The sequence below is a fragment of the Castor canadensis genome, chromosome 2 (genome assembly GCF_047511655.1).
Source record: "Castor canadensis chromosome 2, mCasCan1.hap1v2, whole genome shotgun sequence".
Taxonomy (NCBI): domain Eukaryota; kingdom Metazoa; phylum Chordata; class Mammalia; order Rodentia; family Castoridae; genus Castor; species Castor canadensis.
Window position 1 is genome coordinate 61,557,130 of NC_133387.1, and position 72,089 is coordinate 61,629,218.

The window sequence follows — 72,089 nt, forward strand, 5'->3', positions numbered from 1 at the left end:
GCTGGTCTGTGGACTCTGTAGCTATGAGGAAGGGACAAACCAGCTGGCAACAGATGCCTCTCAGAAATTTGAGATGTAAGGAACCTTCCAACAGGTGGTAGTTGGTAAAGGAGAGCATAAATGCTGGGTTCTTTCTTAAAGCAGGGTATTATGGGAAAGGGAAAAGTTATCTATCTGTGGAAGAAAGGGATGCTCCTAGTGAGCAAAAAAAGCACAAACAAAAACTACAATGGCATGCTTACTTGGGATAGAAAGAAAAGTCCAGCTGTGAGAGAGAATTTTTATGGAAACACTGGGAAGAATATTTAGATAGTTGGTATTGCTACCTAAAGCGTTAAGTGTATAGCAGAAGGAATTAAGGTAGAAGACACTAATACCTAAGGAACCATTGTTTTTTCATCAAGAAATGAATAATAATGAATCTTGGGTTTAGAGGAATTGATTACAATCAGAGAAGTTGGACAGGGATAGGGCAGTCTTCCAATAATCAGAACTGAAGTTACTGAGAAAAAAGACTAAAGGAATTAATGATGAAATGTGCTTAAGTGACAAATAAAACAATCTCACAATAGAATTTGGACTGGGAAGAAGCATCCTGGTAAACAAGATGCTGACTCTTATTTCAGTAATCATATACATAATCATATCCTAGTCCATAAAGAAATGTGTATAAATTAAGTAAAGGTTGAAATCAACTCTAACAAATAAAAGTACTTGTCTTTCTTGCTTCCTAAGTCATAGTGCTGAGTGTTGGCAGTGTACACTGCCACCTGAATATACTAACTTGAAATAGCAAGTTTTGCACTATTCCCTTAAGATCAAAAGATTGCTCTCAGGAAGCCCCAAAAGCCATGTGCTGTCTAGAGTAAATATCATGCTCAGAGCTCCCAGAAGTGCACATTTGAGTACCATTAGCAAAGGAGGGATGCTTTGCTTCAAATTTCATGGGAACATATAAGTGTAAAGGTCATTGCCAAGGCAGCCAGGATTCAAACCACCCAGGGACCCAATGCCTGAAATCAACACGTCTTATAAGATGTAGAAACAAAATACAGAATAACACAGATAACAACCTATCTTGATAATTTCTAGAAGAAGTTGAGCCACTGAAGTCATCCACATGTAACATCCCCAAGGGAAAACCATATTGATAACAGTAGAAATCCAGGAAATGAATAGTGACAAAAAAAATTCCTTTAAAAATCAATTGAAATGTGTCTACTAAAAGCAGGTCAATTGGACTATATGTTGAATTCAAAATGTAAGATAGTGATTACTCAAACTTCATAAAACCTAATGACTCCCTCAAAACATTCACAGAAAGAAACTCTAAGCAAAATAATAAGAGAAAAATTATTCACACTGCCTGGATTTGTGGTATGCCAGTGACTTCAGAGTTTAAGGGATCTACAAGTCTATATTTAATCTCAAGTCAATTTTCTTTCTAGCTCAGGGCTGTTGCTGAAGGAAGATATCCCCATTCAGGCTGATGCTCTCATGCCAAAAAAGTCATTTTCAACGATTATTCTAAAAGACCAGAGAATTCCAACACGTTCTGTTTTATCTTGTATGTGTACATTCATTTGTGCATACAGAACAATCTACCTCTTTTAGTGGTCAATGTCTACAACAGTAACATGAAGGTATTTTGGATAGCTTTATGTTTCTTGTTCTCAAGGTAAAACAAGATTTCTGCTCATAACATCTAATTTTGTTTCCTTTTTCTGCTAGCATCCACTATCAATTTTCCCTAAGTGTGCAGAAGTTTTTAACAGCTAAAAGTGAGCATGAAGCTATTATTTTTAAGACTGAGGGGAAGAAAAGTGTGAATGTTGGACTAAAAGCTAAAATTGTATATGCTGAGACTTTTTGACTAAAATTGGGATTTTTCATTGATTTTTTTAAGTCCTTCTAAAATTTTTAGTGTGAAAAGGTAGATCAATCTAGACAATGGCTCTTGGAAAGAAAGTTACACTCCACTGTCCCTGAACACAAGCAAGGAAAGGACTTCAGTTCTCTATAATCTTGTTGGCAGAAAATATTTTTTTTAAACACTTCCTTTGGAAAGTACTGTACTTCTGTAAAGTACTTCTGTGAAGGACATTCAAATTAGTAAGTTGTTATTTCACCCTAGTAGATTTGCAATTTTGATTTTCATAATTTCTTTAGGCACACCAACATGAACTAGTAACTCTATTAACAACCCCAACTCATTAGTGGTGCTGTGAGCTAGGCCCCCAGAGGAGAAGGGTAAAAAGCAGTTCTCTGGGCTCTCTCTAGCTTCCTTCCCCACAGCACAGACACATCTAGAATTTGTGTCAGAAATACGTTAGTCACTGATGCAAAAATTAAATAATAATCTCACAAAATTGATGACAAAATTGTAGGTTATTCAGAAAAGCAGAAATTCATTATTTTATACAGTGCAGAACTTTTATATTTCTATTCCTGAAAGGGTCAGTTTTAGTTCATAACATACTTAAGAAGCCTTCAATAACATATATCCTGTCAAAACCAGAGCACATCCCTGCCAAAAGGTAAGGGGTGTATTTATACTTGAAGGCAAATTATATAATGCATCCTGTCAGTCTATTGCTGCTGTGCAAAATAAAGGAATCGTAATATTCAAGGTACTATATATATTCAATTTCTTCACAAAAGTAATAAGTGAAAGTTGATTTAATGTGCTAAGTGTTGCATTCAGGGTGGGCTCTGTCTCCATGAGTGAGCATAAATGATGTGGGCAGTGGAAATCTCATTCCTTTGACATAGGTGATTTGCATTGTAAAAGCAATACCACATGGTTTGCACAAATGTTTACATATGTACCTTTCTGAATATTTATACTATCATAATATAGCTTTGGAAGGATAAAGTCCAGTATGTTTTTGACTATGTTTATGTATCTTCAGTCCAACATTTTTAATGTATAAAAGTAAACAAAGCAGAAATGTGTTTTTAATCTGGCAGCCTATTTCCTTGCTGTATGAATATTCAAAACTACACCTGTTCAAACTTTGCACATGATCCCACAAGAACAGCTTTGGCAGGTTGATGGGCTAACTATATTCCAATATTCTCTGGTTAAACACACTCACAAATCCCAAAATGTACATTGAAAGGTGTACCTGCTTCTACAGGCAAACAACTCAGTTTATAAGGAAAATATTGATTGACTACTTAAGTGCTTTATCCTTCACATAAATAAAAAATGGCACAGCATCATCTGAGTCCTGAAACCTGAAGATTTTCATGAATTACATGATATCAGTAGAGTGCTTTGAAGGTATAGAACATAGGCCTATTTACTGTTTTTCCTTCTCAGGAGAAACCAAATTACCTGTTGTTTCAAAGAATATTGGTTTTGATTCCCTTGGTACTAAATCAGTAAAAGCCCCTGTAGCACAGCTGTTGCTAATGAACCTCACGAGTTAGTGTGCTGCCTAAATTGAACACAGGTCAGGGTCTCCACCAAGTAGACCCTCAATTAGTGTTGATGGATTGACTTTCTTACAGGCGGTAAAAGCTCAATTTGTAGAGATGGATCCTGTGAGACCAAAATCAATAATTTAAGAAAACTGTTTCTTGAATTCTATATTTGCAGCTTTAGGATATATATAAATATGAAAACCATGTTATTTGTTTATATTGTTTTTAAAAAGGTGTTTTCTAGTTTGTTGACATATTAAGAGATTCCCAATAATTTTGTTGTAATTTAAGCAGAGGCAGACCATCAAATTTGGATAACAATATAAATATTTGGATTGTTGATATAGGGGTAGATATATGTAGACTCTGAAGAGCAAAGCATCTAATGATAAGATGCAAGCATTGTTGGTTTATAACAATACCTCGAATCTCAGTAATAAAGACTGTACAAGTAAGAAACATTCCATTTAAATTGCTCATTGCAGATAGATCATCTTTAGTGTATACGTTTTGACAGCATTCTACTGTCAAAACTGTCTACCATTATTTTATGGTAATCATAAAGCAGATAAACTCGGTTTTGAAGATGTGCCAGAAGTGACCATTTAATTTGAAAGCATAATGAACTTCCTCTTCAGCTTTCATCAGGGGATCCATGGTTTTACAATCAGGTGACAGATCACAGCCATCTCTTTGGTCAAAGCAGAATCTTGAACTGTGGGGAAAGGGCTGTTGGCTACTTTAGCAAACACTGCTCTTAAATCCCACATCCAAACCAAAGTTTCACTCTTTGTTTGAAAAAGTTTGAGCAAATAAACTGACAAGTACCTAGAACCACAAAATGGGAAGTGGAATTAGCTCAGAAAGCAAGGAGTCAGCCAAAAGGTCAAAAGAACTGGAGAGGAAGCTTCAGGAAGATGCTGAGCGAGATGCAAGAACTGTGAAGTTGCTGCTTTTGGGTAATATTGTTTCCCTTTTGCTTTTAAAGTCCTGCATTTTTTTCTTTTATGATGTGTTTACATTTCTTAAACTTTAATTTCAAGTATACTACCACATGGGGGATTCATTATGAAAATGTATTTGGAAACTTAAGTAGACATTATTGTACTCTATAAATATTTCACCATTTCTTTCTACTTAGTATTTTATGACACAGTTTAGGAAAGAGATAGTTATTATATGCCTCAATTTATCTATGTCAATAATATGATTTATTATTATTAAAAGAAAACTTACATATATTTATTATTTTATTACACATTAATCATTTTCCCAAATATTAACTTTGTAATCCTGAAAACAAACCTTTAATTACAGGTTGAAAAGATCAATTACTTTGGGCAGAAATACTCTGAGAGTCTTGACTGCAAAGTGAACATGTAGTTTACTTGCAACATTAAAATCAATTAGTCTCAAATTATTTAGAAAATAACAATAAGGTACTTCAAATTATATCTGTAATATTATTCAGACTCCTGAATGTTGTTGTATACTTAAAAATACTAAATTTAATGCCTTTTAATACATTAATATAGTCATTCAGTTCATGAATTACATTTCTTCTACTTTCTTATTCCCTGAAAATGCAGCAAAATGTTTACCACAAATATAATTTCAGTAAATGTCAACTAATTAAAAATATTAAAATAATCTGTATGCCACACACTTTTCCATTAAACAAAAACACTTAACATGCAGTGGTCCCTGAAACAAAAGAAGCAAAACTTGATAGCTGACTGCTGTGGACAGTAAGTGAAAGATGGTAATAGGGGAGAATTGGTTCAGTGATTATTTAATTCAGCAGTATGTGAATGCAGCATAAATTTGATGCTAGGAAAGAAGGGAAAAGAGAGATTTGAAAGACATTCAAATATGTGATTTTTTTAACACAAGTATAACTATTTGATCAATATATGTATCTGGAAATTAGGAATGATAATTCAAGGAGAACTAAGTATTTGACAGGTTCAATACTCTATCATCCCTTTTCCTCACACCCATTGTCTATTGACCAGCCTTGTAATTAAACCCAGATTTTTTGAAACATAGTACTTAGAGATGGTATACGTGATTATTCCCAAAATGAATGAGCATTTAGATCTATATAGAGAAGAATGCAAAATAAGAGCTTTAATTTAATCAGAGTTCTGTGCTCACCGTGATTTAGTTATATACAAAAGAATTCATTTGATTTTAGAATTGTGAATATTTCATGCAACAAATTTCCTCATTTTAAGAGTTCCTTTACTGTGTCTAATTTGCTCCTACTGGCAAGAGAGTTTCAGAAACCAACTGTGCCATGCCGAGTGCCTGCTCCTCAGAGAAAAGGAACTGTCCTCTCCTTTCATACACAAGTTCTGTGGGTGCACAAGCCCACAGCACTTGCTTGTAACCATATAGAGGTTGATGGTCAGAAAGATGGTAAATAAACACGAGACTAGAAAATACCCTTAACCTAACATAATCCTCTGGGCTTCTGCCTAAGAGTAAAAGTAATAAAGACATAGAAAGGGCAAATAAAAGGTGGGAGGGAAAATCAAAAATTCCTATAAATGTATTTCATATTCATCTTGTTTGGGGAACAATAGTGTAAAAACAATGATAAAATACATTACAAATCCCTGTGTTTAAATAAAATTTCAAAAAGAATATAATTACATTTTATTAGTAGTATTTTTATGTTCTCTTTTATTTTATAAAAACACAAATTGAAAGCCAAAAAAGAAAGCACTGATACTACACTTTAGACAATGCCAAATAATATTAAACTTGCCAAAAGCAATGACTCTTGAGGTAGTTACATTAAACCAGCTAGTCAACTGGAGACTCAATTGTGAAGGCTAAGAACAAGGAAAAGAATATATACAGATAACTGAAAACATATCATTAAAATTGAATCCAAAAAGGTACACTGCAATGATGTATGGCAAGGTGACTTTTTAAAATTATGGACTGAGAATCAATAGATTACTTATATACATATGGCTTCTACAAGCAGAAATGCTCACAGCTCCACAAAGCTTTTATTGATTGGGGCCGATTTGCTCTATACAACACTGTCAAGTGAAAAAGAAAGCATGTCAATTGTTTTTAGACTTAAGTGGTGTGTTACATTAAGAAGAGTAACATTTGTACCAGAGATATGGAAGAATCATTTTCCCAAGGTGATACATTCAGTTTCACCATTGCCATGTGATACATTAAATTTATCTGGTTTCAGTAATATGTACACTAACTTCCTCAGTCACATTTCATTTATACAAAATGAATCAAGTTCTGTTCACTTTACGGTTATATCCAAAACATTTGACTACATTTTCCCTTTTGGAGTCTATTGGAGTTCTGCCTATAATTCGGGTATCAAGTTCAAAACAACAAAATCTTGCAACAATTATGCTTCACTTTTAGTTTTGAATTTGAACCCCAAGTATCTATACTAAAATTTTTTTATATTCAATTTGGCCTCATTAAGTAAGATAACATAAAAGTGTTCTAAGAGCTATACTAATCCTTCTCACTACCCCATGTTCAAATACCTTCAGCAATCAAATCTATTTGATTTGTCTCATTATTGAAATGATGTCTTTATTCTTTAGTGTGGTCCGCACAATGGTTTTCTGTTTGCCAAGGAAAGTGTCTTACATGGGACTAGTTACTTTAACCTTAGAACGATCTTGAATCTAACCTCCTATTTACAAAAATGAGAAATTTAAAATATGCTTTTGACAGATCCTCATTGTCTAGTGATGATCTATGTATTAAAACAGACAAAGCTAACTTTCCATATATACCATGTACTATGAAATAGATGTTTAACAAAATCTAGAGAGCTATCAAATTGCTGCTTTATAATTAAAAAATCACCTTGAAGACAGGTTCCTTTTTTTATTACATCCTCCAGATCTTCAGAAAAATTATGGAACAGATGCCAAATCTGTGTTTTTAACAACAAAAAAATCAGGCTTCTAGGAAACACTGAAGATGACTCATGTATTGAAGACACATTTGATAACTGTTACCAAAACAACAATAAAATGTGTTTTTAAAAAAATTAGTTTGCAAATATACCTCTGAAAAAGTACATTTTAATAAGAAAGACAAAAACCACTGAATAGGTGTTTTCTTTTGTAGCTTTCCCAAGTTAGTTTAAAAAGTTTTATTTGTAAATGTTTTATTAAGCTATATTTCTGGTCAAAAGAAATCCCTATTATATAATTGTAGGATCAATATGGATCACACTTCCATTTTTTGTCCCCTCTCTTTATGAATATGCATTTGTAATAAATTTATTTCACCATATTTCTTTCCTTTATATTTTTACAAAGTTCCTTTCATGAGCTAGTTAGACTTGGAGCACCATGGAAATACAAGGAAAAGCTTACCATTTTTCTCCCATACTTGAAATACTCTTTTCCATATTTTCTATATAATTCTGTTATTGTAATTGGCTTTTAGCCACTGATTCTCAGCACTATTGTGGAAAGTTCATCATGGGTGACCATTTTCCTTAGTTCTCTTATTCTCAATTTCCCTGTGTAAATTGTGAGCATCATGTTATTTTTAACGGTGTCATTCAAGCTTCATCATTTAAAAATATTCCAATCATTTGGCTCTTACAAACTTGATCTGTATGAAGCCTAGAAATCAAAGAGTTTCAGTCTAAATGTGTTTACATTTATCATGGGTAATTAATGTTCTCAGATTTTCCAAACAGTCCCACTTAGAAAATATACAAGTGTATATTTGCAAGGCAACGTTTTGTTTTTTTTAAGTATAACAGGAAGAGAATTACAATGCTTTTGATATTATCAAAGAGCTTGTTATAAAATATTTATTAAAATAAAACTTAGCAGAATTTTCAAAACAGTTTTAACCATATAGCAGAGCATGAAGAATAAAATTTAATGCTAGTACAGCAAAATATGTTTTTAAGCCATTCAAGATAAAATTGACCTGTTAATATCTTCACCAATTGTTATACTCTATTTAATTCTCAGAGTAACTTTGGGCAATACACATAATCTAGGAGAAATGACTGTATAAAAATTCAGACATACGTAATTTATTCTTCTGCATAGTAGATTCCCAAATGTGAAATAAATTGCCAGTATACACAATTTTTCTTCCTTTTATATATAACTGAGAGAACAGTGGACACAGACTAAAATAAAATCAGTTCTTATTTTCATTCTGAATTTTTAAAGTAAACTTTTATTTTTTATTTTTAAGAAGTATCCCCAGGTATGAGTAGAGAGGTTAAAGAGAAACTAGGTGTGTGTTCCTGAGTCACTGACTAGATTATAAATTAATTAATTTTAAGAGATTCTGTTCTGAAATTTTATTACACCAACAAAGTCAATGGACATGATCACATAAATCTTCCAACACAATATATTTTAAAATATTATAAAATAATTTTGTCTCTGAAATATCCATTTTTATCAAAGTATGTACATTCTTAATAAATATGAATGTTTTAAATTGTTTTCAGGAAAGTAAAGAGAAAGCATTCAGGAGGAAAGATCTACTTGCAGAATTTCATATTTTCTGCAAAATGTAATGGACTATTGCTGCTCTTTGCTCAATTTGAAAGTTTTAGAGGCAAAGACACATATTTACAATATGCATTTATTTATAAAGAGTGGCAGGAGCAGCCTCAACTAGCTTTCTGTAATGTCCCTTTTTTCCAACCTCAAAAAGCATTTATAAAAATGTTTTCTATACATTTGTTATTTTTTAAGATCAGTTTATTTCAATTGGTCAGTACATCTTAAACATAGACTCACAAATTGGCAGATTATTTATTAAAGCACTTCACATGTAGCCAAATGACAATATTTGTTAAGATATTGAAAAAAATCCTGTCTTGCTGAAAGTGACCCTTAAATGCCACAACTTAACAGGATCTCTCTGATAATATCACAGAATTATTTCATTCAAGTCCTGAATTTTGGATTCAAGAACAGTATGTTGAAAGCATTTATATAACCAGTGTGAGCAGTTACCAACAACAAAAAAATTTACTTCTCCATACTACTAGAAAGGAAAAAAGGTAGTGAAACATTAACAATGTAAACAATCCATAATATATTTTATATAAGATAAAACACACCCTCACTTAATATTAGACTAAAGTTCAGAATTCACTTCCTTACTGAATTTTCCAAATACTCGTGCACAAATGCATCAAGGTAGAATTTGGACTCAAGAAGTAGGATTCAAGTATTTGCTTCCATCAAAATCTGAAAAATATCCATTCTGTTTATTAGATCCTTGAACAAATAAAGTAGAAGCCATGAGTTTAACTCCTACCTCAGTATTTTATATTCTTATAGAGTAAATTTACTGCTAAGATTTTTTCCTTTTTAATATATATAGAAATTTTACTCTCTGGCCATCATTTTGTGCTATTATCTCCCACACTTTCCCATATTTATTAGCTTGATTTCATATTGTTCCTTTAACCAACACCAGCCATTTCAGCTATGTTCCTCCTAAACTTCTGGAATGCCTTATCCCCTTAATCTTCTACCTTGGTGACATTTAGTCCCTCAACCCTGGAAAATCCCTCAAAATTCTCCATTTACCATTGTTCTAATACACTCTTCCCAACTGATTTCTTCCAAAGCCATTCTATTTAACATCTTTTGATCCCTTACTTCTGTCTAGTCCTGATCCCTGTGTAAAATCCTAATTTCCTTCATTCCCAGGTATTGTAGAACAAAATAATGCATCATTTTAAGTTCCCTGTGTGACAGTTTCATGTTTTTAGCTCTAACTGGGGCAACAACTTCTGGTTTTCTACTAAAATAATCCAAAAGTCACCTTCTCAAAAGCATTTTCATCTGGAATCTCCTTCCTATCCTCATCACCCCAGATGACTACTAATGTAAAATGAAATAATGATCAATGATCATCTACAAATATCATGAAATATTCATTTAATCTCTTCTATTTCAGCTAGTTATAAGGGAGTGGCTCGCTGTTTTCACGTAAGGTAAATTTAAGGCTTCATGCTATAAATTTTATCCCCTTTTATGTCTTAAGAATTTTGCCTAATTCAAAAATAAAATAAAAATTTCAAAATTCTCACTTCTACAGAACTGTTAGAATAAAATTTCCATCTTATCTAATTTTTTAAAAAAAATTTTACTTCTTGAATTATGTTGGCCTTTTCTATCTTCAAAATTCTCTGCTTCCTTCCTCTTGACAACTAACAATGTATTTCTCTTTTAGCCTAATAGTTTTTCTTATTTTATAACTCCTTTAAATTCACATTGTGTAGTTGTCTTTTTAAAGGTGTTTATACTGAAATATTTTCAAAGTAGTATATGTTCACTACTTCCATTTCTTTTTACTCTCTACGTTCTCTTCAGTTAATTGTCTCTCTATTGAAACATTGCATCTCACAGCCAGAAAATGGCAAATTCATAAAACTCCAATTTCAGTAATTTCAAATCACAATTCTTTCTTGTCTCCTTTCACCTTGTAATAGCTTCTCATTTTTTACATCCCTTGTCTTCTAACTGCAATGAAGCTGTCTCTGTTTATAAATGGATTTATCACCAAACTTTGTCTTTGAACATTTTGGTTAAGAGTCTGCACACTCTATTGAGGATGTCATAAAAAGTCTTCATTGCTAAGACTCCAAAATGCTTTCCTGTGTTCAGTTTCTTATCTACATTTGCACATTTCTGGTTCCTATAAATGATATGAGTGCACTTTAGGAAGATAGAAAGCTAAATTTCAAGTTCATTTTGCTGCCTATTCATGCCCAATCCATATGTTTTTTATGAGTTCCCATGTTAGTTCATTCCCACTATATTGAATTAATATTTCAGTCTTCTTTTGCTCCTTTTACTATCCTTCCCCATTGTCGAAAGGTCAATGTCATCACAAAGTTTGGTTATAGCTCTCTCTCTGATGGGGAATGGATCACATATTCCTCTTATTTTTCTTCTGCTTCTGTTATTACCTTTCATCTACATGAAAATTCTATGAAATAGATATTATTTTCATTTCTTCTTTCATAAGAAGAAAATGAGAACACAAGAAGTTTCCTAAGGTGAAAATTCAGCTAACATCAGAGCCAAGTCTTTTGTTTTTATCAGTGTTAGTTTTAAATTAGTGTCTGCATTCTAAGTTATACGGGAGCAGAGAACTTACCTGCTTTTGCCATTCATTGGTTTCTAATGGCCTAGAAAATGGAAAGCAGGCATGCATGATGAATGGAAGAATGATAGAAGCAGAATCCAAAATATTCCCATGAGTTGTTCTCAGTGGCTACAACACAGATCTACATTTTACATGTGGAAATAGAGCTAGAAAAAAGCCCTATTTGCTTTTTCATCTGAAGTCAATAAATAGAAAGATACTGATCAGTTTTAAGTATGTAAGTGAGATAATAATACTTGAAATTTTTTGTCAAAAACTATGCCAGCTATATTATAGTACAAAGATTTAATGTGGAGATTTGATGTAGGAAGACCAACTAAGAAATTTTTACTATTATCCAAATACTTGATGTAGTTCTGAATTAAGATAGAAACAAATTTGGAAAAAGATTTGGGGGACAAAAGCAGCAAAACTTGGTGGTTGACATGTGGACAGTGAGTAAAAGGAGGAAATAAGGATAGAGCTGGATATAGTGGTTACTTCATCACTATGTAAAATGCAGGAAAATTACAGGCTAGGGAAGAAGAGAAAGGGATAATAATTTATGACATTCAAATCTGTGACATTTTTAGCACAACCAAATGTAGATCTCTATGAGGTCAAGCTGGAGGTTACAGGAGATAACTCAGTGAGAGCTATATATTTAATACATTCCATCCTTTTTTAGTCTGATTTACATTCTCCCTTTTCCTGATATCCAGGGTATACAAGTCAATTTTGTAGCTAACCAAAAGCTTTTCCTTGAAACATTAATTTATACTAAAAGGTTATATATAAGATTATTCTCAAATTCAGTGAACACTTAGATGAATAGCTATCTATCTAAAATAAGTCCACATGGGAAAAGTCACATCATTCTGTATCTTAGTATCTTCATTTTCTTGCCTAATGGGTTTATTAATAAGAAAGTAAAATGTATTTTTAAAATGCTTTTCAAAATCCAGAAAGCTCATACAGCATTTTTAAAAACACTTAATTGAGGTATGATTGACCTAGAAAAACTTTACATATTTAAAGTATACAACTTGATGAATTTGGAGAGTATACACCCATGGAAAATACAACAATCTATGACATTCACCCATCCGTCACCTCTAAAGTTTTCTTCCCACCTTTTTATTATGATTAACTATTATTGTTATTTTATGATAAAAACACAACATAAGTTCTACAAACTGAGTAAAATTTTAATTATATGATATAGTATTTTTAGCCACAGGTACTATGAATATTATCTGATATTTTTGAAGTAAGTATAAAATCAGTACCATGAATATTATCATGGTATATTTTTTGGCAGTACTGAGATTTGAACTCAGGGTCTCACACTTGCTATGCAGGTGCTCTACCACTACAGCCACTCTGTCAGCTCTATTTTGTGTTGAGTTTTTTTGAGACAGGGTCTCACAAACTATTTCAAAGGGGATAGCATTGAACCACAATCTTCCTGATCTTTGCCTCTGAGCAGCTAGGATTACAGTCATGAGGCAGCACCACCTGGCAATTATTGGATATTTTTGAAACAAATATAAAATTGGAAGTTGAGGTATTCAAACAAAAGACAAAAGAAAAATAAGACATAATTTCTTTATTGTGAACAAAGCACATTTAGATAGCTTGGGTGTCGGGAAATTTCATAGATTCCTGATGATTGTTGTTGCTGTATTACAGAAACAGGTACTCAGACATAGTATTAGTCATAGAAATTCATCCAATACCACATATCCTGATATTATGTGCTGACAAGTCATTGCATTATTCATGTAGTTCTCATGTTAAAGCAGCTACACAGAATCTAATAATCGGACAAAACAGAGTATTAGATACAATATAAAAAATAGCCCGAGACTAGGAAAATGATAACACGAGGAAGAAAAATAACAACAACAAAAGCAGAGGGAAATATTCTAAATTAAAATAGTTTAAATAACATAACAAAAAACTAAACGTGTGAACTGTGATTAGACCTTGAATCCTAGAAATATAAAAGTTTCAAAAACATTCTGTGGAACAACCAGATTAATTTCAGTATGGAGGGCTTGTTAGATACCATTTGGATTCACATAAATTTTCTTAAGGTTGAAAAATGTATTATAGAAAATTGCCTTATTCTTAGAAGTATTTATGGTTAAAACATCTGATTGCTCTCAAAAGATTCAGCAAAACAAGTCAAATAAAATATATACATACATATCTATATGTACATTAGTGAGAAAAAAGCAAGTACGACAAAATAATAATTGATAAAGGCAAACTATAAAATACTGATTTCACACACCTGTAGTTTTTCAAATTATCAACATTAATTTGGGGCAAAATAAACAAAAATTGGGTTGTTATTTATTTTCTGATAAAAAAAGTATGAATTTATCTGCAAATTTATTCATAATGCTTCAATAGTAAATTCTACCAAATAGTTCATGGACAGATCATTTTATCATTACATAAACATTTTTAGTCAATTCTTCTCAATTCATTTCTTAACAAAGTCATTCTCACAAATGATACAGAAAAAACAAAGCAAAATATTAATTAACTGATATTATTGATGCATAAAATGTCAAAAAGTAGAGGAAGAGGTAAAAGATATGAGAGATTATCCCAAGATTGCATGGTTGAAATGCTATCAGAATATAAATTAATATTATTTACTGCACTATCATATTAAAAAAGAAAAATCATCATAATATGAGGAGGTGCAAATACTAATTAAAATTGTTCATTTATTCCTGGAATAAAAAACAATTATCAAACTAGAAACAGGGGAATTCCCTTACCCAGATAAATAGCATATACAGTAATTATCATACTTCATGACAAACAGCCTTGTTGACTATTGATAGCGAACAAGGACTTATAATGATTAATGGATGTCCTGTTAAAGAATAGACTCTAAACTATGACAGTTTCCTGCCCTTGACCTTTTTCCCTTTTTCTCTTCAGTAGAGTTGTCAGGGATTTAGGTGAAGGTGGATAAGGTATGCATTGCAAATTTAAGTAAGATTTATTGGAAAAATGTAATGGCAAACTCAAAATTTTAAATCATCTTAACTTGCAGAGTATTTGTATATTTTCTTTTGCTATAAAATGAGTAATAACCCAATGTTTGCTTATTCTTCTCAAGCTTTTCTGGTAATTTTTAAACCTATATTTTTAAATAAACAAAATGAAATCTAATAGATGCCCTAATTTAGGTTATGTGTCTATGGCTTGTGGAAGAAGCTACTTGATAAGAGTTGAAGTTGAAAAAAAACTTTAATAATAAAAGCTCAATATTCAACAACAAAGGAAAAAATAAAAGAAAACTAATCATGGTCAGTATTAGAAAAATATTCTATTTAAAAATAAGCCCAAGGGGATGAAAGAGAGCATGGAGGGGATGAATTCAAGTGTGATATATTTGATACAGTGCAAGAACCTTTGTAAACACTCCAATGTACTCCACCCAGCACAACAAAAATAAATAAATAAATAAATAAATAAAAACAAGCCCTGGGTGAGGCAAACATAGCTTCCGTCACTATTTTAATACATCAAAATGTCACAACTGTCCATAAATATTACATCTGCAGAAAAATCCTCAGTGGTAGCATCCCAGAAGAACACTGGATCTTACATGGAGTGTCATTCCCAGGGTAAGGATTCTAAAAATCATGTTCTATAGGAAGTATTAAAGGAATGGAAGATGTTGTTTGTACTTGAAAGATCTCTTTACAAAGATGTTATCACATTCTTCAAGCACGAGAAAATGAGGAAATTTCACTATATGTGACAGAATGTTCTAGGTCATTTATATCTGTAATTTAATCTTCAAGAGCCCTAAAATGTGATATTAATAAACCAATTTTATGGCAGAGGAAATTAACTCTCATAGAGATTAAATTTGGTAAAAACACTTAATAGTAGTTGGAAATGAGTGCAAGCTTATATTTAGTTCCCAAAACATGAGTATGCCTGTTCCATTTTCCTGTTGTGAGTCTGGACTATTTGAACAACTATTATGTAGAAGAGACAGAGAATTCTAATGTTGCTTCGTGAGAAGGAGAAATAATGAATGGAACAAAATTAAGTTGTTTCAAAAAAAGACTACCTAAAAATCTTTTGGGTCCACAGTCTGCCCAATGGATGACAAGCAGACACTTCAATACCAATATGTCTATGAAAAGATAGATTTCATATTAATTAAAAATAAGTATATTAAAATGACCTACGAAATGAGTTTTGAAACCATTTTAATTTTGACATTATCAGTGCATGCCTAAATATAAAGCAACATGACACAGTGTAACATGAGAATCAGGGAAGTTTCTTTAGAATTTTTGATGAGATCATGATCTCTATCAGAGAGATCATTTCTCTCATGCATAGAATGAAAGAAACGTGTGCACAGAGTTGGTTGAATTCTAAGGTTTCTTTCATATAATTATATACAATTATATGATTTTTAAAGTTTTTTTATTATTATTGTACTGGAAGTACAATGTGACATTTACAAAAGTTCTTACAAATAACATAGTTGAATTTACCCCCTCCATCATTCTCCTTTATCTCCCTCCTTCCATTCCTGGAATAGTTTCAACAGGTCTCAGTTTTCCATTTACATACATGCATACATAATACTTTATATGACTTTAAGACCATTTACAAAAAGCCATATATAAGTCATTTTGCCTATTTTAACTAAATGACCAATTCAGTCTTGCATATGTTTACTTGAAGTTCAGTTACAGGTATAGATATTGGGTAGCTTTCAGATTGTTTTTGATATTTGCAAATAAATAATGTGGAAAAATCCCTGTTATTATTAATAATAATAAAATAATTTGTGAATATTAAAGTACAAATTAAGGATAAATCTAGATATTTAATTATTTGAAACATTATCTACTTCAATGAAACAAATGCATATTTTAAAAAATTCCCTTTATACCCTTTGGCCCAGAAAATGTTAGTGATAAGCACAATTTGTTAGGAAGAGATTACTTCAGGACATCCTCAGCCTATGTGAACATGCTGTTATGATGTCTATATTTGGCTCTGTAACATGATCTAATCTTACAAGAATGGAGTAGTGATTGACCTAAGACCTACAATCAATGTGAGAATGGGACTGAATAGTTTGTTTCTGAAATAACTTGCAAGAGAGTTTCAAATAAAAGAAATTTTACATACACTGGCTTTTCTTTAGGAATTTTCATGCTAATGCCATAGTTGGCTCCACTGGACCTTCATACAGAATGCTAAAGTCACTACATAAAGCATCTTTTGAAAGACTTCCAAGGGAAATATTAAGTCTTAATATGTACTTTCATTAAAAGCTGATTATTTTTTAAAGGCTTTTGATTATTCTGCCTACCTTTGACACATCAGGAATTGCCAGCTATGTTAAAAAGAATTGTTCTTTAATACCATATCCTCTAGTTTCAGGAATAACTTTGAAAATTCCAGGTCTTAGTGTTCACAGTATGGCTACCAACTAACCAGGCAGTCAGTCCTCAGTATTCCTGGGTTTCTGTCTGTAGTTCCAACCAAACAAGAAATGAAAATGTTTGAAAAAAGATCCATCTGTACTGAACATGTCCAGAACTTTTTCTTATCATTATAAGCTAACAATATTGTATAGCAGTTATTTACATAGCATTACATTGTGTTAGGTATTATAAGTAATCTACAGATGATTTAAAATATAAGGGAGAATGCATGAAGTTTATGAGCAAATACTATGTCATCTTAGGTAAGAGACTTGAGTATCAGATGGTTTTTGTTTCTGTAGAGACTCCTAGAACCAAACTACTGGGGTACAACAGAAGACCATTCTTCTTCTTCTTCTTCTTCTTTTTTTTTTTCCTTTTTTACACTGAAAACCTGTCTCCAAGGTTCCTTATGGCAACCCACACGAGCAACAGAACTCACACACTCCTGAGGAGGCTGCTGTAGCCATTATATACCAGAAGACTGTTCTTAATGTGTATTAACTCTCCAACATAGTCTAAAAGTCATGTTTATTCTCCAAATTTGTGACAAATTTTTGACTAGTCTAAAACATAGAGATAAAGATGAAATTTTGTTGTGATTATATTTTTATTTGAACAATAGGGGTGCTTAATTGAAACAGTATTTATCCTTGATATACATAGCCATACAATTCTGGAAAATTCTTTTTTGTGTGTGGTGTTGGAACTAAAACCCACAACCTAACACATGCTAGGAATGCATTTCACATCAAGGCACATTTCTAATACAAATTCTACAAAATTCTTAAAACTTTGATTATCACAAAGTTATATACTTAATTGAAACGAAAATGGTCTACATAATTTTGACTTCATTTTATAAATAATAATATAACATTACTTAAGAAAATTTGGTTGACATTCAAATGTGAGATATACTTTAGTCAGTCTCTAATATTCTCTAGGTTTTTTTCTTAGTATTTCTACTCATTAAACAAAACACAACACTCATTACTCTCCATGGGTCAGTGCTAGAGTTTCTAGTGACTTCATTGATTTTCCTTCCATATTTCCATACCTCTGTAACTTTTAAGTCAGTAAAAATGAATCTATGCATGGATATATATATATATATATATATATATATATATATATATATACATATATGGAGATGTGAGATATTCTACAAAACTGTCACCTGTACAGGATGATGCTATGATTTCTGCTATGACTTCTGCTATTCACTTCTATTGTTAGAGATTTTTAAACAAACCTACCATGGATAGTTTTATAATCATATTGGATAATTTTTCATTCAAGTTGATACATAGCCTATAGCAAAACAGCAAACTGTTTGATGTCAACAAGCCAGAATATTATGAAAAGCTCCTTGTTTTGCCCTTGCAACCCTCACAAACAAATAAATCTTAGCCATGCAAATTAGTATAGTCAGTAGTCTTCTGAAAATGGCCAATCACATATTTTAATGTGATTTTCATTTTTTCTTACATGCTTCGTTCTTGGGCATGCAGTGTCTGTTAAATGAGATGGTTATGGCCAGTTGTCACTTTGTGCTGGATTATGTTACAACATCTATGAAGAAACATTAACAAACTACTTTGGTTGATTTTTACACTCATCAACCTTGCTTTTAAATTTCACTACCTGACATATAAAGCACATTAGCATCAAATCATTAAAAGAAGTGTTACGGAAGTTTTCCAGGAGGAAGAATCTATATATCATCACTGAGCAGTGAACATTAGTTCCCATAGTTTCACCACTCTTATTTCTTCAACATCATATATAGTAGGCAGGTGTGTCAGACAACTGCAGAAACTAGATACATTTAGATATGCCAGAGACAACAAAAGCTTGCTGTGAAATAGAATTAAACTTAGATGTAGCTGTATTTGTTCATTAATGATTAAGGAAACATTTTAAATCATATAATAATATTTCATTGAGAAAAAAATGACATAGTACAAAGGACAAAATCTTAGTTTTGAAGAATGAATTTAAAGAATTCATCCATTTCATTGGGATTCCCCTAAGTTAAGTGTTTTGGACTCAAAACAAAATAAAGACCCTAATCCTTATGTGATTTATCTTATGGTGATGAAAGACAACAGGAAAATTTTTAAACACTGTATGAAAAATTTGTAAGCATATAGAATAAGTTAAGTGCTATGAAAACAAAAGTGAACATCACTTGGGAGGCATAGGCAAGAGGATCCTGAGATCCAGTCCATGCAAAGTTAGCAAGATCTATTTCAAAAGCAAAATACAAAACAAGAGGGCTGTGGTCATGGCTCCAGTAGTACAGTGTTTGCCTTGCATTTATGAGGTCTTGATTTCAATCACCAAAACCACAAAAAGAAAAAGAAAAAGATCAAGTGGGTGAGGGTAGGATTAAAAGTCTAAATAGGTTGGTCATGGTCTTCTAGTTCCAAATATATTAATATAATTTGAAAAAAATTTTGAGATTTGAGGTTATCAAATCTACTACTTTAGCTTACATAAAAATAATGCTATGACTTTTAAATCATAGTTTACTATGTTGATAAAAGGTATGCTTATGTCTATTAGTTTTCTTGAATTTGGAGTTTTCCTGAGAAATATGAAAATTGCCTTAGTTGTGCAATTGAAATCTGTCCAAAGTTAACAGATACATTGAAATTTCAAAGCTCTTTCATAACCCAATTTCTGGACCTGATTGCAATGTATTAAGCTCATTTCTTTTCCTTGAGACACCAAAATTAATAGGTGATGAACAACCTATTCAATGGCATTTTACATCATGTTTTAGGTCCATGTATTTCAATGTCACATTTGCATTGATAAATGTTAGCTTGAACCATGGGGATGCATCCTAAAAGATATGATTTCATATTAATTTTATATTGCTGAGTTTTCTTCAACCACACTCTAGCGATTTATTAGTGATGCTATCTAAAACTTGTACGATCAAATTTATGTTACTAGACTTTACTCACTGTGGTGACAGTGTTTTTGTCCTATTTATAAAACCAGAAATTTCAAACTTCATGAAGCTGCCTGAATTTACTCTTTCCTCATCCCTATGTCCTGCAAGTCTAAGATTCATAAATGAGCACCTGGGTGCATTTTCTTCTGCTAACAACACCATAGCAAAACTAGGTAAATTATAAAGAAAAAGAAATTCTTTGGGTTGATAATTCTGGTTCAAGTTCAAGGTCCACATCTGCAGATGGCACTGTTATTAGAAGGCCATCATATGGCAAGAGACAGGTCTTGTATAGAAAACTCAAACTGGCTTTTATAACGTACTCACTCTTGGCATACCCACTAATCCACTGCTCATATGAATATGAGTGGGTTAATTCATTCATGAGGGCAGAGTTCTAATCAGCTCTTAAAGGTCCTCACCTGGTTCCACTTCTTACCTCATCTTGGGAATTAAATTTCAACATGAGTTTTGGAGGTGATAGCCATTTGAAAACCATAGCAGTAATTAAAATTTTCTTCAAATCCCCTCACTTTCATTCTCAAGAGTCACATCATTTTTAGTTTCTGTTCACACATATACCTATACTTTTAAACATTCGTATGGGAATGTTCCTGAGCTCCATTGCACTACTGACTGCCTGTCCTATGTCTGAAAAACAAGCTTTAAATGTTTCCTCCTACTCAGTTACTTGTTCTTTTTTCTTTTCTTAACTTTGATTGAGTCCAATTTGTCAATCTTTAGTTTTTTGTTTGTCCATTTGTTATATCTTATTTAAGGAAAATTTCACTAATTTGAGATTGTGAAGACTTTTTAATCTCTGTATTTTCTCTATAACTTTCATAGTTTTAGATTTATATAAAAGTTTTTTAACTATTTCAAATATTTTTGACATATTTGGGATATGAATCAATGTCCTCTTTCTATATAGATATCCTTTTTCTGTATGTATATCCAATTATCTACTCAACATGGAGCATTTGCAAAAGGATGTTAAACTATTCTCTTTATGTAATCTGGCCAGGCTTTTAGATCTTTGGATTCTCAAAAAACACCACTTAGTGTTTAATTTCACAATGTGGTTTGCAAAGAATTTCATACTTATCATGTCATTAGCAACCTCTACTCATCTTGGGAGGTGAGTGTTCTGAGTTTATAGATGAGGAAATTAAGGGATTAAAGGATATACTGATATAGGCTAAAGCAACCACTGACTTTTAATGTTTTATCTTATAAAACCATGCATATTTTGTATTTCTCTATATTATAGGTGCAGAAGTGACTTGATACCACAATCAAGTTTTATCTTGTATATGGTCAACTGAAATAGATATTTCATATAAGTAAACATATTTCTCTGTAGTATTACTGCTCGCTCCTCACCTCTAACATCTTCCATACCCTCCTTCTACCCTTCAGCTAGGAAAGCATAGCCCATTGTGAGAAATTTTCATTATTATCTCTTACTCTTGCAGACTCCTTAGGTTTACATAATGCTATTAGCAAATTACTTTTGTTTAAATAGAAAAGATTGGACCTGCCTACCAAGGTAAATAGGATGCTGGAGAGCGAGCCCATCTTTTAATTAGAACAGAATTTGAAGTGTTCTGGAAATAAAAGGTTATTGATAGTTTTTTGGTTTTGTTTTTCTTCTTGCTAATTTCTCAAATAGGATATATGATGGGACATTCCAGGCAAATGGAAGTGACTCAGAGACTGAGGAAATCATGGACTATTTCCTCAGGTTGCAAAGCCTGAAGACATAAGCCTCTCAAAATATGTTCAAATGCAATAATATAATTTCTCTGATAGTATACATGCTTGTTTTAGATAGAACACAAGGAGAGGTGTCTGTTAAAGGTTCACACATGAGAAAGGGATAGTTAGGCTGTAATATTTGTAGAAATTTGATGTATCAGTTGGTAATGTTCTTTTCTTTTTGTTGTAGGAGCAGGTGAATCTGGAAAAAGTACTATTGTTAAACAAATGAAGTAGGTACAGATCTATTTTGAGTGCTTAATATTTGATGTGTACCATGTATTTGAAATTCTCAAAACAAATGCTTAGGGAAATGTTCACTGGTAGTCTCTTTTAAATCACAGTGATTGGTAGAGTTATCAGTTTGTGTATAAATATCCCTTTCATCACTTAGAGGGAAACTTAACAGATGAGTTGAGTCATAATGTAATTTCCATTTTTCTTCTCAACAGGATAAATTCTAAAGGCATCCCTGTTTTAATTTTATTAATCTGCAAATGATTCAGAGGTTTTAATACTGTGGGCATCAGCCAAAGACATTTCAAAATATATCAAACATTTGAAATTTTCAGGAAACAATATTTTAACCTCATTGACATTTTGCCTACATAGAAATGAAATGTAGTTTAATATTATTACTATAACAGATTTTAATGAATTTTTGCATTTATTGTCTCTATTTTTTCTTTTTTAAACTTTAACTCACTTTGTTTTTACAGCAAATATTGCTTGTACAAAGGAGTTTCACTGTGATATTTCCATACATGCATGTAACATACTTTGATCAAATCCACACTCTTGGCTACTCTTTCTTATCTAGACCCAGACTTATCAACAAGGAAATAAACACAAAAGTACTGTAAATAAACAATGCAGTATTTGAATGACTAAAATGATGATAGACAAGTAGAAGAGAATGTATGAAAATTCAGGAGGTGTCACTGCTGGAGAACTGTAAAGGGCAACTATTGATATAGAAGGAAGAGAAGGAGGAGAAAAGGGAAAAGGGGAGGGAGGAGGAAAAAGAAATAGAATAATTTTAAGCCTATTTTTAGATTATGTGTTTATAAAATTGATAAAAGTGTTTCTAAACTTTTAGAAGAATTTTTTTAAAAATACACAGTAAAATAGGAAAATTATAATGATTGAGCTTCTAAATACATTTCTGAGAAATTTCAATTAGAAATTAAAATATGCAAGTGGGAAAAATAAAATAATTTAAACAAAATATGAAAATTATGTACTAATATTCAAAATAGTGAAATGCGAGATAAAAAAAAGTACCATAAATTAAAAGAAAAACAAAGAAACAGGTTGTGAAATTTTGAGGTTCCTCATCCTTCAGTTACAGTATCAGGACATCCAGTACATCTGCATATGAGGAGGTTTTGCTCACAAAGGTTGGCACATACTGAAAGCGTGGTTGTTGTAATCATCTACTTGTTCATACTGTTCCTTCTGCCTAGAATCTTCCCCTTCCTTTTGACCATCTAGGAAAAACTTTTTATTCTTGAAAAATCAGTTTTTCATCACTGCTCTTGGAAAGTCATCCTGATACCTTAAACCGACTTGTAATAGAGTTTATCACTTTCTTTTCTAGCACAACTTACCACATGCAGAAGTGTGGCCATGAATTTTCATGCTGTAAAAAAGTGCTCTTCCTTCTTACCCAGTACTTTCTATCAGAACTTCGTATAGTGATAGGGATGCTCTACATCTGTTCTCTCCAAAAAAAGGATCACTAACTCACATGTGGCTTTGACAGCCAGTTGAAATGTGATTGAGGAACTAAATTATAATTTTATTTCATTTTAATTGATACAGGGAGTGGCTACAGTACTGTACAGTGGAGCTCTAGTCTATATTTTGGGAGAGAAGAAACTTATGATTCATTCAGTCTCTTTAGCACATAATGCAATGAGAAACAGTAAAAGCATGTTAATTTGAACAGACCAAGAAACCAACTTGTAACTACATAGATCTTTCTCACAGAAATTAATGTATGTAGCTGCTGAACAAAACATCCTGTTAAATATTTCTTAAGTTCGCTTCAACTGGATATTTTTTCTCCTTTTATTTTATTGCTTTACATTTACTTACATGTGTATACATTGTCATTTTTCTTTCTGATAGATGTTGACTTACCTGATAAAAGAACCATCCGAACTTGCTCCACTAAGAAAACTTAAATGCCACAAGTTTATGCTCAACTACCATTATAATAGCTAAAAAATAATTTTCCAATTCCAATTTTTGACAAAGCATAAGATTTATTTAGTAAACTTATTTCTGATCTATCCATAAAGACATTTTTACTGCATTTTCCTATTGCCTTAAATTGCAGTCTATTTTATTTGGTTCACGGAATATTTTGTTTAATGCAACAAGACAAGAAAAGTCTTATAGAAATGAATCATTTATTGGTAATCAAATGTAAATAAATACACAAATAAATAGTGTAGGCACAACCTTCACTCCTTCAGTTCCAAATCTTTGCATTTGATATTCCAATTTCTTCAAATATATTAAAGAGGAGACATTTGTGCTCTTTTTGTCTCCTATGTTAAAATTTCTATGTGTATAGACACAGCACAAAGCTTTAGAAATATATTCAAAGATGAGCACAAAGCACTTTAAAAACAATAAAACTAGATAAGACACCTAAAAAACTAGCTAGCATTTGTTGCCCTTAACGCAGAGAAACTAAAGCAGATACCTTAAAGCAACTGAGGCCAATAGGAAAAGGGGACCAGGAACTAGAGAAAAGGTTAGATCAAAAGGAATTAACCTAGAAGGTAACACCCACACACAGGAAATCAATGTGAGTCAATGCCCTGTATAGCTATCCTTATCTCAACCAGCAAAACCCCTTGTTCCTTCCTATTATTACTTATACTCTCTCTACAACAAAATTAGAGATAAGGGCAAAATAGTTTCTGCTGGGTATTGAGGGGGGCAGCAGGAAGGGGTGGAGTGGGTGGTAAGGGAGGGGGTGGGGGCAGGGGGGAGAAATGAACCAAGCCTTGTATACACATATGAATAATAAAAAAAAAAAAAAAAAAAAAAAAAAAAAGATATTTTTGGTCAATATGTAATTGATCTTGCAAAGAGACTGTATGAATTAAAGAAATTCTTATATATTAAAAAAAAAAAAAAAAAAAAAACTAGAAAAGAGTAAGAACATATTATACAATAGAAATGAGAAGTATATATATAACTAACACTAGCAAAGATTTTTAGCTTTGAATAAATAAATCTATTTTAAGCTATTATTCCCAAACTATTAGTAAAACTTTGACTTCTGACCGAATGAGTGGAAGGAAGAGAAGTGTTCAGCCAAATAAAATGTCTGGGCATTTTCAACTTTGAGAACTCAGTGGCACGTACACACATGGAAAAGTGACAAGAGATTTAACTGAGAGCAATTACCTGTGATAAAAAAAAAAAAAGCCTTTGTTAATGCTGTAAATAGAAAGCAGGCACTCCTATTTTCCAGTGTATCTTAAGTGATAGGAAAAGACACTCATGTTCTACTAAATGACTTCATTTTCTTTAGAAATCATGTTGTAAACACAACACCAAGTTTCAGACCTTGGTATATATCTTTGTCTTAGAAATCGTGGATTTTTTTTTCTCTTGAAAAAGAAATAATTATTCTAAATAAAGTGCTTATGATTTAGCCTCCTTTTAAGTGTCTTATCTACAACAAAGCCTAAATAATCTTTATATTTAGCTGGGGTAGCCCAGAAAGAATTTTATGAAAGGACAATGAAAATAAAAATCTAAAGACATAGTATTTTTCAGACATATGTTCACAGTTCTTTCTTTTTAATGAATATATGCTGTAATTCAAGTAATTTACTGCTAGTGCTCATTATAATCAATTGTTCAACTCACAATTTTAGGATCATCCATAAGAATGGCTATAGTAAGCAAGAATGCATGGAGTTCAAAGCAGTGATTTATAGTAACACCTTGCAGTCCATCCTAGCCATTGTGAAAGCCATGACTACCCTGGGGATTGATTATGGGAATCCCAGAAGTCCAGTAAGTATGCAAATTGTGATAGCTGTAGGTCCTACAATGGAGTTTGAGCCATGAAACAGCAGAAATTAGTATGTTTATAGTTCTAATCTATATCAAAATTCTAAGAACATGAAATAATTTTTCAAACATTTACTCTGTTCACTTTAAAATTTCTTATTTTACCTTGCATGAAATTTCTTTTATCACTGTGCACTATAATCTTACATACTCTTAACTAGTTTCCTAAAGATCAAATACAATACTGTAAGAAAGAAAAGTACTTCTTAATGATTGCTGGATATAAAAGGGTTTATTGAATAAAGTCCAATCTACAATATCTAAACATGAGTAATTTCATGGAGATTTTTAAAAATGTTTAATGATAACAGCACAATTATTAATGGTTAGTGAAAATTGCACTCAATGTTGTAATGGGGAAGTACTTTTTTTCAATGTCAATTTTTTGGAAAAGAATTGAAAGTTGCGGAAGTGAAAAAGAATTGTAGCCAGGTGTGACAGCACATGCCTGTAATCTCAGCACAAGAGAGACTGAGACAGGAGAATTGTAAGTTTGAGGCTAGCCTGGGATATTTTGTGAGACTCTTATCTTTAAAAAAATTACATTAAATATCTTAAGTAGTCATAGTTTTGTTTATAAGGTAGCATCTAAATGATTTAATTTTCTCTATTTTATATTATATAATTATTTCATACTATACTACATTATAAACCCTATTCAATAGTTTATATGCAAACACATAAAACTACTTTAGTAGACAAATGAAACATATGTCATCATCCAGGGGACAATACTTGGCCGCACTCACCAGAAGAGTAATTAAGTACAATCCACAGGAAGAAATTATCCATTTCCACATGGCCTTGCTAGGAACAGCCAGAGAGTATCAGTTGAACTGTTCCCAAAGTAATTCATAGATTTCTTGTCAGAAACAAGTGTTCCCCAACAGTATAGTTAGGATAGAAGAGAAGGCCACGGTGCACTTTGCTCCTCTTTTTCCCTCACATGCACCCACTGCTTTCCTCTCAACATGGCTCTGGTTATGTTACCTAGTTCTTTGGCTCCACTCACATGTAAAGGGGAAATCTGGAGGAACTGAACTCCAAAAACCTCTCACTCTATTATTCTATGACATAGTGATCATATTCTATTTAAAGGAAGTTCAATTATCTCTGACCCTGGTTTTTCTTAAGGACCTAGAATTGTACCCTGGCCTTTAAGAGCCAGCTTGGGATAACCCCTTAATTTAAAGATGAAAAAAAAAAAGGTCCAAAAATTACTTGATTTACTCCCAGTAGCTGAAGTTCAAGGCAAAACCTACTTCTCCTGACTTCCATTTCAGTGGTTTTTCCTTACGCAAAGATTTTTTTTGTGTGTTTTTAATGATTTATTTTCTTTTGTTTCTTCCAGGAAGTAATAACTTGAAATAGCTGCACCTTTCTTATTCCTTTGAGAATGATTTAAGGATGTTAGAATTTGCTTCTGTAGTATTCCATATATTATTGTCAGGGAAGTTAGAAATTTACTACTTTTTAAAATATATGTGCTTCATACAGCTCAGTGTTTGTGGGTAGTACCAAGCCTGACAAAAGATCTGAGGTTTGTTGATTCAGAGTTTTAATGATCTGATATTCAAGTGGAGTGAAAATAATAGATGGTCTACTTGCTGCCATCATGCTGACTAAAAATAAAGTAGAATTTATTTACAATGAATGTAAAATGAACAGTGTAACAGAGTGACTTAAGCAGCCCTAAGCAACTGTCTTGAGTTCTTAGAAGTACCTAGGTCCTAAAATATCAGAATATCATGGTTATCAGACACTTTCTTGCTCATACATTGACTTCAACTGATATAAACTCTTGCAGTTTTGATCACATTCTTCAATATTTGATTTTAAGATTAATACATTCTGTACCTGATTTAAAATGTTTATTCAACAGATTAATTGCTAAACACTACCTATGAGTGGCTCTCAGAGTTCCAATTAACTGGGTTTATTTATATAAGTATATATATTTTTACATAACTATTTGCACATTGTCACTCAAAGAAAGTCCTGCTAGAAAATTTACATGAGCTGTTTTAGTCACTGGTTTTCTAAGTTTGGACAAGTTACTTAATCTATGCTTTAGTTTTATCATACACAAAATGTTAGTGGTTTTCTCATTGAAGTATAATGGCTACTAAAGAAAAAAGCAAAATTTTAAGTAATTGAGGGGATACACTGAACACTCAGCAGTAACTGAGAGGAAATGTTGTTTGTCCTCAGGAAAGGAAATCCTGATGATAAACAAGTTTTTATGAAGACTCTGCTGTTTCAACAGGGCAGCACAGCAGAGTGTGGAGCTCTGTAGATCCTTATGTACAAGGAATTAGTCAGAAAGAATGGGAAGGTCCTCATTAGTTTGGTTTTGAAAAGGTTGACTGTGTAAGTTTTATAAGCTATTCCCAGATGTAAGGCATTACGAATGTGCATTTGTGCATTGATCTAAATCTAGGTAGTACTGGCCCACTGCTGCACAATGGCAGGTATTGGCATGAGGCACATGGAGGTATGGCAGAGTCTGTGCTGACATGAGAACAGAAAGGTACTAAGGAAAATAGAGCCCAGGTAAGAGTGTTTAAAAAAACTCCAACATTTTTTAGTCCTTTGGGAGGAACAGGAAACTAGTGACCCAAGATCAGTCCTCCTCTAGGGGAAAGGTTGTCCTCTTGAATAGAGGGCACAGCTTTCTAACAGAAGCACAGGGAGTAGGAGAGAGGAGGCGGACATCCATGAAGACAGCCAGATCAGATGAATCAACAACCCAGGTGATCAATGGGGTGACATATATTGCAATATTGCACTCAGATTGCCTTCACATCTACGTCCAGGATTTCTAAATTCAAGTTGCTCATTTGAGTTACCTGGAAGTTTTGCAAAACAAACAACCAAAAAACAAAAAACCTTTACAAAGTTTGACATTATATTTTAATAGCACCCCATTTGCTTATTACCATGGAGCACCACAGATCCCATCGATGTATGCAGTAATTGAAAAAGATAACACTCCGGAGAAACAAGAATTAACCCCCTAGGATGGATTTCCTCTAGAGGAAGTATCAGGATTGAAGGGGTGATCAAGGAGGAATTTTCAACTGTTAAAAGTTTAAAGTAAAGCTCCATTCATAACGTGTATAAGTAAAGTGTATTTTGATTTTAAATGGTGTGTTTAAAAGAAAGGAAAAACGTATGTTAGTTTGGTTCATAAAGGAACACTGACCAGGCATGTAAGTCGTTCCCTTCAGGGACAAAACTGTGTAAGCAGCTGTTTCATTGCATCATTTGTCCTAAAGGGCACTTTAGTTGTTGAAGGAGCCAAATAGGATATAGCCAGAAAAAGGGACAGGATCACATTTCACTGGATGTCCAGTTCCCTCTATTTATCTCACAGGGAAAGATTTTAAAAGCTTATCCTGTCTTAATACAAGAAAATGGAATCAAGCCTTGATTGAATCTTTTAGTATTGGGTCTAATGATCATCTGATCAGCTTGGTTTTAACAATAAAAGCTTAATATGAAAAAAGTGAAATAAGGTTCTTTTTAGTCTTAGCAGGGTCTTTAACAACAGAGACATACTCTTTTTATGCATTGAGCATATTTTTGTTAAAATGATGGGATAAACCTCTAGTCAATTTAAGATAAGAATTGACTCCTATCAGAAAAGCAGCAGGTTCTCATTAACCATACTTCATTCATAGCAGCCTGAGATTACACAAAAGGTATTTGGGCTTGACTCCTCCTTTTGACACTTACTGGATTTATTGGTTTGGAAAATTAAGCTTTTAAGAGTTTTAGATCCGATTCATGTAAATGGAGCAAACACAGTGTCTATCTCATGGTGATTGTGAGGATTATGTGAGATATATACTACTCACACAATTGCCTTTTAAATTGCTGTAATACAATTTACTGGCAGGATTATTAGCTAGCTGGGACATAAAGTTTAGAGTGTGACAACTAGCATTTAAGTCTCAAATCTTCCTTTGCCTGAGCTATAATAACAAGCAATTTAATTACTCTGAAACTCAAAGTCTTAATCTATAAAAAATGTTTTTTGTCATAAGAGTTTTTAAGTATTAGTTTAAACAGATTGTGGACTACTATAAATTGTGTAAATTGAGTTTATTTACTCAGTAAACTTCTATTCCTTCTTCCCTTGTAACCTCCAAAAATCATCCTAGCAAGGCCAATAAAATACTTGCTTTTCTATTTTTTCTCTTTCTTTCTTAACCAGTTCTCTCCTCTGCCCTTCTGACATACTTCAAAGATATATAGTCAACAGTACCTAAAAAGATATTCACAAATTTTGTGTGACTTTTCTAAATTCCTACTGCTTCTTACTAGCATGACTATAAAGAAATATCTGAGGCCAAATAAAATGATATCTAAAATTTTAAATATATCATCATAATGATGAACATATTTCCCATTTTTACTCTTATTCTTACTTAGATTTTATTTTTCCTTGAAAAAAATATACAGCTATAACCTACAGAAGACAAAAATGCCAGTTTAGATCAGTTTCATTATTCTTTTGTCCCAGTATTTTGACCTCTGGGACCTCAACCAACTATACCAAACTATTGTTATCCTTTTGAAAGCATATTCAGAAGTCAGTGATATACACCAAAACATCCTGATTTCCTCATATCATATTTTACAGGCTTTGTAAAAGAGAATTTTTCCAGGCATCAATCGGCTATCACAGGAACTTTAGTTCTATTGATTAGCAAAAGGAATAAGACAAATCATCAAATTAAACTATTCTCTTAAAAGCAACACATATTCCAGATAACATATTTTTGTCCTTCTCAATCCAACCTTGCTTTAGGAAGACCAACAACAACTCTGTACCATGGCAAATGCACTAGAAGACGGGGACATGACCCCTCAGCTGGCAGAGGTCATAAAACGGCTATGGGCAGATCCAGGAATCCAAGCCTGCTTTGAGAGAGCCTCTGAATACCAACTCAATGACTCAGCAGCTTAGTAAGTGCATTCGCTTGGACACGAATTGCAGTTCAAACATTTAAAAGGTTATAATTCTGCAAACTGTGCATTTGTATACCCAAGTAAGGAAAGTCAGTGACCTTACATTTTACTATAGAAAACTACAAAGAAATGGAAGAGAAATAAAAAGAACAAGGTGACATAATTGAGATATAAAAAATTATGGAAACTTCTTTCCTGAGGAGAAATGTATGTTTGCACAGATCTTTTCTTGATTAAAATGAACTAACCAGTATGCACAGTGCTTTACATTAGCACAGATTGGTGTTAGGCACACTTTGCTTTGGTCTGTATTAATCTATATCATCCATATTAATGCTACTGAAATTGTCTCCTAGGATACAATTGTTAGTGACACATGCTTTAGCTCACTGGATTGATGAGTAAAATAGAAAATTCAGGAAGAAAATAACCAATAAATTCCAAAACATTTGTATATTGTGAGGTTTTTTTTGATGTCTCTAAAAAGATGACATAATTTTCACAGTTAATATTATCTAGTTAACATTGATTGGCCATAAGGAATTCAGAAGGTTGTGATACTACTTATAATTTCATTATCAGTGTGACTTAAAATTTCCCTTGAGTAAGTGATTCTCTTTTTGCGTGTGTGTGTGTGTGTATGTGGTACTGGGGTACAAGGACATCATCCTTGTGAGGCAAGCCCTTTACCACTTGAGCCACCCACCAATTAGCAAGTTGTTCTTAACCTATCTCACCATTATATGTCTGCAAGAATGTGTGCACAGGTATAATCTAATTACCCACTCTGATTTATCTCCATGCTTATCAATGTATAAAAGAGTCATTTTGTGAGCCTGCCAACAGAGCATGCTAGCAGCACTTAATTAAACAAACAAAAAAGTGATATAAAAATGAAAAAAGATCATTTTATGACAGAACAACAAGCTTGCATGATGCTTTGGATTTTAATCAGTGATGAGCAAAACGACTGTGGAGAGAAAACAAGCCATATAAATTTGACAGGGATGAGGGGACGGTCTTCTGTGATCATCATTATTGTAGATTCCAAATTCCAAAATTTCCTCTCTGATGAGGAAAGCCTGGGTGCCATTCTGTGATTACATAAACTCCATAACTACTTTCATCAGTGTCTTAATAGCGAGAGGGATCTCTGCAGTGTAGTAAAACATTGCTTGCCTGCACTAATCATTGGTAAACAGTCACAAAGAGTTTGAAACTAACTTACAGAACAAAATATAAAATGTTGCTTAGTGAAGTTCTGAGGAGAGAGAGAAAGGCAGATAAGCAGAGATGGGCCAGCTATAATTAATACATTTAGTTTTGGATACATGATATTGATTAACCATTATTTTTACCTTACAATGTTGAAAGAAATGTACTTGAAATTATGCTGTCATTGTGTTTATTGAACTATTTATGCTTTGGTAGCAAAAGCTATTTGCAACTCATATAGTTAAAGCCAGGCAAATAAAAGGAAATTTTATCATCCTTTTAAATTTTTTTAAGTTATCCTTTTGTTTAAATACTTTTAAGTTTTTCTTTTATTTCAGTACTTAAAATATTTTTTCTACCCAACTAGCAATTCAATTAAGAGTATTTCCCTGTTCTTTGAATTAAATACAATTAAAAATCTTTTATTTGCATTGATTTTGTAAATGTTGCCATGTCATAGTCATTTTTGATTACTCAGATTAATTTATACAACAGCAAAGACAGGAAAGCTATGTTCCTCCCTGTGTCTTGGAAGTACTTTGCATATAAACCAAAAAATTAAAATATTAACTATTTTCTGCTCTTCAGTATCCTTAAGGGCAACTTAAATAAAAGTTTGCTTTAAAAAATGTATCAAATGATCATTGCTTTCTTCCAAAAGTTAAGAGAGTTTTTCAAATATTGAATTTATGTTGTTTACCTTAATATAAAATCAGATTGATATTATATTGCATGTCTGTTTCATATACAGCAAGTCTGTAGCAGTTCTTTCCTTTGTGTGTGTAAACACACGATCTTCCAAGTTGAGGATTCACAGTAAAGAAAAGGAGCACTGTGGCTAGCAGCCTGAGAGTTCCACCAGTTCTAACAAGATGGCGGTGGCAACCAAGCAAAGTTATACTTCAGATGACACAATTTACTGATTGGGGCCACCGAGCACACCACTGAAATCCCACAGGCTTTGGAGCCAGCCTGGGCTTTGCTAGGAGAATTCTAGTCTACATAATTGGAAAGAGGAATCCAGCCACTTTGAGTACTTTGAGCCAAATGTATTGAGGGCCTCTGCGTGGCCTAAGTTTAGACTACAAGCTTCAACACTCAAATCCTGGATTTGTTTATTAAAATAAGCATTTTAAATGCAAATCTGTCAGTCTGTTAATGCCTCTGCTTTACCCCAAACTATTTATACACAAAAATAAAAGTGTCTTTATTGAAGCTTTCATTTAACTATCATTGAAATGAATTCTTTTTGGTAGGTATGTTTATTTATTTTTTTACTCAGGCATGAGCTGACTGACCAATACTAAACATGTCACATAGATATAATCAGTTGGAAATTCCCCCAAAGATTTGCTTTGATCAAATAGAAAGTGAATTTTTAAAACCTGCAGAGATCTGCCAATACTTTCTTTGATGTGTTTATATCTTGGTTTATCACTAATTTTTAAAGAAGACAATCTTTTTTGGTATTCTTTTTTTTTCTTCTTGTCTGTACTAGGGTTTGAACTAAGGGCTTCATACTTCCTAGGCAGGTGGTCCAGCACTTGAGCCATACCCCTGGCTCTTTTTGCTCAAGTCATTTTTCAAATAGGGTTTCAAGAATTTCCCCCAGTCAGCCTAGACCATGCTCTTCCTACTTACACCTCCTACACAGCTAGGATTTCAGATGTGCACCACCACACCTAACTAATAGGTTGAGACGGAATCTCAGAAACCTTTTTCTCAGCCTGGCCTCAAACCTTGAACCTCCCAATCTCTGCCCCCAAGTAGTTGGGATTACAGGTATGAGCCACCATGCTCAGCCACAAGAAAATAATCTGTATTAGAATAAAATAATTATGATAAATTCCCACATTCTGATATCTCTGAAATGTGCTTTTCTTTTTGTCCTTGACCAAATCCCTTCAGGATACTTGTCCAATCTTAGTTTGTTTCAGTTTAAAGTGAAATATCCTGCAAGAATAAGTTACCTACATTGCTATTGCATTTATTTGTTAATGATAAAATAGCTTTGATTTTTAAGGTATTGTGCGCTATGATGAGGCATCTCAATCCCTAAACAAATTCAACTTTTGAACAGTAACTAACATCCAGTGTTAGTTACTGGATGTAATAGTCAATGTAATAGTCAAATTTACCATAAAAATTACTATGATAAGTAATAATTACTTACATTTAAAATTGCCATAGAAATAGCTATATTTCTAAGATGCTAAAAGCCTTAGTTTGAAAGTCTAGAACAGTGCCTTTCAAACATTTTAAACATTAAAACACTTGTTTTAATCTGTAGACATTATTTGGCTTCAAGCATGGAGAAGTTAAGAGCAGTTTCCATCCTCTAATTTAATATAAATCAAAGACTACACAGCTGAATAAAACTTAGTCTTGTCATCACCCTAACTAGGTCCTGGGAGTTGGAAAAAGACAGCATTTAGTCTTATAAGACTGAGAGTTTCCATAAATTCTTCCGGAAGGGCTACGAGGACTAAATGCACACTGATGGAGGAAGGAGAAGAAAGCACAGTGAGTGAGTTTGGCTTTCTGGCTCCACAAGTGATTAATGAGGAATAGATCAGCAATATCATGATCTAGGTCCAGTGGGGACCAGCAAGAGAGACCCAAGTACTTCTCTTATTGACCATTTTGATTTCATCATGGCACTTAAAAGAAATGGTTGAGCGCTAACCCGGGCAACCCACACAAAAATAACAAACAACCTTCAAAGGACAACATTGAAATGGATCACTCTCTTGAAATCTAAACTGCGTGGTGGCCAGGAGCACACCTGTTATCCCAGCTGCTTGAATGGTGGAGATTGGGAACTTGAGGCATAAAGTTAGCAAGACTCCATTTCAACAAATAATCTGGTATGGTGGGCCACACCACAATCCCAACTAGGCAGAAGGAATCAGTAGGCGGACTGCAGTTGGGCCAGCCCCAGCAAAAACATGAGACCCTACCTGAAAAATCACTAGAAGTAATGGGGGTTGTGAGAGTGGTTCAAGTGGTAGAGCACCTGCCTAGCAAGCACAAGTCCCTGTGTGCAAACCTCAGTACTGCCCAAAAAATTTTGTAATTTAAATTTAAAAAAATAAATTGGCTAAATTCTAACTACAAAATTTTGAGGAAAGTCTAGTGACTCCCTTGAAAGGCAGCTAAATATATATATATACACATATATATGGCCCTGTCAGAAGTTTTCTTTCATCTTACTATCTTTATACCAGGAAATTTATCACATAAACTTCATAAAATATGGGCTCAGAAGACTTAGCTTCCCTTAGAAGAGGCCTCCAGAGTTAGTTGTGGGCAATACTCAATGCTCTGCAGCTCTGTGTCACTTCAGCTACCAAATTCTTCCAATTCTGACAAGCAGAGTTAGAAAAGCACTGAGACGGGGCTTAGTATTTTTAATGACTAAACTGAAAACTCACTTGTGCTGAATCCTGGCACTTTCCACAAAGTTAAATATACAAATATGTGTTATTTCCTTTTGTTCCTACTAGCTATCTTAATGATTTAGACAGAATAACAGCTCCTGAGTATGTGCCAAATGAGCAAGATGTTCTCCATTCCCGAGTGAAAACGACTGGAATCATTGAAACTCAATTCTCCTTTAAAGACTTGAACTTCAGGTATGACTACACACATCTTATAAGTGTATACAGAAGTGCGTGTCAGGTCAATAGTTCCTCATGGAGTCAGGTGCAGTGAAAGTCTGGGATTGCTGACAGACAATCCTTAGCTTTCGGTAACACTTTTACTCCTGCTGTCCCTCGCCTCCCTCTGCCCCATCCTCGCCTCATCCTTCCTTCTAGGCTAATACTCTTCTGTCTTGATCAGGTGGGAGGTAGATTCCCTTCTCCTCATATTTAAAACCAACATGGTTCTTTGGATTTTTTTGAAAAAAGGAAATATATTTAAATCGTCTTTGAGCAACAGTTGTCAGGAATCCTATTTCCTTTGACTTCTTATTCTATTTGCTTGAAATAGCCCTAGTAAATCTGTTTTCTTAGCTTAAAAATGCAAATAGTTAAAGAGAACTATTTGAATGTGATGTTATTTACTAAAACAGCAAGGCATATTTTAGAAGCATATTTGGGTATGAAAATGAATCATTATTTTATTGATAGTGCATCATGAAGGTCTTTCTAGAAATTCTACTGTAAAATCACTCTGACTAAATCAAGAAATAGATGTCCATAATATAAAGCTAAAAATATCTCTTAATATTTAACACTTTTCTCTTTTAATTTTTTTCATGAGCCAGGTAAACATATTTATTCATATTCATACAAAGTTTAACACCTTGCCCTATGGATTGTGGGTGAGGTAGAATATTAAGCAATAATACCAGGTTTTAGTTGTATACTTTAATAATGAAAAAAAAAGCAATAAAAATATAATTTCTAAGGCCCTTCATGCATTCAGTAATGGAAATATTGTTAAAGGGTAGAAAAACTGACATAAATTATTTATAGCCATTATTCCCTAAAAGTCAACTGAGGGTAATTAGTCAGTCTTATAAAATATGTTTTAGTGGGATAAAAGCTTTTAAAATGTTTAAAATACAAAAACTGGTTCTATGTGATATCTAATTAGAATACTTATTATACAGACAAGATATTTTCAATTAATATGAAAGAAATCTCTTCAAACTCCACACTAAATTTCAAACCCATAGACAGTTTTCTGGAAGATGAGCCAAAGAACAAAGTAGGGCAAAGGGGAAGCAGAGACTGGAATCAACATCCTCTCTTGGTAAATGCAATAAATGTTTTTCATCAATCCTGGCTCCAGTTTGTATAATTCCTCTTTGACAACTATCCTCAGACTCCTGGCCTTTGCTCCAGTTTCTGGGGTTTTCCTTTGGGACCTCAGGACAGATTGCCTTTTTCCTCTGCCTGTCTTAACTTTTACAATGCTTTGTTGTTGACTCCCTTTTCTGTCTTATTCATCCTTCTCATCTCCAAATTCTTGAGTAAAACACAGACTAGAACTGAGTGTGGGCCTTGAGGTTTGTCAGTCCAAAATTCCAATCCCATATTCTCTAATTAAGGAACACTTACCTAGTAAGTTTGCTGTAAAGTTTATATCAAGTGAAGTCCTAGCAGAGTGTTCTATAACTTAATATATCTTATCTTACATAAATGGAATTTTCTCGGTTGCAGATTATCTGGATGGTAAACAAGTTTTGAGAGTTAATATCACTGTTTGAATATCTGAAAAATCATAATTCTGGTAACTCCCTACAACCCTGACCAATTTACTACCTTCTCATAAGTGATTACTTATAAATTATCTTATCTGCTCTGTGACATTCTGGGCCTTAGGCCTTTGCACTCTGCATGAAGTGTTTCCTCCCATCCCCCCAACAAGGACTATCTTCTTATCATGGAGATCCCAAATCAAACGCTACCACCCCTGCATATCTTTGTCACTACCAACCCCAGCAATGTGATAGAATGTGTTTAACAACAGGCTTTCTAGGGCAGTGGGGTGAGAGAGGCGGGGTGGGCAATGTGTAGCCCTTGATTTTGGTGGCATAAATACCCCCACCTCTGCCTACTAATGTTATGTTTCTAAGTGCAGTGTTGGAGAAAATGTAAATAAACAGCTCTCTCTTGCCATGCCAGTCAGAGCCATCTCCATGCTAATGGTAATCCACCATACTGTTTTCCTCTTTTTTATAGAGTTCCTAATATATGAGTTGCCTTGCTTCCTTATTCATTTCTTTTTTTGTTTCTGTTTCTGCATCATATTCCCTGAGCTTTAGGATGCTAGGGGCCATGTCTGTTTACCTCCAGTGCTTACCAAAGGGACTAGAACAAAGTCACCAGATAGTCAACTTTTCTGAATAAGTATACTGTGTCAAGTTCTCTATGTACACAATGTTTACACCTTCATGTAACATGATTAACTAAGCGTTGCTATGTTTATGTAACAAAGAATCAAGAAAAGGAGGCTAACAAGAGTTAAAACATTTACAAAGTCTTACATAGAAGTGCATTTTTTGTCTTTCAAAACCAAATTTTTTATACTTTGTATCACTAATAGGTTATTAGATAAATTGGGGTGAAAATCATTCCTTCTCTGCAGAGTAAATGCTTCTTCCAATGTTGTTGGTAACTTATAGTTCTTTCCAGAGAGAAGAGAAAGGGAGAATAAAAATGACAGCTTTTTGTGAGATACAAAATATTTTTAAATGACATTTTCACAATAGGCTATTTTAAATCATTTAAAAACATTTTAAGTTTAGTCACATAACTGAGATATTTAATCACTTAACAAATTCTCACAGTTGAATCACTGAACAGAATTATCCAGTGTACATAGGATTTTGCAGTCTAAAATTCTGTATTTCAATATCAGAAACATAAAATAGTATACCTTCCAACTTTATTTCAGCAATTTCCCAGGTGTTAAAATATATAACAGTAGCATTGATTTGTATTCATATAGCAAATGTCATCCTATGACTATTTAAAACTGAAGACTTAATTTACATATTAAATTAGAAAATGCTAGAATTTTAAATAGCAACAGCAAAATGAAAACTTCTCTGCCAAGGTAGTGTATCATCCTTGCTACATAATCTAACTTAATGGAGATTACTTTACAGTCCTTAAGAAACCAGAGCTCCATCTGTGAAACTGATAACTCATTTTTACACATATTTAAAGTGGTACATAAATAAAAAATACAATGCAAATATAAACCTTTCTATTGTTACAGAATAATTCACCAGAACAAGTTACTCAGAAGTAAATCTACAAGTAACTTTCAATTATAAAAAAGTAAATTTCTCCCTTAAATGTTCCATGATTAAAAAACAGAATTGAAAGTAAACTATTTAAGAGTTAAGGAACAAAGGTTGGCAATGATTACAACATAGAGCCTAAAATTTTGTAAATTTAGTGCAACGGTGTTCAGGAATGTTAAAGCAGCCTATCTGTGATGTGAAAGAAATGACAGTTTTCCTGAAATATGAAATTGAATAATGCTCACTATGTTCACTTGTGTGGGACATGAGTCACCTCAGTTTAGGATTGAGGCTACTTGTGAACCCAGCAACTACATCTCAAATAAACTTTGTTATTTTCTAGACCACATACATTAACTCATGTATACTATATATTTGCTTCAAGTATGGCAAACACTAATATTACCAAAATAGTACATGATATTATTCTATCTGATTTAATGGTAAAACTTATTTCAATGACTTTATAAATTACATTATGGAATAATCACAGAATTATCTAGTGAGCACTTAAAATTACAAATCCATAATATAGTGTTCAGTAGAAAATAAGTAATAGTAAAACAGATTTGGAGACAATGGTTCCAATGGTTATAAGCCCTTTTGATTCCTTTTAAAAACAAGAGTCATTAAGGGATTTAGAAAGACCTCTGTGAATATCCTTGATGTCTGTAAGTACCTATCCTTCTCTATTTTCAGAACTAAGCACATGAGAAAGATTTAATTGGGCCATTTTGCTATACTATGTAGTGACAACACAGGTTCATCAGTTGATTCTCTCATATGTAGCCATCTTAAGAAATTATACCAACTCTAATGAGCTAAACAAATTAAATAAATCCCATTCAACAGAATAGCTCAAAATAAATTCCTGTTCAGATTACAACTTATTTTTATGTGGTCAAATATATACTAGAACATGTTAGAAATGGTGCTATTTTTCACACATATTGTTTGAGCAAAGACATCTAACATAAATTAGCTACAGAAACACTGTTGATTTTAGTTAGCCTAAAATTATTTTGTACAAATTATAAAGAGCAGATTATTTCATAATAATCTATTCTAATATAAAGCATAAGTAATTTTCAGTGTTCAGATATTTAACCAAATTTTTAACATAAGACCATAAAAACCCAATAGCTTCCAATTGCTTAAAATAGAATTTAAAAACTCAACTCTTTAGTAAACTGTTTAATCTAAAAACTCATGTAACTTTCATGGCTTGCCCTATATTAATGCCTAGGCCAATTTAGCAGAAAATCAATATTCAGCTGTCACTTAAAAGCCTGGTCTGTTAATTTTAGCTATATCATAATCAATCATTTCACAACTTTTCTTTTGATTTCAAGAATCCTAACTTAAACAATAGACTTCAGGAAATAGCTATTAACCTTCCTCTCAAAAATTTACTAAATAAAGCAAAAAAAAAAAAATTACCCAAAATTAGGTCTATAAGTTCCATTCAGCATCCTAAAAGCTTTATTCAGGGAACTATGAATATTTAGGCAGGCCCATTCTTATTGACTGTCTACTATATTTGATCACTCTAAACATTCAGGCAGCAAACATGTATGTTTCTCTGGTTTTAAGTTTGTTTTTCACAGAATGATTGCTATGGGAGAATAATTCTATAGTCAAACATACAAATAAATACTCCACTTTGAAAGTTTCAATATTATTTTAATAAATAATAAATTTAATTTGTAAAAATTTGAATCTCTATAAAATAGGTACAAAATCAAATTAAGAGAAAAAGTTAAATTTGAAAAGAAATATATGTGAAATAAATTACTACCATAATGGTGATACAAAATCTAACTCTTCTTAGAGGCAACATGATATCCAGGAGATTCACTATAAAAGCAAAACTCTGGCCCTTGCTCTCATTTGCTAATGAGCATTTCAGTTCAATCAATAGCAAATGGCATTAGAGAAATGCTTATGTGTGCTATGTTGATCTGTACAAAACCAGTGTTGCTTATCAGGTGAGTCATAAGTGTTTTAGGATAGTGTTTTAGGAGCCACTTTATCAATATGAATAAAGGCTGATTAATCTTTGTCCTCCCTTCCTTGAGAGAAAGCTAAGCTTATTAAAACATGTTTATTGGAAGCTGCATAATATGCTGAAAGAACACTGGACTAAGGGTCATGTTGCCTAAGCTCTACTCCTTACCAATTGTGAATTTGGAAGCAAACCACTTAGTTTCTCAGATGCTCAGTTTCTTCACTTGTAAAGTGGGTATAGTAATATTTTCCCTCTGACACAGAGAATTGTTATCAGGAACAAATAAAAGTCTAGACATGAATTTACTTTTCAAGGAGAGCATACAATTCCAATATGAATTGTATCCAACTCTAAGGTATTATTTTATTATTACTTATTACAGTTGTTATATTTACCTGAAGAGTAGAATAGCTACATTCTTCCTGGCATTAATGTATCACTAGTAGGTTACAAAGAAGTTAAATCCTCAGAGAATGTAAGGATATAGCCAGTGAGCCAGTGAGGCTCTTTTCTCTTTGATTCTCATCTCATTGAGTATATCCATTTGAGGCATTGTATTAATGAATATATAAGAAAGTATATTTCAAGAAAATAAATATGTAGGAAGTATACTAGGTTCCTTTTTCCTTTACCTTGGAAATTTATGTCCTACATAGAAATCATAAGTTAGAATTCCTGTACCTTGATAATTCTTATCATTGCTTTTATTTACTAGGGATTCCCTACCAAACACAAAACAAAATAAAACTATTAACATGAGAGAAATAAGATTTTTTTATGAGTTTTAAGTATTTAGTCACCATGCAAGAAATTTGAGCAGTTATTCAAAATCACCCTAAGAAGAATGATTTCCTCTCTTTTAATATGTGAACATACTGATTGAAAATATAAATGTGATAGAATGTACCAATCAGAATAGAGAGAAATGGATAGTTGGGCATAAGAGCTGATGAAAGGAGATTCAAAAGCAAATGCTAATTGAGCAAATTCAATTCTTGTTTACCTGAGAGAATTATACCAATGTGCCTAAGAATTTGATTCCTATAGCATGGCCACTTCTACTGTGGAAATTGAACAATGAGCACAAATATGCTATTCATCCAATTGTCTTTGTCCTCCTTCCATAAGCAGTTGGTTTTCCATGAAGTAAACCCTGGGAATTAGAGCAGCAGAGGAAACCAGAACTACAGAATTTCTTATCTGTTAAAATATAGTGGGTGAATATGATAAAAATACATAATATGAAAGTATGAAAATGTCATAATGAAACCCAATATTCTAGAAAATTAATTAAAAAAATTTGAAGGGTGGAGCAGAGTGATGATTTTAGTCATCACTTATTCATTTTTCTCTCTACCATTCAGCTCTTTAGAAACAGTGATCATATCTTCTTTTATAAGAAGTTGTAGCACCATAGAATGCAAACAATAATTGTTTGAATAAATAAATCAATGTAGGAAGAGATAAGAGAACAGGTAGGAATCATAGTATTGGAACAACAGAAACTTCTACTCTTCTTTCATTTCTGTCCATCCTAGGAAATACAGGGAAGTTTTGATCAAAGTCTTCTAAGGCTAATAAACATACAAATTTTTACTAAACTCCAAACGGCTTTAAATTTTTCAGTTGCTCAAAATCAGTGTGGGAATTATTTTACTTTCTTCTGCATGAAAACAGAAAAAAAAGAGAACTTTCTCTTTTTCTATAGTTCTTTAGTTGTAAGTTAATAAAATAAGGTTTATTTTATAATCAACAACAAATCAAAAAAATATGTTTGAAATATATTGGCACTTCCATTTATAATGTTAAGTTTTAACCTATATGTAAAATTTGAAGGATTCATTATTCATTTAATTTTTTTAAAGAATGTTTGATGTCGGTGGACAGAGATCAGAGAGAAAGAAATGGATTCACTGCTTTGAAGGAGTGACATGCATTATATTTTGTGCAGCACTCAGTGCCTATGATATGGTCCTAGTTGAAGATGAAGAAGTGGTAAGTGTGAATGAAAAACAAGGCCAAGGTAAAAAACAAATATCTGTGCTGTCCAATAAATATTGCTACCACATTTCCCAACTCAATGAATGCCTTACAAAGTTTATGTTACCAACTCTCACTATTTGTAAATAACAATTCTACACATTCTCATCTTTTATTCCTAACAGAACAGAATGCATGAAAGTCTCCACCTGTTCAATAGCATATGTAATCACAAGTATTTTGCAACCACGTCCATTGTCCTGTTTCTTAATAAAAAAGATCTCTTTCAAGAAAAAGTTGCCAAGGTGCATCTCAGCATCTGCTTTCCAGAATATACTGGTAAGATTCTCGTCCTTCAGTTCTCCAGTCATCAGTTGTTCTATAGACATGTACTTTCCCAGGTGGATCTTAACATTTAGTGTTTGTGAGGGTGAGACATAAGATCACATTTAAATCATGAATATGATCCACGTCTATAAGATGTGTCAATGATACTGGAAACTGTGTTATCTTCAACATTATAATAGGAATGTAAATTTTATTTCAAATAAGCATTTTTCAATGTACATCCTGATGAAAACTTGTTATGCTGTATTAGCTCTCAGTGGCTCTACAATGTCTAAATTGTGATAGATAGGATGAATGAATCTGAGAATGATAGCACTTCCCTTTTTGTGGTTTCACTAGGTCCCAGAATTTTAGTGCTGATCCTGTTAGTCAGTGACTATCAAAGTCAAGTTCCTAGAAAGGGTTGCTTTACCTGTAGAGACAACTTTCTGTTTTTATAAATATTTGGTTGTCCTATTGTTAACAAAGTTATACAAAATGGAAATATTTTATGATATAAGCAAAAGTACAAATCCAATTCCACTAGGATAGTACAGATGAACTAGAAACACGGTATTCTGTCAAAAATAGTTATCTATGCTAGTTAATTTATAATTAGGGCATATGTCATTATTCTATAAAGATATTGCTTATAATATTCATACCTTATCATGTGATTAAATGCAAGTGCAATGCTATACTTTGTAGTTTTAATTACATGCTGACATAATTAAGGGTTATTTGTAAGCAATAGAGCTTATTTCTTACAGTAGTTTTTAGTTTATAGAGAAATGAATTCTTTGAACAGAAAGTACAAAGAGTCTCCATATATTCCTTGCTTGTCCCGTTTCCTTGGTTTCCTCTGTTATCAACATCTTACATTGATGTGGTATATATGTTATTATTGTTGGACCAATGTTGATACATTGCTGACTAAAGTCCACAGTTTAATTAGGGTTCATTCTTTGTGTTGTACTGTTCTATATCTTTTATCAAATGAATGCCATAGATCCACCTGTGTTATTCACAGTTCTCTAACTGTAAACAATACCTGAGGTAAATCAACATGCAAGGAAAAAGGCTCCCAGTTTTGGAGGCTTCCATGCGTCCATTATCAGTGTCTTGTGGCTTTTGGGTCTGCAGCAAGAGTATGTGGCAGAGGAAGCCTATTCACTTCAAGGCAGCCAAGAAGTGAAAAGAAACAGAAAAAGATGAGGTCCCACAATCCACTTTGAGGACGCATCCTGAGTGACCCGAAGACCTCCGACTAGGCTACCTCTTAGAGTTTCCACCACTTTCAAACAGTACCAAAATGAGTACTAAGCCTGTAACATGGGCTTTGGGGGCACATTTCAGTTCTAAACTACAGCATTATTATGTTATTACTTAGGGGATTTTTATCCTCTAAATTCCACCTATTTATACCTTCTCTACTTCTAATCCCTAGAAACCACTGATCTGTTTTTACAGCTTGTTTATCTTTTCATCTATTGAAGAATATCTTGGTTGCTTCCAATATTTGATAATTCTGAAAATCAAAAGCTGCTCTAAATATCCACATTTAAGTTTTTATATGAACATGAGGTTTTAGGTAAATACATAAGGACTACAATTGCTGAATTGCATGGCAAGACAATATTTAGCAGTGTTAAAAACTGCCAAACTACCTTCCAAGGGGACTGTACCATTTGTATTCTCACCAGCAATGAATGAGAGTTCCTATGATTTCATACTCTTGCCAACATCAGATTTTGCCAGTGTTTTTTACTTTAGCCACATCATACAATTTTAATTTTATTTTATTATGTTATTTGCATTTTTTAAATCTTTTTAAAAATTTTTGTAGGGTTGGGGATTGAACACAGGGCCTTGCACATGCTAAGCAAGAGCTCTACCACTGAGCCACACTCAGGCCAACCATGATATATGGATTTGAAGATTGTTCTTCATAGAATCTTAATTTTAGCAACAATAAAATGGAAACAAAATCTTACTATGTTGGAAAATTTTATGGTGCTTCCTCTGTTGAGTTCTACAAGGCATATTCTTCTATAAAGCCAATTATAGGTCACATGTTTCTGCCCTGTATTTGCTAGCCTGCCTATTTTATTTGTGCTTTTCCCCAATTGACCCACTGTATGTCATGCTACCAAACTTTCTCAATCATAGCTTTCATCTACTGCTGTACTAAAGCATGAGTAAGAAATTGCTCTTAATAGCCTTCCATCTCTTACCTCAGCTCCTGTTTACTTAACAACATGCTTATAATATGTCATGCCATCTATTCTACTTGATTCATGCATTCCTCTATCAAAGTCATTCTTTTCCATTTGACCAGATGCTTCACCTCTTCAGTCCACTTCCCAACCCTGCCCCCAAACCTAGAGGTACAGGCTATTCCTACTACAGATTTGTGCTTTCTTTCATACTTTTTCTCTACAACTTTCTAAACTATCTCTCAAGTTCCACCTCTTTCTTCACCTAGTCATCTATCATTGCCATTCTTTTTCCTTTAGTTTCTGTTGAAACTCATGCACACCCATGGGAACACAAACACACAGCATTTGATGTATATATGGGTTTGTATTCTTACTTTCATATGTAAACCTGTTAGCATTTCTACTGAATGGTAAGCTTTTTGATACAGTTTACATTTTAGCCCCCACAAGTCCCCAGTGAGGTAGACATAGTCTCTAACACCAAAAAGAGTCTACACAAATTCCTGATAACTGACTGTTGCCATTGTGATTTTGCAAGACTTGGTACATCAAATAGCATCATACAAAGATTTGCTGATATAATTTATAGTTTTATTCTTTGTAACACGTCATTAATGTTTACTTCTTTAACTTTATTTTGCTTTGTTTTCAAGGGCCAAATACATTTGAAGATGCAGGGAACTACATAAAAAACCAGTTTCTAGACCTGAATTTAAAAAAAGAAGATAAGGAAATTTATTCCCACATGACCTGTGCTACTGACACCCAAAATGTCAAGTTTGTGTTTGACGCTGTTACAGATATAATAATCAAAGAGAATCTGAAGGACTGTGGGCTATTCTAGTCAGTCCTTTTCTTTTCCACTATTGCTCGTGTGCTCTTTCTAAGATGTAAAAGAAAAGGGGCTGTATGATTAGTTGAATAGATAATAAGTTATCTAGTAATATAGCTAGCAATATGAAGCAAAAAAGTTCTCACACAAAATTTTAATATACTGGAACCTGCATCTTGATAACTGTAAGATTTCTTTGGGACATGAAGGATGGGGTTTCTAATGACCTTGGTCTAAAAGCTAATCTGGTTTGATAACTATAACAGTATACATCAGTGACACTCAATTTTCTTGGAAATAAACTACAAGTGACGTATTTTTAGTCACAGAATAATGAAAAATCAGTCTTCTATATCATTTTTATTGGCCAAATTTTGAGATGCATTCATTTTTATTAATAATGTAACCATTTCTATAGTATAGAGACAATTCATAAATAGCGCAAAACATTTTCTCAGTCAACTACCCCTCAGTTTAGCAACTGCAATCTAAATGTCCACTGTCCGTATTCTTGTTTATATTATTACATATGAAAAATAAATATATGTAATTTTATCATATTTTTCCTTAACTATTATTACTGTCTGGCTGGGCATCATGGGTCATGCCTACAATCCTATCTATTCAGGAATGGGAGATCGGGAGAATCATGATTCAAGACCAGTTAGAGCAAAAAGATCATGAGACCCTCATCTCAACAAATAAAAGCTGGGTGCAGGGGCATGCCTATCATCCCACCCAACCGGACAGGAAGCATAAATAGGACTGTTATGGTCCAAGCTGACCTGGGCATAATCACCAATGCTATTAGAAAAGTAATTTTAAAAGCCAAAAAGGCTATGTCATGGCTCAAGTGGTAGAGCCTAGCAAGTGCAAGGCCCTGAGTTCCTACCCCAATATCACCAAAAACAAAAATAGTGTCAAATTTGTCCTTAGAGTTAAAAATGTCAGTAATACATCTTTTTATACCATTCTAGTAAAAGAGAAGAGAAAGTGTATGTTCGAGTACCCATTATAAAATACCTGAATGATAGTTTTCAATGGAGTATTCCTCACATTTTATTTCAGAGTGGCATGGAACATAATTAAAACTGATGACCTCATAGATTTTGGGATAACAGTACCAGTCTGTAAGAGAAAAAAATAATTTGCTATCTTGGCATTGGTTTGTGTATTGGGAATATGAGTGGGAAGTAGAAACGAGCAGGTAAGCGTGTACTTCTTTATTAGTATGAATGGTCCATTCTGAATATTGTAGTCAAGCCTACTTCTTCAAAGATAAATTGGTGCTGTACAAGCTAAATCCTACTTATGAAGACAAAAAAGTAATTGTTTTTCTTTTTAAAGTGTCTATCACTTATAAAATATACTCTTAAAGTATATCTCAATATCATTTATCCTTCTACACTGTTGCAAAAGGCTACATAAGTCAGTCTATTAAGTCAGGGCATATGATTTAGAATAGTTGTGAAGAGAGATTACATTAGATTTTACAAGCTAGGAGAGACACAGGGAACAAAAAATAAGCAATTTGTCAGTCAGAAGTTCGGGTGGGCTTGGGTGGCTCTGTCCTTCGTTATAGTGATGTCATTGTTGTATAAATACATTCCATTCTAAACACATAGGAATGATCATAACACAATAAGTAATTTTGACTAGAGTAACTGTGGCTTTCTCCCCCAAACATAAAGGAGGAAAAACAAATACATTTACATGAAAAAGAAAGTATATTTAAAATCAATTTGAAATTCCTCTGCAGAATATAAACTATTAAGAAGTATAACAAATCAAGCACAAAAAAAATCACAAACAATACTTTAGTTAAGGAATAATATTTTCTGAATAAGAACCAATACCTACATGACAACAAGTAAGTGTTTTACTAGGAGATATTCAATGGTATGTGATTTTAAATTAGGATTACAAATGTTGTGATTTAATCCACTGCTTTGTCTCCCCTCCCCCTTAGTCTACTTTAACTTATTTTTTCCACCAACGAGTGGAGAATTTTCCAGAAGGGAAAGAATCTATTATTTGATTACTATTATTGCTATTTAGATTTCAATTCTGATTTTTTTTGTTCCTTTTTTAGATGGAAATGATGTAAAAAATAGTTGAATTTGTGTTTTAAAAATATATAACTCATTTTTACCTGGGTAAAAAATGAAAATCATCAATATTTCCTTAAGAAAAATACATTGTTCTTTGATAACTTTAAAAACAATATTAAATGACCAACCAAAAATGGAAGTTAGCTTGACATCTTTGAAAATTACCTAAGTTCACTTCAACTTATAAAAACCTTAACTTCACAATAAACTATTGCCATTCTAAACAGTGAATTATAAAGGGACAGAATTTTAATAGAGAAAAACAATAAAGGTTTATATTATTTCTCTTATGACTGAAATCTCTAAAATTGAATCTATTTGTCATCTTACTTTTTTGTTTTTAATATAAAAAATTGGAGTAGATGCACAGTATTATGGGCTAATTAAAGAAAGTAACAAAATGAAAATAAGGAAATATTTGCTTTGCCTGAATTTCCCCTGAGAACAGCAATGTTAAAGTTGGTTAAAATGGAAACAACCATTTCAATTGGAAATTCAGTGTTCTAATTGAACAGTCAGTGCCTTGACTTTAAAGTATCCCAAAGAGGCAGTCTTAGGTCTTTGCTGTTCAATCACATGTTCAAACAAATGAAAGACATTCAAGCAAATAAAAATGAATAGCACTCAGACACATTCAAACATGATTATACTGACATTTTCCTCATCTATTACTTGAGATTTCTCTTCATTTCATTTCTTCATTTATTATTTGAGATGTTCCCCTAATCTTTCTTGCTTTACACTTTTTACACACCCAAGTCATTCACATCTATGGTTTACCCATACAGACACACTGCAATAAATGAGCAATCTTTGTAGGCTTATCTATTAAGGTCATTCTTAAGTAATCCTTACAGAGATTTTCCTGACACTTGAATTGGTCAGTACATAAGACTTTGCATGTTAGGATTAGTGACAGCAATAAATGTAGAGGATTACTAATGGAATAATAATATCTTAATGTCAAAATATTATGAACGTTGCCAACTCTATAAAAAATCTCTATGAAAAAAACATTTCAAATTCTGTGGAAATGTTAATATTTATTAAAAATGTCCAAAATTCTATTGATTAACCCAATTTATAAACAAATAAGACTTCAAGCACATCACATAAATGGGCAAGCAAGTTTTTTAGGTAATGGAACTGTCCAGGAACATCATCCTCTTTAGCCACAAAATGTATTTTAAAATACTTGCAAAGAACTACTCGTTCCTTACTTAACCAAATACTGAAACATGAGGAAAAACAAGATGTTGATTTTTATATCTTTACCAGTTCAGAACAATAGATAGACATGCAGATAAAGTGTGTAAACACTAAATATAAAATATCTGCAAGAATTATGAAAGAAATTATAAATTCTGTAACCAGGACCAATTTTAAAAAAATAGGAGACAACTCTTTGCTTTGGATGGAGCAATTATTCACTAAAAATATAACCAATAAAAGCTCTTTTCACTCATGGTTTTTTGACAGTCTTACAAATTATTCTATAGCCACATGGGGGCACACTTACATCATGTGTTTTTCAACTCAATTGTTAAATTGCCATTTATTCTATAAAGCATGTTTTTCCATTAATCTGTATATTGTTTCAAACTCAGATTAACTCACCATGTCAAGTAGAAGAAAAAATAATTTGATGCCTGATAGCTAGTATGTTTTATGAGTTGTAATCGTTTGACTGCTTATTAATGTGTGTCGTTTCAATAAATCAAAGTAAAATTCCATTCTGCTAAAACATGAGCCTTTCCATTATTCTTATTCCAACTCTCCTCAACCACTACTTCACCACTGTTGGCAGCACCTTTTGCGTTAGTAATAGCACAATTTTTATTTTAAGCTACATTTGCCATACTGGTTAAGTAATAAATAGACTCACATAAAAGAAAAAGGAAAAGAAAAGGCCCTAATTTACTTCATAGGGAAAGTAATGCCCCCTAATTATTACACCTTTCAGATAAAGAATAATATATGAAAACCACAGGCAAAGCTATTATTTTATCTGAAAGACATTTATATTTTCTAAAATGGTCATATTGTTACAAAACCAAGCACATGATGTGATTGAAAATCATTTTTTGTATCTTGCCTTAAGTTTTCTCTTCTGAAAAAGAAAAATTGTCAAATATGAAATGCTATTAAAATATCAAGACAAATGGAAAAGATATACATATATTAATGCATTAAGAGGGAAGCCCTAGATTATTGTACTTAGAATCAGCTTGAGGAAGTTTGCCATACAAACTTCCAAAAGAAGTTTGCATTCCAAAAGAATGCAAGAGAAAGGGATGATCTATACTATAATTATTTTATTCAATTAAAACTTTGAATATTTTATTCTACTTAAAATATTCTTGTAGAAGTGCATATTTTTATAAAGCACAGGAAATGTGAGATTTACCAATAAAGAAATAATTTTATTTCCATAAGAGATAGAGCCCACGAGTCTCTGTCAGTCCATAAATAATCAATCCCTCAATATCCGTATTCACATATATAGTGGTGTTCTTTTTGATTCCTTCATCAAGTAGCACATTCCTCTCCAACTTTTGAAACAAAAGATAGACAATTTTATTATAAAATGTATACAATCATTTATATTATATAATGACAAACACAAATGCTTGCTCTTTTCATAATTCTCTTAATAAATATGAAAAAAGCATAATACCTCAAAATATGGCTCCTTGGTATTTGAGAAAACAGCAGAATTAAGAAGGTCTCAGTGACCCGCTTCCATCATTGTTCTCTGAAGCAGGCCATGAAAGAATTGTCTGACCTTCCTCGAAAGTTCATAAGACCCTCATTCCAGGTGGGTTCTTCCTACACCCACTGAAAATGAGTACAAACATAAAGATACCAAGAAGAGTATTAAAAAATAGGCCTTGCTAAGTTCTCCCCACTTTATTATAACAAGTCATACTTCTACACAACTGTCCAGCCTTCTCTGGGTCTTCATTTCCGAAGGATCCTTTCTCACATAAAACTTGTATTAAAGGACTGGGGTGTGGCTGAGTGGCAGTGGATTTGCCTTGAATGCACATGGCTCTGGGTTCAATACTCAGTTCAGTAAAAAAAAATATAATGAAAATAAATAAATATATATCACTAAGTAAATAGATAATTTACTTAATTAAACAAATTCGATTGTTTTTCTCTTGTTAACCTGCCTTTTGATATTGGGCTATTAGCCATGAACCTAGTAACAGGTAAAGAAAAGATATTTTTTACCTTATGACTGCTTCATGATCTTAACCAGTGAACATATTGCTTTTGCTGTGTTTTCCTAGGATTTTTTCAAGCTTAAAACAGTAGGGGAAATACTTGGACAGTTACATTCAATATCTTGCCATCTTAGAAGTTTACTAAACTATAAGATTTCAACAGCAAATTACTAATCAGGTATTTCATGTGAACCTGAGAGATAAAACTCTCCTGAAGTATATTTTTCCTTCTGAGACAAGTGAAATAGTCCCTATAGAGAAGGCAGAGCTAGATTTGAAGACATGATTTTAAGTCCCAGTTCTAGCACCACCCATCTGTGGGAAATTGAGCAATTATTTATTTTAGGTGGTCATTTTATTACCCACCAATCATCATAGATCAACCTACACAATAAGCAATTTATATTGCAAACTGATATCATAGCAAGTATAATTATTAACAAAAGGAAACAAAGCTAATAAGAGGAGGTGGATAGGACTGGCAGAGTGGCTCAAGTGGTAGAGTACCTGCCTAGCAAGTATGAAGCCTGAGTTAGAACCCAAGTACTGCAAAGAAAGAAAAAAAAGGGGGGGGGGGGCATTTTTAATGAATATTTGAAAAATGACTTAAAATGATTTAAAATTGTAATTCTCTTTCCTATCCAAATTTAAATTGATGGCCTAAAAGCGTTATTTATTAAAAGTACTATTTATTCCCAGAATGAAGACAGGCTCTGAACATTGCCTCTGGTAGTTTTTACAAGGGCAGCATTTCACTATTAAGCCTGGTAGATCATATCTTGTCATCCTAGGGGGGACAAAACACACTGACTAATATATAGAAATTTTAACAAAGAATCACCTGAAAATTTAGTGAAGTTTCCAAATGCCATAGAATCATATACTGAAAATTGAATAATATTCAAATGATCGGCAATTTAAAAAAAAAGAATATTGTGGTGCTTACTTCTCCCCATAGTGTCTCACATATGTAATGGAATTAGAAAGTATTTGATAATTTAACAAATATGGATGAGTTCATGTTCCAGATAGTGACTACTCAAACTGAAATGGATATGTTACAAACTCCAATATTGTTGTCTATATAGGTCTACCTTCTCTGCATGGTTGAGTGCCTAAATGTAATGTTTTATTTGTTTAAATTCCTAGATATTGAGATCATTCCCATGCCAGAATAAGGTTTCAGGAGTACTTCTAGTGCTTAGGGAATATGACATTGACCCTCAAATGTTTGCACTTGCAAGTTCATCTGCCAGGAAGACTCTACCAGGAGTTGTGTTGGCTTCTCCTCATTCACTTGTTAAGACAGGGGTTCCCAGACATCACACAGTAGCTCTTTACAATAGCACTTTTTATGACTTATTAAAATATACAGTGCAATATTAGTCTATGTGATTGTATGATTTAGATTTGTTTCTTCACTCTAAGATTCCACAGGCAGAACCCATGAATGCATTCCTACACAAAGTAGGAACCAAATGAATATGTGTGACTTAATAAACCAATGAAACAGTGATTACTTACCAAGTTCTCCTAGGAAGTTTGTTTCTTCTTGGTTTCTGGAATACCATGCTTCCATGGTTTTTCTCCTACCTTTTTGACTTCCTCTCCTCAATTATTCTAATCATCCTGTAAAGTTAATATTACTAAAAACTATTTACTAGACCATCTTCTCTTCTGTTTCTATACATTTTTAGAAATCTTAAGCACTTTCATGGCTTCATTTTTTTCTAACTAAGGTCAGTTTTCTGATCCCTAGGTGTAAATATTAACTGTCTCTTGGAACAAAAGCAGATGAATAAAATAATATTTTCAAAATTAAACTCATGATTTTTTTTCCTCCACTAAGTTAATCACTCCTTCCATGATCCCTCTCATTTGTTCAAGACAGATTATGTTTTACATTTCTCTTCTTGTATTTGTTGCCTATCTTGAATTCAACAGGTTCTGTTGAATATACATCCTAAATACTACTAAATAACTTGACTTATACTTATTAAAGTAACCAAAATTAAATTTCTTAAACATTTGTTTCATAGCTTTTTAATGATAATTTTACTTATTAAGTGGGTAACATATTTAGATTGATCGCTACAGTTTTTATTCTTTTTTTCCTACTATCTTTGAGTCTTTCAAGAGAAACTTTTGTTTCCTTAATACAAAAAACAGATCCTGAACTGCATACTCAACCCCTTTACAATAGAACATATTTTTTTCAAAATACCAGTAAGTTTTAATGCAAATAGTAACCTCTACTATAAATGATCACTATCTGCAACATTCTAAGATATTGCAAACCATGCCATCTGTTCAAAGTCCCACACAGAGCATTGGAAAATACCTACATTTCAAAACTTACAATGCAGCTTGGATAATTAATGTGCAGGTCAACAGACTATTTTGTGTGTGTGTGTGGTGCCAGGGTCTTGTGAGTGCTAGGCAAATTCTTTAGCAATGAACTACAGTCTCAGCCTTAATGACTCTTTCATGTCTACAAATTTAAATAGATAATACAACTCTTATTTGTAGTTTACTATAATAACATATATTTGGTTTTCTTTTAATTTGCTCACATTTTAAAATACCTTTACACTTAAAAAGCTGCTTTTGGGTCAGGCACCGTGATTCACATCTGCAAATAACAGCTACTTGGAGACATAGATAAAAGGATAACAGTCCAAGCTGACCCAGGCAAAAATGCAAGGCATATTCAAAAAATAACTAAAGAAAAAAGAGCAGTTGGCATGGCTTATGTAGTAGAGTGCCTGTCTAGTAAGTGCAAGAACCTGAGTTCAAATCCTGTATTCAAAAGTGGGACTGGTAGAGAACATTAAGGAAGGAAAAAAAAGGCAAGAAATATAGCAAATAATAATGAAATACATCATCTTGCAGGCACAAGACACAAGGAGACACACTGAAATCTGTTAAACAATACAGGAAAGGGGGAAATGGATGAGGAAGTGCAGTGGAGGGGCATTACCTTGACTTAAGCACAATGCATGGACAGGTAAAAATCCCACTGACCAAAAGACACCGAAACAATGAAGGACAAGAATGAAAAACAGGTCAATTAAGGGGAGGGATCTAATAGGAGGGTAAAAGGAGGAAGTAAGGAAGGTAAATAGGGTTGATGTACTTTCTATACAAGAATGTGTATAGAATTTTTAAACCTGCTGTACCCACAATAAGGGGACTAAGGTGGAAAGGAGAAAAATGGAGATGAATCAGTTCAAATCAGAATACAATGCATATGTACATAGAAATGTCATAATAAAATTCAATATAGATATCTTAAACAAACAAAAATATCTTTTTTTTCTCAAAAACAGAGGACAGTAACATAAATCATGTCCTGTCTGGAAGCTGGTAGCAGTGAGAGAGGGGAGGATTATAAGGAAAGGGTATAGGAGGATTAACATTATGGAAATATTATGTACCCATGTATAACAATGGAAAAATGAGACCTACTGAAACTATTCCAGGAATGGGAGGACGAGGTATAAAGGAGAATGATGGAGGAGGGTGAATTTAACTAAGATATATCGTAAGAACTGTAGTAAATGCCACAATGTACCCCCAAGACAACAATAACATGATAATAAAAATTTAAATAAACAAAAGAGGTCATTTCTTAAGTAAATTGGTAGTCAGGTTGTAGAAAAATAAAAATAAAAATCAATAGACTTTGTGTGCATGTATGTTCCTATAGATGGAACCCAGGACTCATACATGCTAGGCAACTGGTCTACCACTGAGTTATAACCCAGCCCTGAAAATCAATAGACTTGTAAGGAAGGTCAGCAATTACCTTCTTTAATACTAAAGCTCTGAATAAATATTCTTGCTTTCATGCTGAGAGTAAAAAATTCAATAAGCTTTTATTGTGCACCTATTTTTTTATATTTAGATATCTAAGAATATGATCATTTCTATTAATGATAAAATTATAAAAATAATCCTGTGTTTGTGCTTGTGTGTGCATGCATGTTAATATGTAATTTAAAGATTCCATCTTAAAATTTTAAGGTTCCTTCTATTGCTCTTCTTTAAACTTAAAAACTGGTCAAACCTAACAACCCACATAGTGTTTTTGTTTTCTTTGTGCAAAATATTGTCAAGTTGCTGAATATAATCAATGACATTGTCTCATGTTTCATGAGCTATTCCTAAATATAGTTAAAGAAGTGCTGTGTGTTTTTTAAACTAATGAAACCCACCATTACCTAGCCCTTCTTGAATTCACAAACTTAAGTTACACTGCTTAAGTGTTGTAAATCTGTGTACATAATTCCAAGGATTTCTTTAATTTAAAAAATTAAATAAGCAACTTCTTAGATTCAAAGAATTTCTGCATTTGTATAGTCAGTTTGTATTACCTCTCATTTCTGTTTATCTTCCAAAAATATAGATAGTATAATTTCTATTTTAAAAGAGATTTATTTTAAGGGCAAATTTTCTCCATACTTAATGGCCAGACCAAATTATAACCAATTTGCAATTTATTAAACTCATACAGAGCATGAATGATGAAGGTACACAATTTGACTCTCTGGTAATTGTAAAAAGCAATGTGATGTTACCTGCTGAACAATGTTTTCACTTTATAAGTCTTTCTCTTTTGTATTCTCTTTTTATTTTTTTAGCTGAAAGTCTTACTCCATGGGGTCTCCATCAAACTCCATCTCAGCAGAGGCCAGGAATGTCTGTTTGTATTACGTGTGTGATGGATAAGAACAAAATACCCAGCAGTGCATTTTACAAGTGCTCCAAACCCAGGAGATTGGCATATTGAATATCACATACTCCTTGTGACATTAATCTCTAACTGTCAGCTAACTGAAGATGTTAGAGCTATATTGGAAATGTGCTGGAGTTTTAAATCACTTCATCAAGTTATTCATGTAGAGCTGTATTTTACCACTATTCCTCCAAGGGATGTCAAGAAGCATGGAGAGTATATAGCTGAGCATGGCCTGTGACATGAAAAAATACTTTTTTTGATATACAAGTTGTGTGAAACAAAAGTGAAAAAACTGCAACATCTAGAACTCATACGGCATTATTTATTTTTGACCATCTGATTGTATGGAGGGTTTCTTTATTTAAAAGGGTATTCTCAAACTAGAACAGGATTTGCTCCATTCAAACTCTGGTATCTTAGACCACACTTAATAGTTGAACTAGTTTATAGAATATTCTGGGGGGGGGGGGTTGAGTTAGAATATTTTCAACATAGCTTATCCTTTCCTTAATATCTCATAATCATTATGGTGAAAAACATTATATTGTAATGCAATGGTTCTCCAGGTTTCAAATTAAGCATGTAGTTTTCATTTTATTCATTGTTATAAGGAGCCAATGTGAGTTACCAGAAGAAAACATCCCTTGCCTTTGAAGACAAACAAGCAAACTAATAGAAACACTCTCCCTATTGTGGAAAGAAAAGAAATACAGGAGAGTAGTGCCAAGTAAGAGTGCTTTAGTAAGATATTTGGACTGATTATCTTGACTCTTTCACTCATTAGCTGTATAGGCTGGAGTAAAGTCCTCAGCTCCTTAGTATCCATATCTGCAAAATGAGGACAACAATAGCATCTGGAGTTTAGAGTATAGAATATGCGAGCTAACATATGTGGGGCACTTAGAAGACTATCTGGTATGTGTTAAAGATTAACAAGTGTTAGTGGAGGTGATGAAAACTGAGATATAATTGTAATTTTGTGTGATAAAAATGTACACAGTATTCTTGCTATTATAGCCCAGGATCTGGCTGGGGAAAAGGAAGAGATGAAGAAAATAGAGATGACAGAGGAAGAGATTTGGAAGAAGTTTGCCGAGTTCCTTTTACTTTTTTAAATCTTTCTTTATAGCACTCCTGTGTTGGGTTAATATTTTGTTTTATAGGTTAAGCCTGTGTTTGTTTTTTACTATATATATGTTAACTATCAGTGATTTATTTGGTCTGATATAAGTTTGTGCTGGGAGAATTTTTTCTTGTTACTAATATTAACATTAACTCATCTATTGGGGAATAGATTAACTCAGTTTGTAGTATAGGAAGTCATGTTGGTTCTTGTAATTTAGGGGTGGGTCTGGTTGAGCTTGAACGCTTTCTCAATTGGTGGCTGCTTTTAGGCCAACTATGGCTGTGTAAAGGATTTTACTCTCTATATAAGGTTGTATCCGTATCTAAAGGGCTGTCCCTCTTTAGATTAACATTAAAATTTACATGCTGGAATATTATTTCTTGTGGTAAATTTTAAGTGGAACTGAAATTCGGTTGTGAGTAACCAGCTATCATCAGGCTCGGTAGGCTTTTCACCTCTACCTAGAGATCTTCTCACTATTTTGCTGCATAGATGAGTGTGTTCATAGATAACTGTCTTTAGGTAGCTTGTCTGATTTCAGGGTGCTTAGCAAAGTTCTCTGTTAATGCTTTTTCTAGTTAAATCATTATGCAAAAGGTACAAGGTGTAATCTTTGCTTTTTAGTGCTTTGAATTAATCTTTCATCTTTCCCTTGTGGTACTGGCTCTATAGCTCCTGGTACGTATTTCTATCACCTATACTTTACGGGTGGGTGAATGTTTTATTTTACAGGTTTGATGTAGTTGTGGTTATTGTTTTTTGGGCTAGAATTGGCTCAAAATGTTCATTGTGTGAAATCTTCTGGAAGAAGTGTTTCCTAAAAGGTTGACACATTGATTAAAATGATGAGATTGCAGGGGATTTGTTGTATTTGTTGTTTTGTATCTATTGCAAGTACTGATAACATCTGACTTTAGCAACCTTTATTTCATCTTAATATAACTAATCACATTACTCATTGTGTTAGGTCTAAGGATTTTCTATTCATTTATTTGTTTATACATCTATCTATCCATTTATCCATCCACTGATTCAATAATTCATTCATTTAATTTCAGCAAAAAAAATGGAATTTTGAAAGTCACTGTACAATGATTAAAGTTCAGCATAAGGTGTTTATCATCAACATGCTTTCAAATTATTATATTTTCAAATTATTATAACATTATTTCCCACATTGGACTACTTCAGCAAAAATCAGGGTCAAAAAATGCTATAGGCTGAATTCTTGTGTCACTCCAAAATTCAAATACTGAAGCCAAATCCCCAATGATACGGTATTTGGAGGTGGGGTCTTTGAAGGATTAGGTCATGAAGATGGAGTGTTCATCAATGGTATTAGAGCCTTTATAAGTGGCCAGGTATACAGTTCAGTGTTAAGAGTTGCCTAGCATACACAAAGCCCTAAATTCAATTTCCGGTGCTTAAAAAAAACAAGAAAAAGAGGTCCTGGAGGACTCTCTTCATATGAACCAGGAAATGAGTGCTCCACCAGACAACAAATTTGCCAGCTCCTTGATTTTAGCCTTCCCAACATTAAAAACTATGAGAAATAATCTTTTATTGTTTATAAATATTATACCCAATCTATAATATTCTGTTTTATTAGCCTATATGGACTAAGACCAGGGATTCGTTTCATCAGACAAGTTTTTTGTATATAAAATTAAGCATGTTTTCTTTAATGCTGTGTGTCTTTGAAAAGGAAACAGTATAGGGGCTCCTTTTTATTTGAAGCTCTACTTTTGCAGCTGGTATTTTGGAAAACACATTTTTGGAAATATTAAGTGAGCTAGAAACAGTAAAAAAAATAAATGGATATTGTGATGGCTTTTGGGAAGGAGCAAAGATCTTTTCTATTTACTCGTTTTCAATTCTGTTTAGCTGAAAGCAATGTGGTCATGAACAAAGTTTCAGTAAAATAAAGCCCCTATTTGTCTTACTTTAGCTGCACCACACACAGAGGAAGGATAGCTTCTCACAGTAAAGAACCAGCTTTGATGATTGACAAAATCCAATTCCCCAGAAAGACAGCACTGTTGCTTTCCTAGGCCTGATGAGACAGCCATATAACACTGGCTTGTGCCCATAGCCAACCCTGAATTGAGTTTAGCTACTAATTTTTGGAGCAATTTTCTTTAAAAAAAAAACCTGAAACCTAAAATCCACTAGTAAAGAGAAACTCTGGGTGTTCTCCAGGGACTTGATGTTCATATTTGACTCTCTGGTGAGTGGAACATGATATAAAGATGGCTATCTTAAGTCATGAAGCAGAAAGATGACTGTATTTAAGACACAAAATTGCAATATTTAGACACCAATCCTACTCTAACAGAAATCTCCCTTGTTCCAAAATTGGAGCCATTGGAATGTTATTAATTTGATTTATTATCATTTAAAAATGCTGAAAAAGATAAGATTCTCTCTTTTTCTACAAACAGACTTGTCTCTTTATATAAAATCAATGTGAGATTATTCATCTGAGCAAAATTCTTCCTTGACACTCTAATTTTTCACTAAAATTGTGCTGTAATAATTTTAACATGGCTTCCCAGGCTGAGCTATTTTCCAGACAATTTAACCCACCAGTGGAACCTAGAAAAATGTTAGCATTTAGGTTGAGATTTCCCAAAAGACTATGCCATAAAATGCATGAGAACCAATTGCACTGTGGTGGATTAGAATAAATCACACATTATTAGGAAAAAGCACACCATCAGCATTGAACCTTAACTAATGTATCTCTACCTCAAGACATAAGTAATAATTTCCTTATCATGCAAGAGGAAAACCATGTTTCTGCCATTAGCTAAACATGGGTCAGATGAATTCAAAGTGTACTTATGATTCAGGAAAAAGAGGGCAAGTCTAACATAAATAAAATTAATTTTTATTTCAGGTTATATCAACATGTATACATAAATATAGAAGAGATAGGAAGAAGACTAAAAAAGTAATGGTTTCCTTAAGACATATGCGAACAATGTCATGTTTTTTCTTATCACTGTATATTATTAATATAAATATGTTACCATTAAACTGGTGTTTTCAGGGTTGAAGTTTTACTACCAGAGATGATTCTTAAAATACAAATTCATAGGTTCTTATTTAGATTCTGTTGCCCTAAAAACACACTCAAAAATTTATGATTCTTCTGATTAAGCAATAGTTGGATATTCCTTTTAAAATATAAAATAGTCAATGATTTGTATTAAGTTTTACTTCCCCTCATGTGTTTTGCTGTTTTAATATGAGCCAAATTAGTACATTCAAATTTGGGCAGTTGAGAGAAATGTGATTGGATAAGATTAGGGTCTATTTTCAAACTACCATAGTCTATCATATGTTATATATCTCCATGTATCTCCAGAGGGATGATATGATCAAGGTTATACTTTCAACCTTGGCCATTTCAAGTCATTTAATTATTTATTCACTCAATATATTATATTCACCTATTACAGAACAGGCACTGAACCAAGCAAGGAGGTTCATTTGTGATCAGAATCAAACACAAGTGTTACCTTTATGAGCTCCTGGTCTGTGGGGGAAAAGCTATTACATAAACTAATTTCACAATAAATATAAAAATGCAACATATATTATGAAAACAATGAATATGACTCATAAGAAAATAGATTACACCTGAAAAACTGTAACAATCATTTGGCAAAGAGGAGACTTCAAAAAAAGACTGAAAAGGGAAGAAAAATGAAAGAAGTAGGATTCAGACCAGGGACTCTGAAGTGATGAGATACATGGTAAAATATTCCAAAATCAGAGAAGAGGAATTCATCATATGAAGTACGGAAAAAAGTTCAACTTAAATAAGTCTGGAAAACAATGATTGGAGTTAATGATTCAGATGTCACTGAAAATTCTTTGGAAAAGAGCTTCTAGTGATGGCAAAGTCATACTCATGAGTTAAAGAGTAAGAGAATAATGGTATTAGTGAGTATTGACAATTTATTTTTGGAGGAAAGAGATAAGGTGGTATTGATTTTGAATATCAATGCTTCAAATATATCCCAAATTTACACATGATAAAAGTGAGAGCACACAAGGGAGGGGTGAGGATAGGTAAGACACCTAAAAAATTAGCTAGCATTTGTTGCCCTTAACGCAGAGAAACTAAAGCAGATACCTTAAAAGCAACTGAGGCCAATAGGAATAGGGGACCAGGAACTAGAGAAAAGGTGAGATCAAAAAGAATTAACCTAGAAGGTAACACACACTCACAGGATATTAGTGTGAGTCAACTCCCTGTATAGCTATCTTTATCTCAACCAGCAAAAACCCTTGTTCCTTCCTATTATTGCTTATACTCTCTCTTCAACAAACCTAGAAGGTAACACACACACACAAGAAATCAATATGAGTCAATGCCCTGTATAGCTATCCTTATCTCAACCAGCAAAAACCCTTGTTCCTTCCTATTATTGCTTATACTCTCTCTTCAACAAAATTAGAAATAAGGGCAACATAGTTTCTGCTGGGTATTGAGGGGGTGGGGAGGAGAGGGTGGGGGTGGAGTGGGTGGTAAGGGAGGGGGTGGGGGCAGGAGGGAGAAATGACCCAAGCCTTGTATGCACATATGAATAATAAAATTTAAAAAAATTAGAGATAAGGGCAAAACAGTTTCTGCCAGGTAGAGAGGGGGTGGGGGGAGAGGGAAGGGGCAGAGTGGGTGGTAAGGGTTGGGGTGGGGGCGGGGGGGGGGAATGACCCAAGCCTTGTATGCACATAAGAATAATAAAACAATAAAAAAATTAATATATATATATATATCCCAAATTTAAATCAGCAAGTCTCTTTAACATTTATTTTATTATTTTATTTTCTGATAAATACACTATGAGCCTGTCAATGTAATTATCTCTCTTCACCAAGACTTCAGTAGTGTCGTTCCTCTCCATAGTATTTTGAAAGGGAGATCTGCTTCCCTGTAGTCTCCTTCATTTATCTCCAGATAAGCATGTGACTGAATTTTACCAAAAGATCTAACCTAGTGCTACTACCATCTAGTTAACAACTTGCTATGGTTTGAATGTTGCCACCAAAAATCATGTTGAAATACCATCTCCATTGTAAAGTATAAGAGGGTAGAAGCAGTCCAGTTATGGTATTTGGAATGGGACTTTTGGGAGATAATTAAGGTTTAAAAAGGCCAAAATGGTGGGGCCCTAATCCAATGGAACTGTGGGTTAATAAGAAGAGGAGGACAGATCTGAGCTGGAACACTTGGTTCTTGCCACATAAGGCCCTGGGCCACACTGGTATTGCAGAGAATCAATTTACAAAAGGGTTCTTACCAGATATGGTCCATCCACCTTGGACTTCTTCCCAACCTCCAGGATGGCAAGAACTATAACTCTTTTCAAGCTATCTAGTCTGTGATTTTCAGTTATAGGAACAGGAAACAGACTAAGATATAACTTAACCTCTCATAAATTACTAACCATTTCTTAAACAGTTTACTCAATTAAAAGGGAAGAGTATTTCTTATGTTGTGGATTTTCATAAAAGTTGAAAGAGGAATTAAATCCAATGTGCTAAATATAATTACTGACCATTGTAGCTCTCAGTGATTATCAGTTGAATTTGACTGTGACTCACCTGAGCATAATGTGTTTTATCAAATTCCTACTCAGTAACTATATATAAATGTGATAAGAATAAAACTGCTAGACAGAAAATGAGTGTTTGAACAGAAATTCAGATTAAGTGAGAGTCATAAAGGCACTATGCTATAACCTTTTTAATTACCTACTACCTCACTGTAGGAAGGTACATTAGATGCTGTTTAATCCAAGTTAAGAGGAGGCAGACTAGTTCAAGTAATGTTCAGCTACTTTCTTCTCACTATTTAAAGACTGAATGATTGGCTTTAAAATAAGCTGCTAATTTAGTTTAGAGGATTTTTTTCATTAAAGAATGCTTTTTAAAATAAATTCTGAAGCATAAATGCAAAATGAAGTTTATATTTTGCCCTTTTTGCTTTTATTTTCAACATTAAAGGTGATCAAAAATACTTTAAACAGAGAAAAGGGGATAAAATTACCACTTATTCTCTTGAGTTTACTAATTAAAATAGAAAAGTAAGCATATGTATGGTGACATTAATAAACAATATAAGAGAAAAATATAAAAGCATTTACACTACCAAAAGAAAGTGGAGAACTATGACTGAATGGAGAGAAAGGTTTACATTTTCCTTTACTGTGAATGATATGTCTTTGATATCTCAAACAGAACTAAACTAGAAGGAGGTGGTAAAAGTGAACAGGAATGAAAAGAATGTTTCTTTATACTCACACTTATTTCTTGGTATAAAGTGGGAATTTTTCTATGATGGAAGCAATGATTCCAGAAAAAAATGTTGAGATAGCAGTAATAAATAATAGTGATTTTTTTAAGCCCAATGAAACCCACCTGTAATCCCAGCAATAGGGAGGCAGAGGCAGGAGGATCACAAGTTCAAGGCCAGCCTGGAACATAGCCAGACACTGTCTCAAAAAGAAGGCAAAATAACAATGACGAAGTGGTTTTAACATTTTACTTTTTAGTGTAACATGACATAAATAAAGAGAAAGAATTATGAGATTCTTCTTATGAAGAATAAACCACAGTTTTCTGCAGGAGAGGAAGCTGTATTTTGTGGAAATCTTAAGTACCACTAACTGAAGGAGCAGTTTTGTCCTCTGCTCCTTCCTCCTTCCTACCCATCACTTTGAAGGAAGTGACACTATGATTTTAGTCAACTCAGGTCAATGCTCAGCAACACAGGCTGTGGAGACATGGTTCTGTTGCTCACTGTGTGACTTAAATGCTGAGATTCAATTCATTCATCTTTAATGTGGCAATAATCATGATTTCTTAGACTACTTACTTATTTTAAGAAGTATAGCAATGTGTATAAAGCACATCGCACAACACCTGGTACATATTAATCACCAAATGAATGCTAGCTTGTATTATTGTGATTGCAACCTTCTTAGAAATATGGAAGTAACAATATACAAACCTACTTGGCCAATCATGAGACAATATCCTAATTGTGCCAGGCTTTCAACACTTCCATCTACTTTAGTTAATCCACGAAGGAAAAGTAAAGCACACTGTCTTCATTAATCTGAATATGGAAGGTCAAAGGACATAACCTAGACAGATTCACTCACAAAACCTGTAAAGAAAACCTCTAAAAGATAAAAAGAGTTCGGAAGTAATCACTCTAACCTAACAAGAAAAATCATGAAAATTCAACAATTCTTCTTGGATTCACCTGAGACATGATGTCATAGGGCAAACTGCAACCTTAAAATTACTACCTGAAAAACTGGAGAAACACAGGTGAATACAGAGAGTCATAATTTGCCAGAGCAGAAATCCATGAGCAGAAGCCTCCACAAAAGCCCATACTGGGGTATGAAAACATAAACTTAATTGACAGATTGGAGTGTCTCAGTGTGCACAAGTCTGAGAGTTGAAAATTCTAGGGGACCCAACCATTAGGAGGGGTCCGCACACTGTTTTGTGTTCTCATGTTGAATGAAGGAGAAAAGTCTGTGCTTCTGACAGGTAAGAAAGGAAAGTAACCATTGGTAAAATATGACAGAGCATTTTTAACAAGGCCTATTTTCAAGTGAAACTATTTTTCCAAAGCCTATTGGAGTTTTTCCAGGTGCTATTTGGGAAAGAGGAACACCCAATTTCAATCCATTTTTAAGCTTTTCTCTCCTCATACCTTACTTACACATTACTAAAGGCTTGTCCATCTCAATTCCTTTTGCCTGGTACATCTGTCTGGCTACCAAGAAAAAATTACAAAGTATACTAAAAGGCAAAAAAATCCATGGTTTTCAGACACTGTTTAAGCATCAGAAAGAACCAGACTCATATGGTAGGGATATTAGAATGATCATACAAAGATCTTAAACCAGTTATGAATGATATGCTAAATGCCTTAGTAGAAAAAGTAGGCAGTGTGTGAGAACAGATGAGTAATGTAAAAAGAGAAATAGAAATTCTAAGAAGAGTACAAAAGAAATGCTAGAGATAAAAAAGAATAACAGAAATGGAGCATGCCATCGACCTATTGTTAGAGTGATGTCAATGGAAATGAACAAAATGGAAAAACAGAAAAATAAACAGATGAATACTCAATAATTGTGGGACAACTACAAAAGATATAATATACATATTATGAGAATACCCAATGGAAAAGAAAGAGAAAAAGAACAGAAGAAATATCTGAAGCAATAATAACTGAGAATTTCCCTCAAAATTGATGTCAGACACCAAACCATAGTTCCAGGAAACTTTGAGAACTCCCAGTAGATAAATGTTAGAAAAACTATACCTAGGCATATTATATTTGAACTGCAGAAAATCAAAGGTAAAGAAACCAGAGGAGACAAACTTATAATGAAGCAAAGAATTGATAAGGGTGATGATAAGTTAGTGTCAGAGGAAACCTCAGTCACATGACCAGTGGGGACTGAATTCTGTCAAAAACCATGGGAGTTTGAAAGAGGACCTCAAACTTTAAATGAGAATGTGGTATTGACTGGCAGCTTGATTTCAGCCTAGTGAAACACTGAGAAGAAAAGCTATCCTACCAATACCCTGACTCCTAACCCATAGGAATTCTAAAACTATAAATTTTCATTGTTTCAAGTTATAATTTGTTTTTATTTATGTCAATGCAAAACTAAAACAGTCATGGGTAGAATATAGCTTCTGAGTCTGAAAGATTATTTTTAAATCTCAGATGTGCTGAGGTATTGTTTCTTTGTCTATGGAGTCACTACTGTGAATAGCTCACATACTTATTTTTTTATAAGTAAGTCTATGCAAACATCTAACCTGTCAATGTTTTAGTAGGCCTCAACTTACCTCTTACTCAATAGGGAGAATAACAAAAGCAGGGTAGACCTGTGAGGCCTAACCAGTATAGGAAATCCTTGTGACTTCAAACTTCTCCAAATAAATTTATTCAGGTGAAGAGAATTGAAAATTATGATTTGAGCCTATTGGTCATTTATTCACAAAATAATTTTAAAAGAAAGGTCTTCCACGAATAATAGAATCTTCTCCATTTAAGCATGGTGGTATACACCTGAAAACCTATTTATTTATGTGGGAGGAATAGGGAGGAGGATTGCAATACCAGGCTGGCCTAAGCAAAAAGCAAAACCCAATGTGAAAAAAAGACAACCTAAAGCAAAAAAGACTGAAAGTGTGTCCCAAGTGGTAAAGCCTTTGTCAAGCCCAAGGCTCTGAGTTCAAAACCCAGTACTGTCAAAGCACACACACACCAAAAGAACAAATAACCCAAATAATAAATGGGCACATGAGTTGGATAGCTTTCAGAAGTACAAATGATTAATAAATACTTGCAGAAATGATCAACATTCTTATTTACAAAGGAAATGCAAATGAAAATTACATTGAGATTCCATCTCGACCCAAGTCAGAATGGTTGTCAACAAATGTTAACAAAGATAAGAGAAAAAGGAACTTTAATACATTGCTGGTGAGAACGTAAATTAGTGCAACCACTATGGAAAGCAATTTGGGGATTCCTCAAAACACTAAAAATAAAACTACAATATGATGCTGCTGCACCACTCCTGGGAATATAATATTGGAGGAAATGTATTCCACACACAATGGAAATACGTGCACATCAGCAGCACTAGTCACAAAAATCAAACCATGAATTCAGTGCAGATACCCATCAACCAATGAATGGATAAAGAAAATGTGATACACACACACACACACACACACACACACACACACACACATACGAGTATTGCTCAAATATAAATAAGAATGAAATTATGTTGTTTGCAAGAGAATGGATAGAGCTCATCATGTTAAGTGAAATAAGAGAAATATCATGTTTTCTCTCATATGCAGAGTCTAGACCTAAAAAAAAAGTTGCATGAATATACAAGGAGGCCAGTTTGGAGACTGGAACTAGTGGGAGCAGGAGGGCAAAAGAAGAGGGTGATAGGGTGGTGAATATGATTGAAGTACTTTATATGCATGTATGAGAATAGAATAATGAAACCCATTAAAATTATAAAAATAAAAGAGTGGCCAAAAAATAGTAATGAGGGGTGAATTTGATTAAATTCATTATACGCATGTATGGAAATTTCACAATGGAACCCGTTTGTACAATTAATAGGTGCTAATAAAGATAATGGAAGGATTAACTTGGAAAAAAAATGCTGTGCTTACACTTGCCCTCTCTTTTTCTCCCTCAAACATGTCTTGTTCTGTGCTTCTTTTCTTTTGAAGACATACTCTATTCCTTTTCTTTTTATGATGCTTCAAAGACCCCTTTGAATTAAAAATTCCCTTTTGGAATATCTGAAAACTAGCAACATCCTTAATACCACATAAAGTAGCCGGTGTGTCTCCTATTATCCTAAAATAGTTGTGCTCTAGCCCTGCTAAAAATCTCAGAACTACAACCTTGGATCAATTATACATTTTCAGGGTAAATCTCAGATAACTCAGGCTCTAAATGTCTTAATTGCATGAATTGTATCTCCTTTATATACAAACTGAGCATGTTGCAGCTGTCGTGTTTGGGATGACAATTCTCTATAAATCTCTTGTGATTTAATATGTCCAGGTATTAATAGTCAATTTTTTCTAAAACTATGTTTCTAGAAATGCAGAGGGCCAGGAAAAGATAAAGACAGAAGTTTTCTCTAGAGAAAATGTATATACTTACATTTCCTTCCATGCATAGAGACATCTTCCTTCCAGAAACATTCCATAGTAATGATAGTAAATGATAGAGATATTTCTCACTCTTCCTGGGAGATTTTCATCCTTATTCAATTGCATCATGTACTCTCACAATGGATTTTTGGCCTTGGCTTAAATTATGTACATTTTCTCATTTATTTTATGTTCTCTAAGCTTTTTTAGAATTTTATTAATATTAGAAACTACTTTTTGGATTGTATGGGAGCTAGATTAAGTCATAATGGGTATTGATGGTGATTTATTGACAATAAGTTTACAATACATATTAAAATCATTTAATTTTCAGTGCTTAATTTGATTTGCTACAAATAGTTAAAAACTTAGTAGTTACATTTTCCAACTCAAAATTACAACCTTGCGAGAAAATTTTGATAGAAATAAATTCTTCACTCAGATAAAGATACTTCCCATGTTAAAAAAATAATGTGATATAAAATTTTGTTTGTATTTGTTGCAAAGTTTATGGAGCAGCCTATTGATGTCAAATTTTTACCATTGTGAACAAGTCTGACAGTTTGTGAAGATCATGCTTTTCCCAATAATCTAATTTCTCCAAGTTTGGAGAAAGATTCTGGTCCTGTTCTTATCTAAGAGATTTTCATTTGCCATATGTTGGTTTAGCTGATCAAGTCAGAAGATTGCTCTTAATTAATATTATAAGGTCTCCTTTTGTAAGAGAGAAAATGAGAGCAATTATAAAACATCTGGCAGAAACAAAAACATAGAGACAATGTATGAAATGCATGCGAATGTGGAGAGTCGGTTTGAGGTCAGGAACCCTCCTCTAGGTCACACAGAGATGTGCAATTCACTGACTATGCACCATACTATCAGCTTGAAAAGTAAGCATGGGGATTTATTGGAAGAATGCAAGATGGAATTAAAATGGGGAAAAGGGAAATGGCAAAGAGGTAAAGAAAAACAAGGTTTTTAATGTCTCTGATTACAAACATGAGAACAGTGAGTGATTGCTATTAATGAGAACAAAAAGGTCACAGAATTCGTGAGTCAATTGGAAGCACCTAGACAAACAGACCATACCCAAATCCATAATCAAGAACTTTTCATAGTAACAAGAAAAGCAATCATTTCATTCATAACAATTAACAAAAGGAGCATTTATGACTGAATATACAAAAGGAGGATATCAGAAATTAGAAAAGATTCCCAAATGACAGCAAATTATAAAATAGGCCATGGGAACATGTCTTAAAGAGAATAGAATGTACCACGTAGTTTGCATTGATTTGATGTTTCTTCACAGTGAAACAACTCTGAAGTAATATTACCCAGGAAAAAAAATGCACCCTGTTCATCAGATTTGCTTGATAATTATTTGGGCCATACAAATTCAAGTAGATCTGTCTGCTCCAGGGGGTGTCTGTCTGTCATAATCAAAGGTCTCTCCTTTTGGGGGAAGCCTTTAAAATGATGGATATTTTAAAGTTTTCAATATCTGTAGATAACTGTGCCTAAGAGCTGAAGACTGTAATTTGATTAAAGACAGGCAAAGAAAGTTCATTGTATCTAGATGTTCTACCAACACATTTGAAGTTCCCTGGAAGAAGGGAGAAGGTGGACAGAAAAAAAGGCCAGTAATGTATTTGTATTCTCTCTCTTTCTCTCTGTCTCTCTTTCTCCCTCTCTGTCTTCAATTCTCTTATGTCTATGCATACACTCTTGCTCTCAAAACCATGGAATCTACTTGGGTGTACATTTGGGGAAAAAATATTCACACAATTACAGTGAGCCCAGATGTCCCTTCCTCCTTCTTTTCCTCTTCCCTTTTCCTCACTGAGAACCACTGACCTAAAAGCAGATTGGTGGCTTTAAAATATAAATACATTGAGATTCCATCATATTGTGTATGTCAAAAATTTATTGTTTGTATCACTGCATAATATTGCATCAAACTGGTATGCCATAATTTGTTTATCCATGTATATATCAATGGATATTTGAGTTGTTTCATGTTTTTGGTTATTATAAATATAGCTGTAATGACCATCTGTAGGTGTAGACATAGGATTTTATTTATCTTGGGTTAATATATTGGGCAGGTCATATGATAAGTGTTTGTTAACCTTTTTAGAAATGGTCAAACTACTTCCCGATGTGTTTGTTATCATTTTATATTTCCACACCAGTGTACAAAAGTTTCTGATACTTTATCTCCTTGTCAATAGATGCCATGGTCATCAAACTTTGAATTATTGTCTGCTCATATTACTGTGTATCAATCATTATTGTTTTAAAGTTAATTTCTCTGATTGTGACAAATTTTAAACATCTTTTCATGTGTTTATTGACATTCATACAACTTCTACAACTGTATGAACACACTTATAAATTCTACCATACCTTTGTGAGTAAATTTATAATAACTGAAAACAAGTCAATGCTTATCTAAGGATAGGAGTGGAAAAAATGATGAGTTACAAAGGACATAAGGAAACTTTTCTGAGTTATGGAAATATTTATTAACATCATTCAGGTGTGGCTATACAGGAATATACAAATGTCAAAACTAATCAAATTATGTACTTTAAATATGTGCAGCATATTATATTTCAATTACACCTCAGTTAAGTTGTAGGAAATCTAAAATTTTATTAGAAGGTATGAGCATACTAAGTGTAATTCACTGACTAGGTTAATACTCCCATGCAGAACCAGGATGCAGACTCTGAAAGATTAAGACAGGGTAACTAGGCAGAGAAGTCAGGGTAGCACAGCAAATCAACAGAAGTGAACCAGGAGAAAGAAAGAAGGAAACTGGTCACCTGATTGGGGAGAAGGGATTCAGTGTTCATAGGACACAGGATAAAGGAGGAGGCAATTCCTTTAGGACACAGCTCTTATATCATTTTTCTAGATGACAGACACTTTCTGTATTCCTCCTCCTACACTTCTTTGATTTTGGATTTAGCAATTGTCTTCTGAAGGAAATACTGATAGAATAAAAAGGGACATTTTGGGAAAGTGGTCCACTTATTGCTCAACTTTTATATTAGGATTGTGGTAGTGAAGTGGCATGGTATTTCAAACAGATAATAAGATCCGAATTTGAGTACTAGTTTCACAAGTCATGTGATAGTAAACAAAGTATATAATCTATTAAATCCTTTTTTCTCTACAATAAAGTAATATTTATTATGACTTAGTGATTGGGCACTTGTCTGAGGTCCTGTGTTTAATCCCCGCTAGTGAAAATAAATAAGTAGACAAATAATAAATTACAAAATATACAAAAAAAGTCCTGTTAGGATGCTCAATAAACCTAATCTTTTTAACTATAGGTAATTTTGAACAATCTAAAGCTAGAAATAATTATTAAGTTTTAAAATTTGTGTTTAATAAGAAAAATTTAAATTACTTTGAATTATAATGTTTCTTTATCTTTAACCAAAAACTTCATCACTAGATGTTTGACTTTCTCTTCCATTCATAACTTTCTAGTCTGTGTCCTAAGTAAGACCATGATTTTTCTTCTGCATTTTAATAATGACACCAAACTGAAAAAAATTCAACAATGTATTTAATATAATAGCAGTAATATGACCTAAACTGATAAAATAGCAAGCATAAGTTGTATCATACTCATAACAGAAATCTGACATAACCTAGTAGTCTTAAATACAAAAAAATTAAATTCCATCTGGTAGTAATAGCATATTTTCTTTCATACAGACAATTATAATATTACTCTGTTATTCATACTGCAAAAGTTTAGATGCTAGAAAATCTTTACTACATCATTTTCTAAACATTGATTATGCAAAAATCATCATTTTACTCTTGATTTTAAGAATTATATTTGATATTAAATTAAAACAGTTGACTTTTAGATTAATCTGTAATTGG

General features: G+C 33.1%; 1 protein-coding gene and 1 pseudogene across 2 annotated transcripts; one reads left to right on the top strand and one right to left on the bottom strand.

The window, feature by feature from the left end:
- The first annotated feature begins 4,221 nt into the window (after nt 1–4,221).
- Gnat3 (G protein subunit alpha transducin 3) lies at nt 4,222–50,062 on the top strand. 2 transcript variants are annotated; one of them, XM_020178629.2, is made up of 8 exons: nt 4,222–4,388; nt 21,992–22,034; nt 25,707–25,848; nt 30,722–30,879; nt 35,604–35,732; nt 42,734–42,863; nt 43,034–43,187; nt 46,048–50,062. In XM_020178629.2, exons 1-8 carry the CDS (start codon nt 4,271–4,273, stop codon nt 46,236–46,238), a joined length of 1,065 nt encoding a protein of 354 aa, XP_020034218.1. In that variant the 5' UTR covers nt 4,222–4,270; the 3' UTR covers nt 46,239–50,062. The 2 variants fall into 2 exon arrangements, with proteins under 2 accessions (XP_020034218.1, XP_073920986.1); XM_074064885.1 differs by lacking the exon at nt 4,222–4,388 and adding an exon at nt 15,163–15,239.
- LOC141421080 (small nucleolar RNA SNORA70) lies at nt 17,468–17,619 on the bottom strand (annotated as a pseudogene).
- Nucleotides 50,063–72,089: the final 22,027 nt, after the last annotated feature.

What these genes read in the sequence shown, in the direction of transcription:
- Gnat3 (XM_020178629.2), top strand. Translation starts at nt 4,271, where the DNA reads ATGGGAAGTGGAATTAGCTCAGAAAGCAAGGAGTCAGCCAAAAGGTCA. An exon ending in CTCAATGACTCAGCAGCTTA is followed by an intron (nt 30,880 to 35,603) that starts GTAAGTGCATTC and finishes TGTTCCTACTAG; the next exon opens with CTATCTTAATGATTTAGACA. An exon ending in TAGTTGAAGATGAAGAAGTG is followed by an intron (nt 42,864 to 43,033) that starts GTAAGTGTGAAT and finishes TATTCCTAACAG; the next exon opens with AACAGAATGCATGAAAGTCT.